At 39.8% G+C, this 71,295-nt stretch overlaps 6 protein-coding genes and 1 pseudogene across 6 annotated transcripts; 4 read left to right on the plus strand and 3 right to left on the minus strand.

Annotated features, from left to right (window-relative positions):
• Window positions 1-9,063: 9,063 nt before the first annotated feature.
• LOC133718671 (uncharacterized) lies at window positions 9,064-11,818 on the minus strand. The gene is made up of 4 exons (XM_062145532.1): window positions 11,576-11,818; window positions 11,371-11,468; window positions 10,417-10,517; window positions 9,064-10,322 (listed from the first exon to the last, which is right to left on the minus strand). Exons 1-4 carry the CDS (start codon window positions 11,793-11,795, stop codon window positions 10,301-10,303), a joined length of 441 nt encoding a protein of 146 aa, XP_062001516.1. The 5' UTR covers window positions 11,796-11,818; the 3' UTR covers window positions 9,064-10,300.
• Window positions 11,819-12,936: 1,118 nt separating this feature from the next.
• On the minus strand, window positions 12,937-14,142 carry LOC133714440 (basic blue protein-like). The gene is made up of 2 exons (XM_062140555.1): window positions 13,814-14,142; window positions 12,937-13,273 (listed from the first exon to the last, which is right to left on the minus strand). Exons 1-2 carry the CDS (start codon window positions 13,977-13,979, stop codon window positions 13,068-13,070), a joined length of 372 nt encoding a protein of 123 aa, XP_061996539.1. The 5' UTR covers window positions 13,980-14,142; the 3' UTR covers window positions 12,937-13,067.
• Window positions 14,143-34,704: 20,562 nt separating this feature from the next.
• On the minus strand, window positions 34,705-37,993 carry LOC133715399 (uncharacterized). Its single transcript, XM_062141884.1, has 3 exons — window positions 36,693-37,993; window positions 36,113-36,239; window positions 34,705-35,788 (listed from the first exon to the last, which is right to left on the minus strand). Exons 1-3 carry the CDS (start codon window positions 37,410-37,412, stop codon window positions 35,277-35,279), a joined length of 1,359 nt encoding a protein of 452 aa, XP_061997868.1. The 5' UTR covers window positions 37,413-37,993; the 3' UTR covers window positions 34,705-35,276.
• An 8,486-nt stretch (window positions 37,994-46,479) lies between these two features.
• Window positions 46,480-51,045, plus strand: LOC133718382 (flap endonuclease GEN-like 1). Its single transcript, XM_062145217.1, has 8 exons — window positions 46,480-46,838; window positions 47,332-47,508; window positions 48,113-48,283; window positions 48,419-48,600; window positions 48,722-48,968; window positions 49,133-49,268; window positions 49,740-50,215; window positions 50,532-51,045. Exons 1-8 carry the CDS (start codon window positions 46,644-46,646, stop codon window positions 50,775-50,777), a joined length of 1,830 nt encoding a protein of 609 aa, XP_062001201.1. The 5' UTR covers window positions 46,480-46,643; the 3' UTR covers window positions 50,778-51,045.
• Window positions 51,046-51,839: 794 nt separating this feature from the next.
• Window positions 51,840-53,107, plus strand: LOC133717221 (senescence-specific cysteine protease SAG39-like). The gene is made up of 2 exons (XM_062143901.1): window positions 51,840-52,283; window positions 52,406-53,107. Exons 1-2 carry the CDS (start codon window positions 51,854-51,856, stop codon window positions 52,996-52,998), a joined length of 1,023 nt encoding a protein of 340 aa, XP_061999885.1. The 5' UTR covers window positions 51,840-51,853; the 3' UTR covers window positions 52,999-53,107.
• A 1,417-nt stretch (window positions 53,108-54,524) lies between these two features.
• Window positions 54,525-56,706, plus strand: LOC133716634 (two-component response regulator ORR26-like). Its single transcript, XM_062143317.1, has 5 exons — window positions 54,525-54,681; window positions 54,892-55,044; window positions 55,208-55,558; window positions 55,631-55,707; window positions 55,873-56,706. Exons 1-5 carry the CDS (start codon window positions 54,525-54,527, stop codon window positions 56,704-56,706), a joined length of 1,572 nt encoding a protein of 523 aa, XP_061999301.1.
• A 12,250-nt stretch (window positions 56,707-68,956) lies between these two features.
• Window positions 68,957-70,825, plus strand: LOC133716635 (cytochrome P450 736A117-like; annotated as a pseudogene).
• The last annotated feature ends 470 nt before the right edge of the window (window positions 70,826-71,295 follow it).

Below are 71,295 nucleotides of genomic sequence, written 5' to 3' on the forward strand. Positions count from 1 at the left end.
TCTCTCTCAAATATCAATTCCCTAAAACATATCAATCATTATACAATTAAGTTTATCAAATACTATAGGTTACTGATCATGAAAATTCATTAATGATTTGCATATTATTTTCTAAATTTCCATCATTTTTTTTTGAAAATTTACTTAGATCAAAATTTTTCTCGATATTTCTATCGAAATTTTCATTTATTAGATTATCAATAGGGCCAATGATAAAAGAGGTCATAAGTGTCTTATTATAATTCAGGATACACAAATGTCTCCATGATAATTAAGGTCACCACTTTACTACCTACCACTAGAGTTGAACTTAATTACAAAAACTGCCACCGCGGCTCTCTCTCTCCCTCCTGTTACCCAAGCCTGTCTGAACCCTCCTCCATTCGGACTCAGACCATTACTCTCTCTCTCTCTCTCTCTCTCTCTCTCTCTCTCTCTCTCTCTCTCTCTCTCTCTCTCTCTCTCTCTCTCTCTCTCTCTCTCTCTCTCTCTCTCTGTGATCGGAGCCAGCCATGTCCGTCGGAATCGTCACGCTCGAAATGAAGAGCCACAACTCCACGAGTAGCGACGTGTTAGGGGCCGCACTTGTAATGCCGCAAGCAACCTTGTCCAGGGTCATTAGTTAAGCCTTTGGTTGGTTTGCTTGCGTGCTAGGGTTGTTTTGGTAATTTACAAATTATGTAATTTATTTTATTTAGCAATTAGTCTCCTCGACCTTTTTCATGTTTCCCCCTGCCAAGTTCATGTAAGGCCGATATGCTCTATAGGGAGGGGTTCCTAGTCGGCATAGTTTGGACTACGGAACTAGTATAGGTAAGCACATGTACTTTTGCCTCCCTTACCGTCTTACCATCAATAAAAGAGGAATTATTCAATCATCTGTGCCCCGTGAGATTGCTCTTTGATCTTTCCTTTCGATTATTCATTGTTCTTCGTGGTTGCCCCAACATTCATATAATTGTGTTCTTGCTTGTCACTAGCACTATTTTAATATCGTGTGGCTTTCATTGTTCCTTGCAAGGTACTCACTTGGCTGACTTGCTTGCTAGCAAGTGCCGCACGGTCCGCTTTGCGCATTGCAAAGTTCGGCCCGTGACAGTTGGTATCAGAGCCAACTCGGCTCAAGAAGCTCGCTACGATGTCGGGGAAGATGACAAACCAACAAAGATTCGATTGGTATGACCAACAACTCGGAGAACTTGCGGGAGTGCCGGATAGGTTGATTGATATCACAAATGTGTTGGACCGCGTCAACCTAGATGAGTTGGCGGCGCGGGTGATAGAGGTGGAGAGCCTGAAGGACCGAGTTGTGGCCCTTGAAAATTGGAAAGCTCGAGGTAGCGGAAGGGAGAGAAATGAGGAAGAAGCTCCTGTTCCGAACGAGCAAATGGGGGCGATGAGTGATGCCCTTGACACACTCCAGGTGGCTGTGGACAATATGGCAGAAGATGTCCGAGTCACCATTGATGCTTTTAGAAACGAGCTGGTGGAGATGAATACCAAGCTCAATCTAACCATCCGTGCGATGGGAAACCAACCTGTGACGGACTACAGGAAGGTAAAGATACCAGAACCTCAAGCTTTTGGAGGGGCGCGAGATGCCAAGGAGCTTGAGAATTACTTATTTGATATGGAGCAATACTTCCGAGCAGTGAAGCCAGACTCGGAAGAGGTGAAGGTGAACATGGCGACAATGTATTTGTCAGGAGATGCTAAACTATGGTGGAGGACCAAGTATAATGACATACAAAGAGGGGTATGCACCATTGACACCTGGGAGGATCTTAAGAAGGAGCTCAAAGCTCAATTCTTCCCCGAGAATGTAGAGTATATTGCTAGAAGGCAGCTAAGGGAGCTCAAGCACACCAACAACATCCGAGACTTTGTAAACAAGTTCTCGGTGCTCATGCTTGACATCCCGGACATGTCAGAGAAGGATCGGCTGTTTTATTTCCTGGAAGGCTTAAAGCCCTGGGCGAGGACCGAACTTCAGCGGCAGAGAGTCCAAGATTTGGCCTCCGCACAGGCTGCTGCTGAAAGGTTGACGGACTACACATTCGAAGAGAACTCTACTAAGAAGACTCAGCCGTTTTCGAATGTGAATGTCAACAGAAATGTAAGGCCTGGACCGAGTAGAAGTGGGGGAGCGGAGTCCAAGTTTTCCAACTCAGGAGGAGGGGACAGGAGAGTAGTGAATACGAGGGACACGGCAACGTCCAAGCCTGTTGCCTCGACAGGGGTCTTCACCCCTCGACCCTTTAATCCCTCAGGCTATGCTCCAAGGCCACTAGCATGCTTCTTATGCAGGGGACCGCATAGAGTGAATGAGTGCCCTCACAAGACCGCCCTCTCTGCCCTACAGGCTCATATTCACTCGAAAGAAATGGAAGATCAGCAAGAGCCAGAGGAGGAACCTGGTCACATGGGAGCTCTAAGGTTCTTGGGTGCGGTGGAGAAGCGACCACAATCACCCAAGAAGTCTCAGGCTAAAGGCTTGATGTTCATAGATGGTAGTATTAATGGAAAGGTAGCCAAGAGCGTGATGGTTGACACAGGGGCCACTCACAACTTTGTGTCAGAACCTGAAGCACGGAGGTTGGGGCTGAAGTTGGAGAAGGATGTTGGCCACATGAAAGCTGTGAACTCTAAGGCCTCACCTACAACTGGACTATCTCGAGGGGTATCACTCAAGTTAGGTCACTGGCAAGGGAAGGCTGACCTCGTAGTTGTCCAGATGGACGACTTTGATGTCATATTGGGGATGGAGTTCTTGTTGGCGAACAAAGCTATTCCCATTCCTAGTGCCCAACACTTACTTATTATGGGAGAAAGGCCGTGTGTGGTTCCGGCAAGAATCGAGCAACCAAGTGAACCCCGTCTCTTGTCCGCCCTCCAGTTCAAGAAAGGCGTGAAGCGTCATGAGCCTACCTATGTAGCAGTTCCTTTGATAAAGGATGAGACTAAAGGAGAAGTGATTCCGAAGGAGATTGAAGGGGTATTGGAGAGCTTTGTAGATGTGATGCCTCCTGAACTTCCCAAAGAATTGCCTCCAAGGAGGAGTGTGGACCATGAGATCGAACTGCTTCCGGGGGCCAAACCACCTGCAAAGGCACCTTACAGAATGGCACCCCCAGAACTGGCGGAACTTCGAAAGCAGCTCGAAGACCTGCTCAAGGCGGGATTCATTAGGCCATCTAAAGCCCCCTTTGGTGCACCTGTGCTGTTTCAAAGGAAACACGATGGAAGTTGGAGACTGTGTGTGGATTATCGGGCTCTCAACAAAGTCACGGTGCGCAACAAGTACCCGATCCCTCTGATTGCAGATCTGTTTGACCAACTCAGTGGTGCCAAATATTTCACAAAGCTAGACCTCCGCTCGGGGTACTATCAAGTTCGCATTGCAGAAGGAGATGAACCCAAGACAACGTGCGTCACCCGTTATGGCGCCTTTGAGTTCCTGGTGATGCCGTTCGGGTTGACCAATGCGCCAGCCACATTCTGCACTTTGATGAACCAAGTCTTCCACGAGTACTTAGATAAGTTCGTGGTAGTGTACCTGGATGACATAGTGGTGTACAGCTCTACCCTAGAAGAACACGTAGAGCACTTGAAGTTGGTGTTCCAACGGTTGCGGGACAACCAGTTGTATGTCAAGCGCGAAAAGTGCTCCTTCGCGCAAGTGACCATCAAGTTTTTAGGTCACATTATTGAAAGGGGTCAAATCAGGATGGATATGGAGAAAGTAGAAGCCATAAAGGAGTGGAGAAACCCCAAGAATGTGAAAGAGCTACGTTCTTTTCTTGGGCTGGCCAATTACTACAGACGTTTCATTGAGAATTACTCAAAGAAGACGACCCCCTTAACTGAACTCTTGAAGAAAGGAGTGACATGGGACTGGAGTAGTAATTGTGAGAAGGCCTTTCAAGATTTGAAGAAGGCCGTGATGGAAGATCCGGTCCTTGCCTTACCCGACCTGAACCTGCCATTTGAAGTCCAGACAGATGCTTCTGACTTCGCCTTAGGAGGAGTCCTGTTGCAACAAGGGCACCCTGTTGCTTATGAAAGTCATAAACTCTCGGAAGCTGAGAGGAGGTACGCGGCTCAGGAGAAGGAGTTGCTAGCCGTAATTCACTGTTTGAGGACGTGGCGACACTATTTGTTGGGGTCAAAGTTCCTTGTGAAGACAGACAATTCAGCCGTCAGCCACTTCCTGACCCAGCCGAAGTTAACTCCAAAGCAAGCTCGATGGCAAGAGTTTCTCGCTGAGTTCGACTTCCATTTCGAACACAAGGCTGGGCACACAAACCAAGTTGCTGATGCTCTAAGTCGCAAGGCTGACCTTGCCACCCTCAAGGTGTTGGCCACTTTGTCGAGCAGCATCATTGCCACAGACATCAAGCAACGTATCAAGGAGAGTCTGGAGAAGGATTCCGTGGCGCAATCCCTCATGAAAATGGTGAAGGAAGGGAAGAGCCGTCGGTTTTGGATGGAGGATGGCATATTGATGGCCAAAGGAGGACGAGTGTTTGTTCCGCGAGCGGACGGACTGCGAAGAATGCTTATGAAGGAGTGTCACGACACCCTGTGGGCAGGTCACCCTGGATGGCAGAGGACCCATGCACTCCTCAAGCAGGGGTACTACTGGCCCCAGATGCGAGACGATGTCACGGAATACACCAAGACTTGCCTGACATGCCAGCAAGACAAGATTGAGCGCCAAAAGACTCCAGGGCTGTTGGAACCACTGTCTATTCCTACTCGCCCATGGGAGAGTGTCTCCCTTGACTTTATTACTAACCTCCCGAAGGTGGGAGACTTATCAGGCATCCTGGTTGTGGTTGACAGGTTTTCAAAGTATGCCACATTTGTGCCAACCCCAAAGTACTGTTCGGCGGAAGACACAGCAAGCCTCTTTTTCAAGCATGTTGTAAAGTATTGGGGTGTGCCTCAGAACATAGTCAGCGATCGAGACACTAGGTTCACGGGAACATTCTGGACCGAGCTATTCAAGTTGCTCGGGTCTGAGCTCAACATATCTTCAAGTTATCACCCACAGACTGATGGGCAAACAGAAAGGTTCAACGGGATGTTGGAGGAGTACTTGCGCCATTTCGTTCATGCCAACCAACAGAATTGGGCGCAATTGCTCGATGTTGCACAATTTTGTTTCAACTCGAAGAAGAGCTCATCCACCAACAAGAGTGCTTTTGAAATTGTCACTGGCCAACAGCCTCTCTTGCCGCATACGGTGCAAGAAGTCTACAAAGGGGCGAATCCGCGTGCTTTCAACTTCACAAAAGAGTGGAAGACTAATGCCGAGATCGCTCAAGCCTATCTAGAGAAAGCGGCGGGGAGAATGAAGAAGTGGGCAGATCAAGGCCGCAAGCCCAGGGAGTTTCAGGCAGGGGACATGGTCCTTGTCAAGCTGCTTCCGGAACAACTCAGGTTCCTGCGCTCCAGAGACAAACGACTATTCAGGAAGTATGAAGGACCGCTCCCCATCATTGCTAAAGTGGGGAAGTGCTCCTACAAAGTCGATATTCCCGCCTGGATGAGAGTTCACCCCGTCTTCCATGTCAGCAACCTCAAGCCGCACCAGCCAGACTGTGAAGATCAAGCACGCAACCAGCCTGTTCGGGAGCACGTCGACATCGGACCACCAAAGCCGAAAGAAGTGGAGGAGATCCTAGCAGAGAGAGTGATCCGAGTGTCCAGGCGCCCATGCCAGCAGTTCCTGGTCAAGTGGAAGGGTCTGGGAGATGAAGAAACCAGTTGGGAGAATGCTGACGTCCTGACGAAGAAGTTCCAGCAGAAGATTGAAGACTTCAAGATCAAGGCAGTCGTCGAGAGCGCCGACAGCTTAAGTGGGGGAGGATGTTAGGGGCCGCACTTGTAATGCCGCAAGCAACCTTGTCCAGGGTCATTAGTTAAGCCTTTGGTTGGTTTGCTTGCGTGCTAGGGTTGTTTTGGTAATTTACAAATTATGTAATTTATTTTATTTAGCAATTAGTCTCCTCGACCTTTTTCATGTTTCCCCCTGCCAAGTTCATGTAAGGCCGATATGCTCTATAGGGAGGGGTTCCTAGTCGGCATAGTTTGGACTACGGAACTAGTATAGGTAAGCACATGTACTTTTGCCTCCCTTACCGTCTTACCATCAATAAAAGAGGAATTATTCAATCATCTGTGCCCCGTGAGATTGCTCTTTGATCTTTCCTTTCGATTATTCATTGTTCTTCGTGGTTGCCCCAACATTCATATAATTGTGTTCTTGCTTGTCACTAGCACTATTTTAATATCGTGTGGCTTTCATTGTTCCTTGCAAGGTACTCACTTGGCTGACTTGCTTGCTAGCAAGTGCCGCACGGTCCGCTTTGCGCATTGCAAAGTTCGGCCCGTGACACGACGCCATGAGCGGAGCGACGCCGAAAGTGAACTAGTCGCCATACCGGAAACTCAACTCAATCAAGAGATAAGATCAATACAGGCCGAGTCTCGAGTTGCAGCCACTGCCGCCGATAGCAAAGCCGCCGCGGCCTCAGAACCCGATTCGCCGTCGCCGATGACGTCTTGAGTTTTTCCGATCCACGCCATGAGTTTCATCTTCGCAAACTGAAAACACCCGCAGGTTTGTAAACTTGATTGAATTTCTGGTTTCATTATCTCTACTATCATAAGAATTACTTTTCCTATAGTTTCAATTAGTTGAAAATTTACATGATTTGTGAAGTTGTTCATGGAAATATTGCAATTTTTTTTTTCTTTGTTCGCTGTTTTTGGCAAGGTTGATCTAAGGTATATTTTATTGTTACTCACCATGACTGGTGATGCCGACGGTCTGAGAGATTGTTAAGAGTATAAGCTTGTTGTTGAATTTGTTTCATATTATTAGTATTATCAATGCTTATGCAACAGTAAGAGTAATAATTGGTACTTCTCCCTGAATTAATTGTGAATTGGAGAAACTTTTATTGTGTTTGTTTCACTTCCAGAGATTAGAGGAACATGGGTCCTTTTATTGTTGAAAGGAATTTTGCATGGTTATAGCCTTATAGGTGGTGAAAGACTCCAAGTCAAGTCTATTTGTGTTTATGTTTTGTCAGAAGACAAACTATTTGCAAAATTGGATTCTCCTGGGGCACCCCAATATTATAAGCTTCTGTATATCGAATTGGCTAATTGAAGTTCTCGACCTTCTGTGTCTTATTTACTGCACAGTTTTCACCTCCGCATCTTATATGCTTTCGAATTGCATTTGTTGGTTTCGTAATTGATACTTTAATCACTGTACTTTGTAGCAATGTAATTTTACTGTTGGTTCATAACATCTTGCACATGTTGCTTGCTGGTCTACTGTGCATCGTTTCAGTAAATGCCACATACTCAAATCATGTTCTGTGTAGTCTTGGTTCATAGCATCTTGCACATGCTGCTTGTTCATGGGTCTTTGACTATCTCAAAGTAAATTTCATCACTTTCTGGAATTTAGTATTTGATTAACTGATTCAATTCAAGTATGTATTTGAGCTCTGGTAGGTATTAATGGAGTATTGACAGTTCAGATACTTGAATTAGAGGAGCCAATTGCACATATGAAGATCATTCACAGTATTGATCATTCTTGTTGCGCATATATGATTAACAATTTAAGATAGAAATATATATCAACACAAGAGTCTTCTTGTTGTAAATGTTCGTGTAGAAGTCCAACATAGCTGAGCCAAGAAGAATATGTAATGTATTTTGAGAATTTCCTCTGTTGTTGCACACCTCATGCTTTCAAATTTCCCTACAAGTTGATTATTAGTAATTTTCGTTATGCCAATTTGAAAAGTTGAGCATTCTGTTTCTACCCAAACAATTACAAGACCTTGATATTCTAATTATGTTTTGAACTTATTGATTATCTAAATGTTGTCCAATTCAGTTGTCAGCAGCTTTCTAAATGTTGAAATCCTTCAAATTGACGAATTTTCCACATTCATAGAAGAAAAGTGAAAAGATGATGCCTGTGTATTACCAGGAAATGCATGTTGGAGGAGATCCGACCTTTATGTTTTGGTCTATCCAATTTTCTATTCAGTTGCATAGGTCCTTCTACCGTGTGGTATAGTTGCCACGTGTTCGAGTAATCTAATGTGACTTCTATTCATTATACAGTTGGAATGATTTGGAGTGGAGAAATAGTAGAAGCTAGAGTGCTTGAAGAAAACATTACTACCTACTTTAACATGCTACAAGGTTTTCTTCTTCTTTCACATGGGAGTATGGTTGGTGCAAGGCCTACTCTGTCTTCTTGTGTCCACGCATCTGTAAAGCAAGTTGTTGACTCTAGTTTTAAGTTGATGAAGGAATCTATCTCGTTGTATGGTAATCTCCCTCTCTCTGTTTCAGAGCACAGGCACCCAAAACCCATCTATACTCACACACTCACACAATTAGTCTTTAATACCAGCGCGTGCATTGGCTGAGGATGTGCAATTTAATAGTCAAGTCACTGTTAATCACATGTCACTAACTAAGTAACTGACCATGTCACTAATCAAGTAACTGACTATGTCACTGTTAATACCCTGGAAGAATTTAATCACTCACTGTCGAGAACTTCCTTTTGAGGCGTCTTCAAACCCAATTGTGGTTATGTTTTATTTTGTTTAATGCACTTATGGGAGGTTGTCCTAATTGAAAAAAGTGTTGTGGTTGTACTTTGACTAAAACCACTTGAAATCTTCCTAATATCACTATAAAATCTTCTCTCTAATGATTGAGTATATATTTTTGTCTTACGCTTGAATTCATTGTCCAAAAAATACTTGTGAAGTTTAAGTGCCTCAAGTCACTGGCCATGTCACAGTCATGACCATGTCACTGATCACATAACTGTTAAAGTCACTGTCAATCACATGTTATTTGCCAAGTTACTGGCCAGGTCATATTGCATGTCACGATGTCACTGTTATACACACGTCACTGACTAAGTTACTGGCCAAATCACATTGCATGTCACTGACCATGTCATTATTATACACAGGTCACTGATCAAGTCATTGGCCAGACCAAGTCCCTAGTTACGAAGCAACTCGAAGAAGCTAGAAGAATAAAAAAAAATAAAAAAAAGTGAAATTCTCACATAATCTTGAGATGAGAGCTCGTTTAAGAATCGCTCCTCGTTTAAGAATAAAAAAAAGAGAATTTGCATTTCAATTCATCAAGTTCTGCCTCATGAGCAGATTTTGGTAATTGGTCAGCGCTAAAGCTGCTTGTGCAGAGCCACTCAAAGCTCCTCCACTGGCCATGTGCTGGTTGTTATTACCATTAGCTTATTACATGTGTTCCTATCAGTTGGCATGCCCTGAACACTTGCTAACTGCTCCATTTCCTGCATCCTTTGCATCTGCAGCTTGGTTGCATTCGCATGTCGAGGATAAACCTGCAAGCCCTCTGCAATTTTCAGCAGAAGGTCAATCAAAGAAATCAATATAAAGAAATATAATCAACAACTGAAACAAGCAACAAGCAAAACATAGGAGCTCACAAAAAGTTTGGCACAACAAAGAGGGAGGAAGGAAATGAGAAAGAATCAATGAGAGCAAGAAATAAGTAGCCAAATACCAACTTCACCGCATTATATATCAAATACAAGAAACAAGAGCAACATTACTTCCTACAGGAAAGATGTGAAGACGACAACAAGCTGATTCTAGTCAACTCCAGATCCACCATGTCCAAAACCTCCATTAACTTAATTAAACATAATACTCAAGAAGCATGCCTATTAGCTCCAAATTGAACACTACAACTACTTCACCAGAAGATAGTTAACTCATAGAATGAGTAAATTAAAGCTACAAGCAATACCAAGCGGATATCAGTGGCAAAACCATATAATGGTTTGTTCAAGAATCTGTCTAAGATGGTGCCGGAATACAAATATACAACTAATTGAACAAGAAATTACTAACAATATGCTCAACTCCATGCAAAGCAGCAGCAGAGAATTACAAAATGGAAAGAGGAATTGGAAAACAGGAAAATACCAATTGGGCCAACTTTGTTTTCCTGGCAGAATTCAATCAAATCTTTCATGTTGTTCACAACCTCTGATATCTGTTAAAAGTTAGAAAGTTAGCAACTAAAATAAAATTCAAGTATAAAGATATACATAACATAAAAAAATGAACATTATATTCTAACTCAACAATCACGTCCATGAATGCAATAAAATATGCCTGCAAACACCTCACATATATTTTAGAAAAGCCAAGTCATTCAGCGACTGCAATTCCAAACTCTTTGCGAGCTACCACCCAGCTGTCAGAACCCTGAAGGAAACAAACAACATCAGTGAAGCCCTACTTCTTTATGAGGAGACATTAAAATTGAATACCAAACTGGTTGATCGCCTCAAAAACTCACAAATTACTATTTGCTTGTAGATCCTGCTGAGAAACCCCATCAGATCCCCTTTCAGCAATCGTACTCTGGCACTTCTGTGCAACCTGAACCAACTGATTGACCTGCAAAATATCATGCCTTGTAAGTTCACCACATGAGTCTATACTTAACCTTATCTACTAGTTTCTTACGTCACAGCTCTATCTACTTAATTCATCGGTTTTCATCACTTAATTACACAGTCCACTTGAAATTCTGGCATTAAGGGTCACATTTGTTTCTTTCTTTCAAAAACACAGAGAAATTATCAAAGTAAAATTTCAGAACTACAAGAAAACATAACTTAAGATGGCTCATTGGAAAAAGCAAAGAACGAGACACTACCTTACCAAATTATTGCAATCTCACATAGTCAATTTTCTCATCCAAGAACATACATGCAATCACTACCTTACCAAATTATTGCAATGTCACTACCTTACCAAATAACTAAAAACACATAAACCAGATACACATGTGAGAGTGAGGAAACAGATAACCAAGTCTAGTACTTCATTACACAAATCTATTTCCCTTCCAAGAACATGAATTGTAATAAAGATCACTTCTTAACCAGCAAACATGAATTGATCACTCTAATTTACAACTGAGTCCACTCCGTGTTCCATGTTTTCAAACTTTTTTCTCTTTAGTGGAACAGGTTTTCACGTTAATAGACCAAACAAAAAAAGGAATTCAATTCATTAACTCAACCAAATTGGTGGCTGTGCAACGCAAAATTTGATTGTACTGCTTAGAATCTCTCTGATGATGAAAACTAATTAACCTGGACCGAGATTTTGACTATTCATTTAGATCCAAATTACGAGTGTTTCTTGTGCAGAACATAAACAACATAATTTGTAAGCCAGATTTTCATTTGATGTATGCCAACAGATCTAAACTCGAAATAGTGAAAGAAAATAGACGAATTACCTTGCATGCCGGAATAGTGGACACCGAGGCCAAGCCAGTAGGCGTAGCCACTGATTGGTGTGAGATCTTAGACATTGAGATAACCTTACAATTTACTCCTACTCCAACAAAATGACAAAAAAAACTATGAAGATTTCACGCAAGAGTCGATGCAACCTACAAAAACAGATCGAAATCCAAAAGCAGAAAATTCAAAGTCCAATACCACAAGTCGGGATCAGCAACGGCGACGAATCAGAAGCACATGCGCCGAATATCACGGTTGCAGCAAAACACATTCGCTGGAATCGAGCCGCCGCCACCCTCCGGTTCCGGAATCCAACGGGAATTGGAAATTTTTTGCTCCTTCCCTTGGTCTCTCTCCGAAATAGCCAAGAACAAGAGAGAGAAGATTTGAGCTCTAGGATTTTTGACTTTAAGGGCATAATGGGAATCAGAAAAATTAAAAACTGACATTTTTTAACATTACCTCATTACTAATAAGGACTAAATTAGTATTATTAACAATTCATAATGGACCTTTTTATCAAATGGAAAACTAGGTGACATTTTTATCACATTTTCCATCATTTTCCTTTATCAATATTTCCTCGATATTCGATATTTTAGTCATTGCTTACAACTCAAACATCAAAGAAGTATTTTGAATTTTTCCATTCAACTTTTACAAACCAGATCTTAAGAAAAGAAAGAAAATATAACATTACTTTGGAAATACTTTTTTTTTTCTTTGAACATGCACAAATTGGTAAAACCCATATCATAAAAAAGAAAATCAAAATCGATAGGGATAGATCTGACGGCAGGGGTGGAGCCACGTTGGGGCCCAATGGGTCTCGTGCCCCACTGGGTTTATTATTATTTTTTAAAATTTCGATACTTAACAATCCTATAAGTAGCTAAGAGTTTCATTATATTACTATCAGCCTATATGGCGCAGCGGTTAGACTTGATTATTTTATATGGCTGGTCCAAAGTTCGAATCCTGTTGTCAACATTGACTGTTTTGAGTTTTGTTTTTCGGTACTATACCGGTCTGGCCGAAATAGTAATATTCTGTTTCTAATACAGGCCCGTTTTAACTATTTTCGATACGAATCCCGATTTTCCTACCCAATCATACTAATATATAGCTGGTCCTACCACATCGTTCATGATTTATGACTGCACTTTTTCCCACTCAGTCAAGATGTTAGTAGATTTATTAATGCTTTGAGTGTATATATGTTGTAATGAGCGTCTATGTCGAAATATATAGATCCTAGCATAAGGCTTAATGCCCTAGCCAGAAATGTTTTGGTCGTGTCTGTATCCAAAAGAAGAAAGAGTCAATACTTTGAAAAGTCATAGGCCATCATTTTTATCTACAACATGAAAATTTTTGAATTTGTTAAGACCTAAATCTTCAAGAAACTAGATAGAGTATCAAAATCTTACAAGAAATCTAACACTAGTTTAAATTGTGGTATGAAAGATAAATTAGACAAAAAAGAACCAAAAAAAAAAGCAAACACATAAATACAATAAACTACGGCTAAACACATAAATTATGGTCGTTTTATATTTTCGGCTTCTATCATACTCAAAATTATATGATTTACAATTTATTATACCAGACTCGAGAAAAGTACAGTAATCAAAATTCACAAGCAACTTGCTACAGATTCCTCTCCACAGAGGCATGCATTTGTTACATATTAATTGTACACATACATTGACATCTTCATGCCATCAGATTCACAGTTATACTCACACATGAAATAATAGTATCCAGCTTCAACCAAGGTTAATGCTTCATTGCCATTTGTATAGAAACCTAAGTTCGGTTCCATGTTGCATTGTTCAAATGCATCACTATCTGTTGCTACAACCACATTGTGATAATTCTTATCGTAATGAAAATCTGAGAAACAAAACAAAACATCAATTAAGATCTGAATAATATATAATCATATTTTGCACAAACATGTTAAACACAATAACGTAATATACAAATCATTCCATCAAATTTGAATGACACCATATACTGTGCAAATTTAAAGGAAAGTGATGACAAATTAATTAACAATAGTAGACGATGACCTAGCGGCCCTAGCCTATCTAAAAAGTCCGAATGCCACCATATACTGTGCAAATTTAACAAAGATCAAGGATAATATCAAGGATTGAACGTTTCAAAGTTCGAACTATGAAACCAAAATGTTCATATAGTCTCATCCAGTCTGCTTCATAATGGATGACACCATAATTGATATTAACACAAAAGCTATGGAATCGGGTATGCATTTGGCAAAATAGGAACATTCAAATGTGGTGGTCGATCTGTTTCCGGAGAAAAGGTTGAAAAATGCAGCAAATGAATCTGGTAAATAATAAAGCTATGCTGCCAAAGTTCTAGATCACTATGAAACAAAAAAAAAAAAAAAAGTTCTAGATCACTCACTGAGTACATCTCCAGCAAAGAAAGTGTTTTCATGAGCAAAACCACTGGAAGCAATTTCAGTTGACCAGTCAACTTCGTATGAATTTGCCATCACCATCACCATCACCATGATCGGAGAAACCAGAAACGCAATCAGAGCAAGAGCCGAGTATTGTGCCACTGCCATATTAAACACTTGGGCTAGCAAATAATTCTTAACGTTTCGGTTTGTGGCTAATTAAGCAATAACAAGCATGCATATATATATAGGTCCGTGTCCGTCCTTTCTTGGTCGAAAGAAATAGTGGAGCTTTGGTCTGGTCGTTGTGATTGAATATTTGAATATGCCCTCAGGGATTTGTTCTTGTGATAATGATCAGAACAAATGTTAATAATTCGCATCGAATTATATCTATTATGTCACACAGATACGCTTTATTCAAGTCTCCTGGTTTCCTTCGCGTTCGGCCGGGCCGGGACAAAAACAATTGTGGCGGGACCTTTCGAAACAGTGATGGTTATTATTGAGAAAATTTGAGGCAAGGTCTAGTGCTATCGTTTCTCTTGGTAATTGTGTCATGATCCTCTGCGTTAGCATTTCTTTCGTTCCTGTCAAAAATTGATAAAGTGATTAAAGTGTGAGGAACCTGCAGTCGTTCTCCGATACAAAAACACTCAAAATACTAGGCCAACACTTGCAGATTCATCATTCCAGATCTGGTTTTTATCATTCCAGATTCATCATTCTTGTAACCCATTAATTTTAGAGGGAAACCCATTTGTATTGAATCGGTCCCCACTCTACTAGCTAAGCCAAGTCCACTACTAGAACTACTCCTAGCTATCGTACCACATCGTTCATGAGTCGGCCATTAATTTTTTTTCCTACCCAATCAAGATGCTAGTGGATTTATTAATGTTTTGAGACTTTGTAATGATTGTCTATGTCAAAATAAAACAAACATAAATACTATATAATAAAGAGAAGATCTGGATTCATCATTCCAGATCTGGTTTTACATAATACAGGAAAATAAACATTATATTATTATATTATATGCATTTCATGCTTCTATCAGTGCACTCAGTTTCTACGATGGCATTGCAGCGCAATGACAAATGCATTTCCAAGAAGATCTAGGTGCTGTTCTTGGTGGTGTTGTTCGGCTTGTGTTGGCTTCAAGATTGCCTAGGCTGATTGGATTGGCCTACTTTTTTGGGTGTGGGAAGGGGTTTTTGGGCCTCATTGGGAGTGGATCATCCAACTAGGGCCGGATATATATATATATATATATATATATATATATATATATATATATATATAATTTTAGGGAAAAATCCTCAAATGGTACCTGAACTATGGTCCAATGCATATTTTAGTACCTAAACTTTCAAATTTTAGGGAAAAATCCTCGTAGTACTTGAACTATTGTTCCGTTTCTCCATATGGTACTTCCATCCAATCTGCCGTTAACTTTGCCTATTAATTTTTTTTTTTTGGGAGATGAATGTCATCCTATAAGAATAAGCCACATAGGCAAAATTAACGGCAGATTGGATGGAAGTACCATATTGAGAAACGGAGCAATAGTTTAGGTACCATTAGGGTAGTTTTGAAAGTTTAGGTACCAAAATGTGCATTCGACAATAGTCCAGGTACCATATGAGGATTCTTTCCTAAATTTTATCATACATCTAAAAAGTTTTGGTCGTGCTCTAAAAAGAGAAAGAGACACCACTCTAACAGAGTCTATCCCATCTTTTTATCTACAACATGAAAAATTACGAATTTTGTTAAGATCTAACTCTTTATAAAACTACATCGAGTACCAACAATAGAAGACAATTTTACAATAAATCTAACACTTTTTTAATCGCTTAAGTACTAAAAAAAATGAGTATAAACTAAGGGTAAAACCAATCATTACAAACCATCATTTTTTTTTTTTTGACTAAATACTGTTTAGTCCTTGAGCTTTTGACAATAAAACACTTCAGTCTCTGACCTTATAATTTCACACGTTTAGTCCCTGTACTTCAAAATTTCAGACCAATAGGTCCTTGCCGTCTAAAGTCGCGGCGAAATGTCTATTATACCCTCAATTCTTTTTTTTTCAATAAATTTATTAATTTCTCTTTTATTTATTTATTTATTTTTCTTTATTTTATTTGTTCTTTTTTTTTTCAAACAGAAAGAAAGAAAGGAAAAAAAAAAACAGAAAAAAATAAACAGAAAGAAAGAAAGGGAAAAAAAAAATTCCTTTTCCAAAAAAAAATAAAGTAATTAATTAATTTAAAAAAAAAGAACTGAGGGCATAATAGACATTTTGCCACGACTTTTAGACAACAATGACCTATTGGTCTGAAATTTTGAAGTACAAGGACTAAACGTGTGAAATTAGAAGGTCAGGGACTGAAGTGTTTTATGGTCAAAAGCTCAAGGACTAAACAGTATTTAGTCCTTTTTTTTTTTTAGAAGAAACGTGAACACTTTCATTACTCCGGCCAACAAAGTTACAAAGGAACCCACCACGTGTGTGACCCCGATAAAATGAGTACTGAAACGTAACCTTGTACTGATAAACACAGCACGCTCTAACGATAGGGAAAGAGAGTAGGGAAATACTAAAAAAAAATGTCTCAGATGGACCCTAAACCTTCCTTACCAAGCTCCGTTTCATTATTAAAATACAACGAAAAGAAAATAAAAAGAGAACTAAAAAAGAAACTAAAGAAAATTAACTATCGGGCTCCCTAGCCAATAGCCAACCAAACTCCAACCAAAAGCCCATGGCCCATGGCACACCCTAGCCACCATGGAGCCGAGCCGCCAGCAGCCATAGGTCCCAGGCCAGGGACACCTCCACCACCAGAAACCCCGTCGTCTGCAACACCGGTCTTGCCGTCTCCGCTGCCGACCACAACATCGCCACCCTGATCAATGAGTCAAACCGTAGAGCATCCTCGAAAGGAAGGGTCTTGAAGCACTGAGACCGCCGCCGCCCAATTAGACACTGGGAGGAGCCCCGCCATCGACACACACTACCCCGCAGTACCACCGAGAGCCATGGCTACCAACAGCATCAAGAAAGCAGTACGGTAACCTAACAATTGGATTGGGGGAATCGAGGGAAAAAGGAAGGCAAAACAAAATGCGAAGAAGGAATCCAAACCGAGGAGTTAGTCTGAATTCAGGGAAGTGGAACAGAGATGTGATAACAAGGGGAGACGAGCAAGATCGACCTTGCGGCTACAAAGGGAGGACGAGGAGAAAGGGTTTCTGGCTCGGACGTCAATTTTGCTTAATCTGACTCTAACATATTTGTACAGACCATCGTTTTATCTACTCTCAATTTGTTTTACATTCAAAAGATCCTTCATTTTCAGGTTTAATTTTATTGTGAAACTATAAATCATATATAATTTACACCCTCAAGAAATGAAATCAAAATTCACATGCAACTTGGTACAGATTCCTCTTTAGAAAGGTATGCATTTGTTACATATATATATCTAGTTCACAAACACCGACATCTTCATGCCATCAGATTTGCAGTCAAACCCACACATGAAATAATAGTATCCAACTTCACCCAAGGTTAATGCTTAATTTCCACTTGTATAGTGACCCAAGTTCGGTTTATTCTTGCACTGATCAAATGCATCACCATCTGTTGCTATAATCAGATTGTGATAAGCGATATCCCAATGAAAATCTGAGAAACAAGACAAAGTATCGATTAAGATCTGAATAATGTATAATCAAAACTTGCACAAACAAATATATCAATGTTTAAGAATAAAGGATTCAAGAGAGATTGAAGAGAGAATTGTGTATTTCATTATTGAGAATAAGAGCCCTATATATAGGGATTACAAAGTACATGTTCTAATGTTACAAGGAAAACTATTCCAAATAGGACTAGGAATTCTAGAACTTTCTCTCCAATTACAAACATGAAACTAATCCTAGTTTGATAAGGCACACATAGTCGATTTCCTTCAACACTCCCCCTTGTGCCGCTCAAACGTGGTGGTGACGCTTCATCCGTTGCCTCGTTAAAAACCTTGCTCGAGTGAAAAACCTTGTGGGACAAAAACAAGCTCGAGGAGGAGAAAAAGAGTACAACACGTCTTTCACTCTTCGAGATCGAACATGTAGATGTCATAACTCCCCCTGATGTCGATATCTCCCCCTGATTGCTACAATCATGGAAGTTCGGATAACTTTCTTAATCCGATGTTCTTCACATGTTTCTTGAAGGTGGATTTAGGTAACGACTTAGTGAATAAGTCCGCTACATTATCCTCTAATCGGATTTGATTCACTTTAATCTTTAGAAGCAATTGTTGTTGTTGATTATAGAAGAATTTAGGTGATATATGCTTGGTGTTGTCGCCCTTGATGAAACCTAACTTCATTTGCTCAATACAAGCTGCATTGTCCTCATAAATGCATGTAGGTTCATTTGTGGTAGACTTCAAACCACAACTTCCTCGAATATGTCTAATTACAGACCTTACCCATATACATTCACGCACGGCTTCATGTAGAGCAATAATCTCTGCATGATTTGAGGAAGTAGCAACAAGGGTTTGTTTTGTAGACCTCCAAGATATCGCAGTGCTTCCCATGGTAAAGACATAACCCGTTTGGGAGTGACATTTGTGAGGGTCAGAGAGGTACCTGCATCAGCAAAACATCATTGTCCTTTTGATGGAGAGAAGTAGGGGGACGCCGACAGCATGTCCGGTGGCAAAGTCATGGCCGGAGACGTTTTGCCTCTTGGGGTCTGATCCCAAATTTCTGTCATTCCTTTTCTCTCTGTAGGGATAAAATAGGCCCATATTAATCGTACCTTTTAAGTATCGAAAGATTGTCTTTACACCAATCCAATGGCGGCATGTTGGCGCAGAGCTATGTCGAGCTAACAAGTTCATTGTGAATGAGATGTTCGGTCTTGTGCATTGAGCTAAGTACAATAATGCGCCTATTGCACTTAAATAGGGCACTTCGGCCTCTAATAATTCTTCGTCCTCATCCTTTGGACGAAACAGATCTTTTCCGGGCTCAAGACTACGGCCAATCATGGGAGTACTCACAGGCTTTGCTTTATCTTCATTAAAGCGCCTTAGAATTTTCTGAGTTTATGCAGACTGATGGATCAAAATCCCATTACTACGGTGCTCGAGTTCTAAACCGAAACAAAACCGTGTTTTCCTAAGATCTTTCATCTCAAATTCGGATTTCAAGTATTTAGCAGTTTCCTTTAACTCATCTAGAGTTCCAATTAGGTTCATGTCATCGACATAAACTGCTACGATTAGGTTAATGATCACGCATGGGCATATTTCATTGTTAATATATCCCTTATCAATCAAGTAGTCACTTAGACGGTTATACCACATCCTTCTGGATTGTTTTAATTCATATAGTGAACGTTTTAATCTTATTGAAAACGCGCTCCGTGGTTTAGAGCCACTTGATTTGGGTAATTGAAGTCCATCTGGAACCTTCATATATATCTCTGAATCTAGATCCCCATAGAGATATGTTGTAACCACATCCATAAGCTGCATGTCAAGTTTTTCAGAAACTACCAAACTGACAAGGTAGTGGAACGTTATAACGTCCATTACAGGAGAATATATCTTCTCGTAGTCGATTCCAGGGCGTTGTGAGAAACCTTGCGCCACGAGGCGGGCTTTATATCTAACCACCTCATTTTTCTCATTACGCTTTCTAACAAATACCCATTTATGGCCAACAGGTTTTACATCTGGGGGTGTCTGCGTTATAGGCCCAAATACCTGTTTTTTTGTTAGTGAATCTAATTCAGCCTAGATCGCATCTTTCCATTTAGGCCAATCCGCTCTTCGTTGACATTCTTCGACAGAGCGAGGTTCGATATCATCATATTCTATAATTTCTTTTGCAACATGATATGCAAATGCATCATCAATAGCCATATAATTTCTATTCATCATCTCATGGACACTAGTGTAATTTATGGAGATCTCTCTATTATCTGGAATTGGTTCTGACATTGGAGCGTCCCACAATGATGTCTCTTGGACATAACCATAATCTGGAATATTTTCATGAGATGGATTATTCACGTCGATGATTAATGGATTATTTTGTGTCAAACTCGCTTTCTTTCTTGGGCGAGAATCCATTGAACTTATGGGCCTCCCGCGCTTCCTAACAGGAGCCGTGGGCCTGACCACTGCGTCACCCATATAGGGGACGTTGGCGCCATGCTCCTGTACTCTTGAGATGGCGTCATGCCCTCTAGTTTTAGGGACATCAATCCTTGCAGACACGTTTGCAGCAGGTATGTGTGATCTCGTTACTTTAGCGATATCAGAAAACGCATCAAGCATCAATTCTGCTATGTTCTGAAGATCGATAATTCTTCGCACTTCAATTTCGGATTGTGCAGTTAGGGGATCAAGATGAGACAAAGTGGGGACAGACTACGACAATTCCTGTCGTTCCTGTTGAACATTTATGTTCTTATCTCCCCCTAACGACCGGAAGACTGTCTCATCAAAGTGACAATCCGCAAATCTAGCGGTAAAGAGATCGCCTGTCAAGGGTTCTAAGTAGCGGACAATCGTTGGAGAATCATATCCAACATAAAAGCCTAATCGTCGTTGAGGACCCATTTTGGTGTTGTGGTGGCACAATTGGCACATAAACTGCACACCCAAATATGCGTAAGTGTGACACATCAGGCTCATACCCAGTCACCATCTGGGACGCAGAAAATGGTTGAGTGGCAATGGGCCTCAAACGAATAAGCACAGCTGCATGCAATATTGCATAGCCCCAAGCAGAAATAGGGAGATTGGTGCGCATTACCAATGCTCTAGCGACCATTTGTAGTCGTTTAATTGCGGCTACTGCGAGACCATTTTGGGTGTGAACATGAGGAATAGGATGTTCAACTTCAATCCCGATGGACATGCAATATTCATCAAAAGTTTTTAATGTAAACTCCCCAGCATTGTCTAGCCTGATAGACTTAATAGGATGATTAGGGTGGTGAGCCCTTAACTTAATAATTTGGGCGAGGAGTTTAGCAAATGCAGCGTTCCTTGTGGACAATAGCATGACATGTGACCAACGTGTCGATGCATCAACCAACACCATAAAATATCAAAATGGTCCGCAAGGTGGTTGAATAGGTCCACAAATATCACTTTGGATTCGTTGCAAGAATGGCATGTTTTCTTTAGTGTCCTTTGCATAGGATGGTCTCGATCCTAATTTTGCTAAAGATCAGGCTTTGCAGAACGAATGATGGGCTTTAGAAACAACCAATGAGGATTTTGGTTGAGCCATGAAGTCACAATTGACTTTAGAAGTAGAAGGAGGAGTCAAAGAATGGTCCATGGCGTCAAAGCCATGTTGTTGTCGTAGGGGGTAGACGGCGCCAGCCCTAAGTGGCCGGTCTTGCACAGTCTTGGCGCCGTGAGGCGCAGGTGCATCTCCTTGAACCAATTTTTGGTTCTTACTTCTCTTCGTTTTGAAGAATGGATGTCCATGCAAAGTCTTTAATATACGGATCATTATGTCACGACCTGGATGTCTCAAACGGTCATGCCATAGCCTATATGTGTCAGAATCCCAATCATCTCTCATAACATGATTGGATTCAATTATTCTAATAGTGGTTGCATACAACCCACTAGATCGACACATAAGTTTCTCTAAGACTTTTTTATGTCCGTAGTCATTAGAGGTGATGCAAAGGAACTCTTGTCCATTCTCACAATGTGTTTCCACATGAAAACCATTGACTCTTAGATCTTTGAAGCTCAAAAGGGTTCTTTTGGCCCTAGGAGCGTAGAGAGCTTCAGTGACATTAATGATTGTGCCATACGGCAACAAGAATTGAGCTGGTCCTCGACCATGAATCAATTTAGATTACCCTATCATCGTAGTCACTGAAGATCGAGTAGGCGTCATCTCAAGAAATAACTGCCTATTTTGAAGTATGGTGTGCGTAGTAGCACTATCCACGAGGCATTCTAGCTCTCCGGGAAACATACTTGAATGAATAAAGTTCGAATCAAAATCGACACTTTATTTCAATGAAAGCCAATGATTACGTCAAAGTTTCTAAATTTAATCCAAAAAGGATAATCAAGCTTAGACAAGTAGTAGTTACTCAATCCGTTTGGTAATTCCAATTTGGTTGTGACCAGGTAAGGTAAGGCGAGATTTTGGTGGAGCGTTGCTCACTTTTAAAACTGTTCTCTCAGTTCAAACATTTCCTAGACATCACAATTACTCTTGAGTACGCCTAGTGAGAAAGAGTTATAACCACTGTCTTTGTTGATAGTTTCCAAATTTTTGGATTTGGGATTGAAACCAATGACGTTTATATGGTCAAATTTTTATGCTTACGAACGCTCTTAGTCTGAAGATCACGAACGCTCTTAGTTCGTATATAGCGTGAATCCCCACGATTCCGCTTTTAGCAAATCGAACCCACGTTACAGAAAAGTGGGATGTAGAAGAAGAGATTTTGTAAGTCCCCGAAGAAAAATAAAAATAAATTTAAATTTCAAAAACGGGAACAACTTACTTTTGAAAACTTACTCATGAATTTCAAAACTTGAAATTCTCAATACACGCGCGTGTTGATGCAGGCGTGTAGGATTGCAGAAGTTCTATCGATCCTAGGTCGAGGATTGCAAACTATCTTTCAATCCCTGCTGTGTGGTCGAGATGTGCAGGATTGCAACGTTGGTTTGAAAAAACTTGTTTCTTGAGAAAAGGTGGCCGGAAATTGCTAGGCTAGGCCGGAGGTGCTGCTTGCTTTTGCAGAAGAGTGCAGGTCTCAAAACAACTCCGATAAAGCTGAAATTCGGAGGTCAGATAGAAGATACAGAGACGAACAACTTTGATGAAGGAAGGATTTTGATCTGAGGTTTCGTTCAAGACGTTTCGGGGCGTGCAAGCAGGCTGATCTGCACAGGAACGAGCGTCCTGCTGTGCTGCAGGGGCAGTAGGAGGCACACGGGTGTGTAAGGGCTGCAGGGGCAGTGTAATACCCCGGAAAATCCAAATTAAATTCCGTGGATTTTTAGAAATGATTTCACGATAGTAGGAGCGAGTACGAAGCTTGGAGAAGTTGTGGAATTAGTTCGAACGATTTTATTTTCGAAAACGAACGTTTTTAGGGGGTCAACAAAGTTGACTTTTTATACGTTCAAAATTTGGGAAAACTTCCTTCATGAAAGTTGTAGAGCTCGTCGATACGAGTTCGTGGACATGTGGAACGCAATATTTGGAGTTCGTATGAATAAGTTATGAATATTTGAAAATTGAGAATTTTCTATAAATACAAAAAATCAGATTTCCCAATAAGGAAACCCGAAAATTTCCAGATTTTTCTCCTCCTCGCTGCCTTGGCTTCACGGCGTCACCACGACTTCATCCGGCCACCTATGGCCATGAAATTGATATCAATCTCTTCGCCTTGAAACCAGCTTTCCATTCATATATGTCTTGCATCCTATCATTCACCATAGACAACGAATCGAAGCAAAGAAGGTCAGACCATTTTTCATGCATTTCTTCAAATTCCAGCCAACTCCGGCAAAGGTAGGAGGGGAGACCAACTGGGCTTTGTTCGCCTTGCCATGCTCTATAAACTCACCAAGTTTCACATCTCGATTCAACCCGAGGAAGACGAATTTCAGATTTGAGCGATTTTGGGCGATTTCGGCCTCTTTCTTCTTGAGGTAATTTTCGACCACTTCCGGTCATTTTTAGACTTCATGCTAGTTAGGAAAGTGGTTGGGCTTGATGAGATGAAGAGGAGCAGCCCGGCCCCGACACCATTGGCGGTGGTCGGCGGCGGCTCTGCCACTAACTCCGGCGGCCCTTTCCGGCCAACTCCGGGGGTCAAAAATATAGTTTCTGTGCATTTTTAGATTCTATATTTCAATACGATCATTTCGATATATTATACGCAATTTTCGGATATCGTATGATTTAGTTATGAATTTTACGATTTCGAACGATTTCGATTGTTCGATTAATGATCTGTGAAGATCGGACCGTCTGATGGACTTGTAGTTTTGATATGTTGATCGTATGACTGTCCCAATGACCTTGTGTGGTCATGGGCGAAGATCCGACCGTTGGATCTTCGTATAATTGCAAAACAGTGATTCGGGAGGCGATTCGTGAGAATCCGTCCGTCGGATTTTTATATAAGTTAGAATCCGACCGTTGGATTGTCGTTTAAGTATGTTTTGGAATTGTTAGCTAAATTCAAGTCACATTTGATTAGGTGATTGACGGTTTGAGTTGGTGGACGATTGTGGATCGTATTTTGAGCTGAATTGAAGACGCAGCGGGATTATCGAGGTGAGTAAACCTCACGTGGTTCATATTACGAACCCAATACATTTAATTACGTTATTTTATTGCAATCATATGAACTATAGTTGGTATTAATAGGCATTCCTGTGTGAATGTCTATATATATATTATTTACGTGAAATAATATGTATTGTTGGAGTTGTGTTGAGTTATTGTTGAGAAACAATATATTGTGAGAGGTATTGAGTTTATTGTTGAGAAACAATATATTGTGAGAGGTGTTGAGTTTTATTGTTGAGGAACAATAAATTGTTGTGATCTGTGGAGATCACTAGGTCACGAGGTGACCATGGCATCTATTAGTGAATCACGCTCTCGTACCGGGCTGGTGGTTATTAATAGTATTAAATCGTAATCACGTCTGTGGCCGGACGAGTGGTTACGTTCAGTTAGAGCTCTAGTCTGTCTGCCAAATGTGGAGTGACCTTATGAGTGAAATTGAGAGTAACTCATAAGTGTCAATATATATATGGTAACCTTATGAGGGAAATTGAGAGTAACTCATAAGGGTCTATATATATATATGAGTCTGTCTACCAAATGTTGGGAAATCTTATGAGCGAATTTGAGAGTAACTCATAAGTGTCTATATATATATATGAGAGTGAGTGATCTTATGAGCTAAATTGAGAGTAACTCATAAGTGTCTACATATATATATGAGAGTGAGTGATCTTATGAGCTAAATTGAGAGTAACTCATAAGTGTCTATATATATATATGAGAGTGAGAAAGTAACGTGGGTTTGTGGTAGTCTTGAAATCTAATAAATCAACAGTTCTTTCTTGTTTACTCATACTGGCTGTAAAAAGCTTACCGGGTTTTGTGTTGTTGCAACTCCCGGTACACTATTCAAATTGTGTAGCGGGTAATCCTACAGGACAGGAGAACCAGGACGGTGATCGCGCGGTTAGAGCAATTGTTAGAGTTTTACAACAATTGTAAGTTGTGAGGTGTGTTATGCTCATTTGAGCTTTATAATATATTGTGAGAGTGAATTGTAATAATGAACTCGAAGTTTCGAGATTTGGATTTTGTAATTGTAATTATTCAGGTTTCGGATTTGAATTTATCATTCAAAATCCGGGGCGTGACAGTTTGGTATCAGAGCGTAAGGTACATATTTGGTGATAATCAGTACCTCCCGAGTGATGGCCCGTCTGCAGCGGATCCCCATCATATACTCTTCGGTACTGGTAAAATCATTGGGTATGTCTTAGTATGGGGTCTAGACAACGTGTAAGTCCGTAGGACGGTAGAGTTGTCTACTAAGTTCGTATTAGAATAAGTTTAGTTTCCGCGAGTTGTGATCTTCGAGGAATAGGAACCTCTGGATTTAACTCTGATGAGTCGGTGAGGTAGAGGTCGAGTCTGATGTAGGGACAGGACCTTTCTATGGAGACAGTTGAGGATGAGGTGGAGGCATTAGAGGTTGAGTTGCCTAGTCTACCTGTAGTTGATGTGATGGATGTTATTCTTGGGTTGAAATGGTGAAAGAGATTGAGACCCTAGGAATAGTTGAAAAGAGAATTGATCTCACCAACTCAAGATGATAGGAGTGTGAGAGATTATGAGACAGAATTCTCAAGACTATATTGGTGTTCGAGTGTAGTGATGTAATTTGGGAGATACTTATGTTACCTTTAATAAGGGTAGTATGTCAAGTGATCATGGCATAGGTTGACTTTGTAAGTGAAGTGGTGGAGCTTGTGTAGCTTCTTTGAGTTATCACCTTTGAGGAATGGGAACCTTTGGATTAAACTCTGGTGGAGTTATTGAGGATGGTTTCCACGAAAAACAGTATCCTTATGTGCATTGTAGTCGTTGGTTGTTGGGGTCATGGTGTTTGACCAATGCTTGTATCTAAAGTCGTTACGAGTATTTGACTAGTAGTTGTGATACTTTCCATTAGTTGGATATGCAGATGTTTTGAGTTGAAGAATACTTAGCAGTTATTGGTTGCTTAGTGATGGAATTGTGTTATAATGGAGCATTCATTCATGCACAGTTGTTTGGTGTTTAGGATAGCTACTATATATTAGCTAAATGTCGGGGTGTGGTTTGAGATCTGCGGATGGTATTGGAAATTATTGTGGAGTGCTGGTTCACTGACTATTGTTGAGTAGTAATGCATAATTCGTTGTTACTATGATGGATTTTGTGTATGGTTGACTTATGGAAAGATTGATATGACCTCGTGATAGGATTGACTGTGAAGAGACATTGTGTTGATGTATGAGCTTAGGTAATAACGTTGTTTTCAACTCTAGGAGTGCTAGGGTTGTATAACTAATTTATGAGGCCAGATACTGTTGTGAGGACAGATTATGGATTATGACGTGGTTAGTGTGAAGTGCTATAATCACAGAATTTTGACCCACTAGATGTTGACTTACCACCAAATGAGCAGTGAGGTGATTCGTGGGTGAGATACTGAGTGTGGTACCAGTATCGATTAGTGGATGCTAAGATGGTACATATTGCTTGTTGAAGCAATTGATAGATGGAGTGATCGAGATTTTTTTTAGAGTTGTAAGTGTGACTCTAAAGATGTGGGTTTTTCCTAGCTAACTCAGGAAGTGTTTAGCTTTATTAATCCCTAATTCTAGCGACGAAATTATTGTGTTTGGTTTGACTCAGAGGATACTAGCTTGACCTCTGTGTGACTTAATTGATTGCTAGGTTTTGAATGATTGTTTGTGATAAATCATTTTGAAAGATGTGTGCAGCAGAGTCTCGATGGTTTTGAAAAGAGTATTAAGTGACCAAGGTTCGATCCTTGGTGTTGTTGTGGTTAAACAAAACAAGAAAAAGAAAACATGCACACAATCTTATTGATTTTATATTACAAAAAGGGAAACGAGGACTATGCTATACTAAGCCTAGTCAGCAGCTCCGGATGGGTTGAGGCTGAGCTCAAGAGAAACGTTTGAGCCACTGTGGTAACCGCCTGAGCCACCAGAATAGTAACCAAGAGCGCTACCTTCCTCGGAAGTAGCCTTCAGGTTACCAAAGACGTCCTCGCCGTGCACGGGGAACAGAGGAAGAGTTTGAACCTCCTGGTGATCTCCTCCTCGTTGTTGCAGGGATGTTTGTCCTCCTGTTGTGCCAAAAGAGTTGTACTAGTATTAGTGTTGAAGTGTGAGGAAGAATATGAAACAGAATTTAAATCAAGAAATCCTTCATTACCAGTAGAATAGGTGGAACCAAAGTTGAGATCAATGGATCTACCATCATCAGTAGAACTAGTGGACCCAAAATTGATGTCAATGGATCCACCAGCTGGCCCAAAATTGATGTCGATGGATCCACCAGCACCAGTAGAACCAGTGGACCCAAAATTGAGATCAATGGATCTACCAGTACCAAGAGAACTAGTTCTCATGGGCACTGGAGCAGCCTGATTACACCTATTCATCTGCTTCTCTCGAGCCCTGACGTTCTGGAACCAAAAGTAAATGTTCTTACCCTCAACATACCCATACTGGTTCAGCTGGAGACAGATCTCGTGAATCTGCTCTGTAGTTGGGCACTTAAATCCCTTGACGTAGTAAAGATCCTTGAGGATTCTTATTTGTTCTGGAGTAGGAATCCACCTGGTACGGCTTCGCCAGAAATCCATGTTGGCACTACTTCCAGCTGCTTGGGTGTTTCCTCCCTCCTCTGTTGGTTGCTGTTGTTGTGGTTCCATTTGTTGCGGGGTTTGGAGCTCCATTAGTTGCAGAGTTCGTGGCTCTTGGGTCATGGGGTGAGAGGATGTGGAAATCGAGGAATACATGGTTTAGTGTTTGAGGGAGATTTTGTTAGAAGGATTGGAGTTGTTGAACTGGTGATTGGAGATCTGAGATTCTCAGAGGAAAGATGAGATCGAATCTTCAAATGGAAGAAAAGATCTGAGAAAGAAGGATTGAAGATTTGGAGGAAAAGATTGAAGATCTGAAAGTTCAGAGGAAAGATGGGATTGAATCAACTAGATGGGAGAGAAGATCAGAAGAGAAGGATTGAAATTGATGAAGAAAGGATTTGAGTTTCGAGAGGAAGGCTGCAGAGTTGAGAGAGAATGGCTGGGGAAAATTTCTTTTCTTTGGTGTGAACAGTTTTTCTCCAGGATGCACCTATTTATAGAACGAGGTGAGCAGATCTCCACCGTTGGATGGACGATCTCTGAGATTCAATCCACGCGTTGGATTAAAGTCGCCCCGAAACCCGGAAAAGCTGTTGGCGCGTGGAGAGCGTGTAAGGGGACCGAGGGAATCTCGAGGCGCTGTGGCAGACAGCTGTAGCCGAAAGCAGATTTGACTTTCCGCAAATCACGGAAGAGACGTGTCGTGGCACGTGGAGTGTACCGACAGTTTGTGTTTATTCTATTGCTTTTGATAGAATAAATAAAAGAATTGTGAGGACAACAGCGAGAGCAGCTGGTGCTCTAGTGGTTGAAGAGCAAAGCTCTTGTACAAGAGGTCAGAGGTTCGAACCTTGCCTCTCGTTTATTTTTATTATGTTCGCTTATGACATAATAAGTAAAACATTTGTACACATTATATTAAGCACAGCTTGTGCTCCAGTGGTTGGTGGGCAAAGCCCTTGTGTAGCAGGTTAAGGTTTCGAACCTTGCCTCCCCCGTTATTTTATTTATGTCGCTTATGACATAATAAATATAACACGTGAGCATATATTAATGAAGGCAGCTCTTGCTTCAGTGGTTGGGAGCAAAACCTTCGTGTTTGAGGTCGGGAGTTCGAACCTTACCTCTTACAAATATTTTTGGATCTCGTATATGCTTGATATACGGACGTATATACGGTATGTACGGTATACATACGTATATACGGTCTGTACGGTATGCATACGTATATACAGTTGTACGGTATGCATACGTATATACGGTCTGTACGGTATGTATACGTATATACGGTATGTACAATTTCATACCGTAGCCGAGCTGGAAGTTGGTGGGCCGATTGGTAGGCCCAAATAGTAAGCCCAAATAGTAAGCCCAATTGTTCGGCCCGATTGGTAGGCCCAAATGGTAGGCCCAAATGTTAAGCCCAATCGTTCGGCCCGAATAGTAGGCCCAAATGTTAAACCCAAAGTGGTTTGGGCCGGTTCGAAATGTGGATGGTTCGGTTCTTCGGCCCAATTGGCCAGCCCTAGTGCTTAACCCAAGGATTGAGCAAGCCCAAGTCATCATCATTGGATGACATAATTTATTGGCGTGCTTTTGGGGATGATTTGTTTTGAGTGATGCATCTCTATGGTTGTGAAGAGTGGTGCATGCTTAAGTTTTACTATGGAAATTTACCGTGATGCTAATTGAGTAGCGAAACACTTTGTGGGAGTGTTTACTGTGCTTGTATGCCAGTACAGAGTGATGATCTATGTGAAGATCTATGTGATGATCTATGTGAAGATCTATGTGAGGATCTATGAGATGATCCATGTGACGATTTTGTGTATGTGATGTGGAGTGTTGTTGAGCAGTTGTTGTGTGAGTTTACGTTTGTGATGAAAGGATTTAGTGGCCATAGGAATGTATTTTTATACAAAGAGCTGAGGCTCTGTAGATTACTACAGATTTGGAAGAGATGGAGATTCTATGGTTAGGTCAACCTTAATCGAGAGGAATTGACTTACGCTCAAATTTCGGGACGAAATTTCTTTAAGGAGGGTAGACTGTAATACCCCGGAAAATCCAAATTAAATTCCGTGGATTTTTAGAAATGATTTCACGATAGTAGGAGCGAGTACGAAGCTTGGAGAAGTTGTGGAATTAGTTCGAACGATTTTATTTTCGAAAACGAACGTTTTTAGGGGGTCAACAAAGTTGACTTTTTATACGTTCAAAATTTGGGAAAACTTCCTTCATGAAAGTTGTAGAGCTCGTCGATACGAGTTCGTGGACATGTGGAACGCAATATTTGGAGTTCGTATGAATAAGTTATGAATATTTGAAAATTGAGAATTTTCTATAAATACAAAAAATCAGATTTCCCAATAAGGAAACCCGAAAATTTCCAGATTTTTCTCCTCCTCGCTGCCTTGGCTTCACGGCGTCACCACGACTTCATCCGGCCACCTATGGCCATGAAATTGATATCAATCTCTTCGCCTTGAAACCAGCTTTCCATTCATATATGTCTTGCATCCTATCATTCACCATAGACAACGAATCGAAGCAAAGAAGGTCAGACCATTTTTCATGCATTTCTTCAAATTCCAGCCAACTCCGGCAAAGGTAGGAGGGGAGACCAACTGGGCTTTGTTCGCCTTGCCATGCTCTATAAACTCACCAAGTTTCACATCTCGATTCAACCCGAGGAAGACGAATTTCAGATTTGAGCGATTTTGGGCGATTTCGGCCTCTTTCTTCTTGAGGTAATTTTCGACCACTTCCGGTCATTTTTAGACTTCATGCTAGTTAGGAAAGTGGTTGGGCTTGATGAGATGAAGAGGAGCAGCCCGGCCCCGACACCATTGGCGGTGGTCGGCGGCGGCTCTGCCACTAACTCCGGCGGCCCTTTCCGGCCAACTCCGGGGGTCAAAAATATAGTTTCTGTGCATTTTTAGATTCTATATTTCAATACGATCATTTCGATATATTATACGCAATTTTCGGATATCGTATGATTTAGTTATGAATTTTACGATTTCGAACGATTTCGATTGTTCGATTAATGATCTGTGAAGATCGGACCGTCTGATGGACTTGTAGTTTTGATATGTTGATCGTATGACTGTCCCAATGACCTTGTGTGGTCATGGGCGAAGATCCGACCGTTGGATCTTCGTATAATTGCAAAACAGTGATTCGGGAGGCGATTCGTGAGAATCCGTCCGTCGGATTTTTATATAAGTTAGAATCCGACCGTTGGATTGTCGTTTAAGTATGTTTTGGAATTGTTAGCTAAATTCAAGTCACATTTGATTAGGTGATTGACGGTTTGAGTTGGTGGACGATTGTGGATCGTATTTTGAGCTGAATTGAAGACGCAGCGGGATTATCGAGGTGAGTAAACCTCACGTGGTTCATATTACGAACCCAATACATTTAATTACGTTATTTTATTGCAATCATATGAACTATAGTTGGTATTAATAGGCATTCCTGTGTGAATGTCTATATATATATTATTTACGTGAAATAATATGTATTGTTGGAGTTGTGTTGAGTTATTGTTGAGAAACAATATATTGTGAGAGGTATTGAGTTTATTGTTGAGAAACAATATATTGTGAGAGGTGTTGAGTTTTATTGTTGAGGAACAATAAATTGTTGTGATCTGTGGAGATCACTAGGTCACGAGGTGACCATGGCATCTATTAGTGAATCACGCTCTCGTACCGGGCTGGTGGTTATTAATAGTATTAAATCGTAATCACGTCTGTGGCCGGACGAGTGGTTACGTTCAGTTAGAGCTCTAGTCTGTCTGCCAAATGTGGAGTGACCTTATGAGTGAAATTGAGAGTAACTCATAAGTGTCAATATATATATGGTAACCTTATGAGGGAAATTGAGAGTAACTCATAAGGGTCTATATATATATATGAGTCTGTCTACCAAATGTTGGGAAATCTTATGAGCGAATTTGAGAGTAACTCATAAGTGTCTATATATATATATGAGAGTGAGTGATCTTATGAGCTAAATTGAGAGTAACTCATAAGTGTCTACATATATATATGAGAGTGAGTGATCTTATGAGCTAAATTGAGAGTAACTCATAAGTGTCTATATATATATATGAGAGTGAGAAAGTAACGTGGGTTTGTGGTAGTCTTGAAATCTAATAAATCAACAGTTCTTTCTTGTTTACTCATACTGGCTGTAAAAAGCTTACCGGGTTTTGTGTTGTTGCAACTCCCGGTACACTATTCAAATTGTGTAGCGGGTAATCCTACAGGACAGGAGAACCAGGACGGTGATCGCGCGGTTAGAGCAATTGTTAGAGTTTTACAACAATTGTAAGTTGTGAGGTGTGTTATGCTCATTTGAGCTTTATAATATATTGTGAGAGTGAATTGTAATAATGAACTCGAAGTTTCGAGATTTGGATTTTGTAATTGTAATTATTCAGGTTTCGGATTTGAATTTATCATTCAAAATCCGGGGCGTGACAGGCAGCATGCAGCGCAGGTGGGCAGCAGTGGCTAGGCTAGCTCAGGCTAGGTGCAACGGTGGAAAAGGTGATGTTGAAGAGAATTTCGGTTTTTGCATTTTTGGTTTTTGTGGTTAGAACTCGTGCTGATAACGTGTTTAAGAATAAAAGATTCAAGAGAGATTGAAGAGAGAATTGTGTATTTCATTATTGAGAATAGGAGCCCTATATATAGGGATTACAAAATACATGTTCTAATGTTACAAGGAAAACTATTCCGAATAGGACTAGGAATTCTATAACTTTCTCTCCTATTACAAACATGAAACTAATCCTAGTTTGATAAGGCTCACAAAGTCGATTTCCTTCAACAATCAAAGGTTTAACACAATAAAGTAATGAATTATATTCCATCAAAGGAAAGTGATGACAAACTAACAGTAGTAGACAATGATCTAGCCTAGCTAAAAACTCCGAATCCACCATCTACTGTGCAAATTTAACAAAGAACAGGGGATAATATCGAGGACTAAACGTTTCGATATTCAGAACTATAGAACCAAAATGTTCATAGTCTAAATCCAGTCTGATTCATAATGGATTTTTGACACCATATATAATTGATATTAACACGAAAACTATGGACTCGGGTTATTGTACATGCATTTAACAAACTATGAACATTCCAATGTGGTGGTCTGTTTCCAGAGAAAAAGTTGAGAAATGCAGCAAATGAATCTGGTAAATAATAAGGCTAAGCTGCCAAAGTTCTAGATTACTCACTTATCACATCTCTAGCATAGAAAGTGTTTTGAACATTCCTGCTGCCCAGTTAATGTCGTATGTTGTTGCCATCACCATGATCGGAGAAACGAGAAACGCAATCAGAGCAAGAGCCAAGTATCGTGCCACTGCCATATAAAATAGTTGGGCTAGCAAATAATTCTTAATGTTTCTGTTTATGGCTAATTAAGCAATAACAAGCATGCGTGTGTGTGTGTGTGTGTGTGTGTGTGTGTGAGGGGGGGGGGAGGGGTCTGAGTGGTGCTTTGGTCTGGTCGTTGTGATTGAATATTTGAATATGCCCTCAGGGATTTGTTCTTGTGATAATGATCCAGGACAAAGGTTACAAATTCGTATGAGATTATGTCATATAGATACGCTTTATTCAAGTCTCCTGGTTTCCTCCGCGTCCGGCCGGGCCGGATCAATGACAGTACAGACGGCTCATTTCGGGCATCCGGAGCAGCTGGTTTTGGAGGAATCTTTCAAAACGGTGATGGTTTGGCTCCAACAGCTAGTGCTATCGTTTCTAGCTCTTGGTTTTTTTGAAAGTACACAATGAATGCTTGTTCTGCTTTACTTGCTAGCTCCAGTGTTTCGTTGCAGCTCCAATTTTTAGTGCCGTTAACTGACTTAATTCAGATTCCATTATGGGTGTTTCTTCTCAGTTGTTTTAGCTTGGCCACCAGCCCACCGTCATCAGAAAGAATGAAATACTGCTTCATTCGGAGTTAGTATGATCTCTAATCTCCTGTCTCAGGCCTCTAATGCAAGCTCTAAAGACTTTGCCAAAAATTCTTTAATAATCCGAATTTGCCCACGTCATGTTAATATCTCAATGCATCAATAGTAGACCAGTTCGATATAAAAATAGATTGACTCTATGCATTAATACAAACTAATTCAAATTATCAAAATTAAGAGTATGGGCAGCCTGAAAAGGCAAAGCATGAGACCGACTAGAAATCTCCTAAGTAGTCCAAGATAGGCATTAGCATTAGCGACAAAATTGGCTTTCCTCCAAACATTTTTTAATCGGATTGAGTGAAATGACATAGAGATCATTTTGAAGTCTCCAACTATTATTTTGATCTTCCAAGGGCAAGAAATCTTTCTGGTGACATGCTGTCAATGAGAATTTTTGAATCTCCTTGAACCTGAATATGAGTATGACTATGGATAAAAGCTGTTGTAAGGCCTACTCTTAAAGCCAACACCTCCCCAATGAGAACATCAGTATAACCTATATCTTTGGTTATAGGAATCAGAGGATTTCTTTCTTCATTTATAATCACAAAACCTGCAACACCTTGATGATTATGCTTCATTGAGCCATCAGAATTAAGCTTCACAAAATTTGAATCTGGGAGTTTCCATCCCATAAGATGTTTGCTAGCATTTCTTCTTCTGTGAGGAGAGTAAGCTTGTTAATATTGGAGAGCCATAGTTGATAATGCATAAACAACTTGAGTAGGAGTTTTATTAATTTGTATAAAGACAGCATGATTTCTGGCATACCAAATTTGATATCTAGTTCAGAAGGGACATTTCTTAACTTTTGAAAAATTTAACCAAAATGAGTATTCTCTTTACTAATATAGAAGATTAACCAAATGACCATGAGGCCCATGAAAGTGGAAAAGGCTTATTGCAACAACTCTTGCAAATCCACTCACTTCCTCTTCCCTACTTCATCAATTTGTTTGTTGCCTAGCTGTTGCATTCTGTTCCTTTGCAATTTTCTTGTAGTCATTTTCTTGTACAACATGTTACAAAAATGGGCATAAGTTATGCCTCTCGAATTCTTATTCATCCTATCTTTACATGCCAAAACAGGACATTCTCTAGATATACAAAGAGATGCTCCCTTAAACCCAAAAGTACATATCCACTAGCTCATACTCCATTCATTTTTGGCTAAAGTGCCACTATTACATACTGCCTCAAGCTACAACCAACATGGATAATTCCTTGTTTTATTTTTGCACATTTTCCATTCCTACTTCTTCTGTTCTCCACAGTAACATTCAGATCTCAGAGTCAATAAACCCAAAATAGTACCAATGGCAATGGGAACCATAATTGAGTATGAAGGCTGAGAGCCATCACCCATTTAGTTCTTGGGATGTAACTGAAGCTCCAGACCTCTAGCACATAGGTAAATATCCTTAATCACTACAGCTACAAACCACGTCACTTATCTCAATAAGAGATCAACCGAAAGCTCATCCACCAAGAACTCAAGCACGGCAGTCTCGATTTGTAAAGCCAACTCCTCTTTCTCATCCTCAAACTTGTTAATCCACTTCCCTCCTTTATGCATATCTCTAACAAAGGCTTCTTTCTTGTGCTCAAGTCCCCACTCAAAGGGTCCAGTATTTTCCTCACTAATCCAAGCTTTTGCTTTGCGAACGATCTCCCAATTAAACCCATCATCTGTTTGATAATTTCTTTGTGCACCCAATTCTTCCCTGAAGAAATCCAACAATAGTTTATCTTCCATTTCGTCCTCACAGCTCTCTGGTTTTAAGCTAGTTGCTCTGACAAAATTCAACAGTTCCAATGCCCTCTCTTCAATTCCATGCTCTTCTTCTTCTTCTTCTTCGAAGTTGATACCTTCTTCCGGTGACAACCATGAGTCGAAATCAGCGTCTAGGTTGGCAAGACTCTGAAAGTGCTTGATCCTTTGCATAAGCATTTCTTTCGTTCCTGTCAAAAATTGATGAAATATTATGAGGAACCTGTGGTCATTCTCCAATACAAAAAACACTTGAATAATAATGGATGCAAAAGAAAAGAGGGTCAGAACACTAGGGCAGATTCATCATTGCAGATCTAGTATTCAAGTCAGTACATGTTATAGTCTTTTCAAATTCATGATATCAATCTGTTTTTCTCTTTTTGTTGCTTGGGGGTGAAGCCTTTTATGTTTAGCCAATTCCAGTGCTTAATGAACAAAGATTCATGTATATATGTTAATGATATGGTACAATACTAAATTGAAAGATATGATGGAGAGAATAGGGCACTTACTCTCCACATTGGCAAGGCTTTGGTCAAAAGTAGTCGAAAATGCCTCTTCATCGTCTTCCCCAAAGTGAAAATCGAGCACAGAAACTGGGCTGTGTTGTTCATCTTCATCACAAAATAGCACCTCAACCTGATGATGTTTAAGTACCAATGATCAGTTCACCCCTTAAGAACAAAACTGAACAATATTCATAGAAATGGTTCCTCTGGCTCTGGAACACATATTTTGCATTACTCGAAGAACTACAGTTATGCCTAACAAGTAGAAATGAGAATTTATCTCACCTAATATGCATCAAACTAGGGTTTGTAAAATTAAGATGAACACCGCTATAGAATTGGTAACATTATTGATCACGTGGGCGTGTAAACGATTGCTATGTCGTAATTTAAGTTAAGATCCGACAAGTAACTCGTCGGTGGATGATCTACTATATATAGGACAAGGGGACCAGAAAGTACCACATAAAGTACAAAGGTCAGGATAAGTCAACCAAATTAAATTAATTAATACCATCTGAGGACCCTGAACAGCAGACACATGATATAAATATAGATGCGGTGCACTAAATAATTGCTCTACCTTGGGGTCCAATTCACCGCATCTTGCTGTCCCTGCCGTAGCCTCCATGGAATTCCTGCCGACACATGGTGAATACTTTTTACCCATCTCATTTTTACCACCCAACGGAGACGGTAAAGACTCCGTGGTAAAATCACTGTCACACCAACTTGACCCATTGCTGCTATTACTACAAGTAGTAGTAGTGGTTGTGGACTCTGTTACGGTGGTGGCTGTGGTACAATGGTGAGGTGAAGAAGCGAAATCCCACGGCAGAGATTGAGGTAACCTCTCGTCGCGAAATGATGTCCACCGTAGGATATCTTTGACCTTCACACTGATTTGGACTTGAGTTTGAATACTCTGCTTCCTTGACCATGAGCTCTTTTTGGACAGCCGCCGTGAGAGGCTCCGGGGTAAAAGGGAGGGAGTTTTTACTGCGGTAAATTGGATGTTTTTTACCACATTCATGAAGGACTGGAATGCTGAGATTGTGGTAGATGCTGCTTTTGATCTGCTTCTGTGTAACTTGCTAGTAATGGTGGTATTGGGTTTGGGATTTGGGTTTCTTGCTTTGCAATCAAGTTGTGGTTTTCTTGGAAATGATTTGAACCCACTTGAAGAACATGAATTGGAATTTTCATTGAGGAAATCCTTGAGCATTGTTGGCCTGCGCTCTATTGGAAAAGGCTTTTTCTGATGCACATTCTTGTATGAGCATGAAGTACTGGAAGAACACATTTTTGAAGAAGGAAAGTATATATATGAGAATTTTGTAACCCAACAAGCAATTCTATGTGATTTGACAATTCAAAGTTCTTGAAGCCCAAAACAAAATGATTGTAGCCTTCAAGTTGGATGATCCCAATTCCCAAATGATGCTAATGATCACAGAAATGAAGAAATTGAAGAATTGGGTTATGAAAAGAGTGAAGTGGGAGAGTGAGAGTGAGAAGAGCTAGGGTTTATATATAAGAAGTGGAAGAAAAGGAGAGGAAGCTTCTGGTTTTCTGGGTTGAGATCTCCAGGTATTTGATCATATACAAAAATTGTAAGTGAAGAAATGAGAAGCTGGGTGGAGGATGCTATATATGCAGAGAATGATTTAAAAAATGGAGCAAGATGACAAACAAGTGCAAGAGCTTGGATGCTTCTATTTTGCTCTTATTTTAAGAGAGAAGGAGAACTAGGACTGAGAGAGATTTGGGGAGATCTCTTGGTCTATGGGACTTGGAAGCATGTTTTTGAGGGGAAGGAGGTTGACCTTTTAATGATCATCATCAAGTTGGCCAAGACCAGAGTGTCCTTTAACTAGGGTTTGATTGTATGGTTCTTATAATGTGATTTAGATTGGTCCTATTGCCCGTTATTAATTCTGGGGGATGACTAATATCTGTACTTGAGACTTGAGAGAGTTTGATCACATATTCACACATGCAGAAGGGTTGGACTGTACTAATTACTCAGAGTGATTTTGTGGTTCCCCCTAGTGTCCTTAAACTGATCCTCTGCCAATAATAATTGCAATACTGAGATTGCATCAGTACTGAGTGAGATTCACAACTTATGGCGCACATGATTTTGTAATCAGAGGAAATTTGAAATGAAAACACATGAGGCTAGCCAGCCACAAGATAGCTAGATATCATCATATCATATAGAAAATTTGTATGTTGTTTTCAAATGATTTGATATGATATGTCGTTATACGTTAGATTTAAATCATTTATAGTTGAGTTTTTATTTAATCGTATTTTTAAAGTCGGGGTTTAGACAATATAATGTTTATTATGTATGTCTAACAATATTAACTATATGTGTGATTAGATCGATTGTGATGAGGTTGATCCTAACTGCTAATAAGAAGTTTTATCGTACTTTGATATCATTTCAAATAACAATCAAATCACAGTTAGTATCTGACTTGTAGTAAACGAGTCACTATGGTAAGAAATTTGATCATACATTCAAACTATTTCATCAAGGATTATATATATGAGAAATTCTAGAATGTGTTAACGTATGATATGCATACAATTGCCTTAAAGTGGTAAAACGGGTCCTTAAAATAGTAATATTAGTCCTCAAAGTGGTTGCATGAGTTCTTAAAGTAGTAAATATTCTTAGTTACCACATGAGTCCTCGAGTGGTAAAATGAGTCCTTAAAGTGGTCAAATGAGTTCTCAAAGTGGTAAAAATAGTTGATGTATGAGAAATATTAACATATATTTTATATATATAATCTTGCTCAGGTGCGGATATCCGCACCTAAGCAAAAACGTACGGATTTTGTGTTTTTCCCCACTTTTCGATCACACATTCACATCTTAACCGTTCAGTTTTTAGGTCCTAATGTATAGATCACCTCTGCAAAATTTCAGCCAATTTGGTGATCGTTAAGGCATTCAAAACTGCAATTTACACGAACGAACCAAATCTGTTGAACCGGAACCGTTCGTATATATTGTTGTAATTTGCAGTTTTGAATGCCTTAATGATCACCAAATTTGCTGAAATTTTGCAGAGGTGATTTATACATTAGGACCTAAAAACTGAACGGTTAAGATGTGAAAATGTGATCGAAAAGTGGATCAAAACTGGAAATCCGTACGGATCGAAAAACTGCGGACGTCCGCAGTGGAGAACCGCTGTATATATATATATATATTGTGTGGAAAATGTTTTGGGATTGTAAAGAGTTCAGTTTTAGATTGAAGTAAGCTTATTGGTCAAATTTGGTGGAAGAAAAAGAGAACAGAGAGGAGGAAGAGAAGGCTGAAGAGCAGAGATATTTTTTTTTTGACAAAGAAGTTGATTTCATTAGATCAACAGCCAATAGGCTAAAGTCTACCATAACTTACATAAGCAAAACTCGGCAAGAAAATCCGAACTAAACTATCTAAGCTAGAGCAGATCATTAAAATCTCTGGGACGCTCACATTTAAGCGAGCCTATACAAGAATAGAACAAACCTCGCCTCCTACGGAAAGGAAATCATTCAACTAGCCCTAACTTGCCAATCACGCAATTGTGGTACAAACTAGAAACTAGAAACGTCATAGAATACTCATAGAAGCTTGTCCTCGCTCACATAGGCTCATACCCAACAGAAATAAATTAGTAAATAACAAGCTCCTCCCCTTTCGAGTTGGAGCTCATACCAGCAAATACCCTCTTCACTTTCTCCTTCTTGGAAGCTTGTTTCATATAGACCAAGGCCTTCTGCCCCATCAGCCCGAAGTTGAGCCCAGGCCCAGAGACCCAGGCCCAAACCCAAACCCAAGCCCACGAGGAAGACCTAGCAGGAGCCCAGCTCCTCTGCTGCCACTTCGCCGCCATCAATTCCGGCGCCCTTCCTGCCCATCTCATCAAACCGTCCACCGACGTCTGGATGAAAACAGCCGGCTGAAGATCGCCGTGAGTCGCCGCCTGAAAACCACCACCCTCCAAGAACAGCCTCAATCGACGTCTCAGAACGGCGACGCCCAGATAGAATTATCCATCTACATATCCCAGCCACCGGCCTTGACTACTGCCGCGCTCAGAGCCGACAACCACCTCCGTCGACGCTGTACGGCGCTCGAAGACCGGATCCAATCCAGCAAAAAACACGGTCAGCGAGGCCTCCAACCCAGAAACCTCGCGCCGCACCGCACGATCAACGCCGAGACCCCGCCCCGCGCCGTCGCATCTTTGCCCTCCACGATCGCCGCCTTGCCTGAGGACAGATTGCCTTGCCTGAGGGAAGATCGCCGCCGCCAAATCGAAACCTAGGTTTCGAAAACCCAAATCGCTCCGAGAAGCTCGGAGACGCCTCATTTTGTTTTAACAATTAGCTTTGTTCTAGTTTGAAATTTTTGCCCATGATTGAAGAGCAGAGATATGGTGGAAGAAGAAAGAGCTAAAAAGAAAAAATAAAAAAAGAGAGGAAATTTTTTTTTACTCTTATGAGGGTAGAAAAGACATTTTAATGTGGAAATGACTGCCACGTCAGCAAGATAACGGAGGCTTGATGGCAAAGACCAATTGGGTGAAATTAGAGAGTTTAGGGAGTTTCTAGGTGAAATTGAAAAGTGAGGAATTGAAACGTCGAGATCCTATAAGTATAGGGAGTAAACAGTATCTTGTCATATATATATATATACTAGTCTGCAATCACATACTCTGCATGTGTATGAAAAATTTTCGTTGTTAAAAAAAAAAAAAAAGTGAGAAGTTATTGCAGAAAAAATAGATTCAGTGGTAGTTATTGCAGAAAAAATAGATTTAGTGGTAGTTATTGCAGAGAGAAAATAGTTGGAGAGAAAAGTGGGGGTTGTGAAATCATTTTTTTTAATTTTCTTAATAAAAATCTATTTTATAATTGTCCTATTTATTCTTGTGATTTAATTTATGCTCAAAGTTTTTTAATCTTTCAGGGTTAAATTTGTCAAAATTTTCAATTTTGGTTAACAAAACCTCTTCTCTTAATAATATATTTTTCCACACATGCTCTGCATGTGCAAGTTATTAAATTTTTTTTTTTTTTTCAGAAAATAAAAAAGAAAAAAGTTGGTTATTGCAGAGAAAAGAAAATGGGAGAGAGAAAAGTGGGTTGTGGATATTTTTTTTCAAATTTTTTTAATAAAAATATATTTTGTAAATGTCTTAATTATCCTTGTGATTTAATTAATTTTCAAAGTTTATTAATCTTCTAGGGTTAATTCTGTCAAAATTTTAGATTTTAGCTAACAAAACCTCTTCTCTTAATAATAGTACTAGCCTTCCTCCACACATGCTCTGCATGTGCAAGTAATTTTTTTTTTTCAGAAAATAAAAAAGAAAACAGTTATTGCAGAGAGAAGTTAGTGGGAGAGAAAAGTGGGTTGTGAGATTTATTTTGTTTATTTTTAAAAATATAATTTGTAATTGTCGTAATAATCCTTGTGATTTAATTAATTCTCAAAGTATTTTAATCTCTTAAGGTCTTTTCTGTCAAAATTTTTGATTTTGGCTAACAAAACCTCTTCTCTTAATAATAGTATATATATATATATATATATATATAGGGTTTTTGTCCATTTACCCCATTTTTAGGGATTTTTTTCCCACTTACCCCATTAAGTTTTTTTAATTCTCTCTTACCCAATACACTCTAAGGGAGTCTTCCCTAATACCCCATTAAGATTTTTTTTTTTGTTTTTAATTTTTTTTTAATACCATTTTACCCCTCACCCCTTTGTTACTTAGAGAGAGAGAGAAAATGGAAGAGAGAGAAACCATAGGATACTTCGCCGGAGCCCGTCACCGGCCGCCGGAATCCGGTCACCGGCCGCCGGAATCCGGCTAACTTTCGCCGGAATCCGGCCAACTTTCGCCGGAATCCGGTCACCGGTCGCCGGATTCCGGTAATCGGCTGCCGCCCACCGGAATTTGCTGAAAATCTCACCGGAAAGTTTTTTTGCCCCCAATAGACATCTATTGCCCCCTAATAGAGGGGCAATAGACGTCTATTGGCCCCCAATAGAAGACTTTCAGCCATGTATTGCCCCCCAATAGACGACTATCAGCCATGTATTGCCCCCCAATAGACGACTATCAACCATGTATTGCCCCCCAGTAGACGTCTATTGCCCTCCAATAGACGACTATCAGCCATGTATTGCCCCCCAATAGACGTCTATTGCCCCCCAATAGATGACTATCAGCCATGTATTGCCCCCCAATAGGACTTTCAGTCGCCAGAATGGGAATCAATCTCAGCAAATAAAACTTTGTTTAAAGAAAAAAACGAAGAAATTATATCAATTTAAAAACGTCTATTGCCCCCTAATAGACGTCTATTAGGGGTCCAATAGACATTCAAAACTTGTTTTTCTGTCCTTCTGTCCCGTTACTTAAAAAAAAAAAAAAAAAAAAAAAAACTAGAAATTGATTTGGGCACCTAGAGACAAGCTCTGGGCACCCAATCTGAGTTCAACCGTGAACTACACCATCGACCCAATCGAAGTTCAACCGTGAACGACGACGCCACCAATCTTCTCACCATCACCTGCGAATTCCGACCGTCTCTAATCTCCGCATCCGTCTCCAATCTTGACGCGCCTGAACATAGAAACTCCCGGCAGCCGGTCGCGGAAATAACTTCATCGAGCTGGAAGCGACTTTTGCATCAAATCTCCGGCACGAGAAGCTACTACAGCTCTCAGACTCCCTCACATCGGGGCTGCATCTACTGTAGCTCTCGGACTCACTGCATCAGTTTCCAGTAGTAGATCAGAGGCAGAAGACGGCGGAGGTCCATCGATCGGAGACGGCGGCGGGGAGAGAGAGAGAGATGTCGCTGGATCGGAGTGGGATGAGAGCGCTCGCCGAGAGCATGAGAGAGAGAGAGAGAGAGAGAGAGAGAGAGAGAGAGAGAGAGAGAGAGAGAGAGAGAGAGAGAGAGAGAGAGAGAGAGAGATGTCGCCGGTGTGCAGAGAGAGAAAGAGACGTTCGGTCTGCAGAGAAAGGAGGGGAGAATGATGGTAGCACATGGTAGTTTTTTAATTAGGTCGAGGGTAATATCGTCATTTTATTTTAAATCGGGTTATTGGGAATAAAAAAACTCTTACTGGGTAAGTGAGATGATTTTTTCTTATTTTGGTGCTTTGGGTCAAGGACCCATATATATATATATGAATATTGAATTGTAGAAAGCAAGAGGCACTTTGTTAAGAAGTTTGATCATACTTTGAAATATCTTAAATATACTAAATGAATCACTTTGGTAAGAAATTTGATCATATCTTGAAATTATTTCAAACAAGAATTTATTCATGTTGTGTTAATCTGAATCATTTATGACATGAGTTTTTATTAAAATCAAGGTTTAGACAATTTAATTTAGTGTGCATATCTAACAATAGCAACATGTGTGACCTGGTTGAATATTTCCGTTTGATCATCGATCCCTTGAGATCATTTCAAACACTGGTATACAAAATTACAAATTAACAATATATGAATAATTATAAATTAATCACTTTGATACCTCAATTTCATATTCCGTTAAATATCTTGTCGAAGTTACAAATTAACAATGTATGTATGTATGTATGTATGTGTGTATATATATATATATATATATATATATATATATATATATATATATTTTGTTTGTATTACCCTACAAGATCTTTAAAAATATGAAACTTGTCCACTAGCTCACCGCCAGATCACACAGGCAATCACAGATTTCAAGACACGTACATTTGGCTGTGGAACCCAAGCATGGTAGGATCCGATGTTGCATCTGATTGCAAATAGTTGTGGGAAACTCGAAATTGCTAAACCATAGTCTATCTCTATATTAGATTGAACCGATCTGAGAGAAAAAAACGTTCTACGGTACATAAATATCGTCAATTTATCGGAGCAATCATATTTACCGAATTTAAACTAAAGTTCGAGATTTTTCTAAAGATAAGATTTAAAATGAATGAATAACATTATTCATTTTTATTTATTTATTGAAATGAGACTGGTGCGGCTGCCTTGAAGTCTTGATTAATGAAATTGCAGAATACAAGGGGAGGACGTAGAGCCTGAACCCCAAATTACAATAAGTAGAAAGAGAACATCCTGAAATAATATCAGGATTCTCCACAAAACCTATATATTCTAACAAACACCAATTAACATAGAGTTATTAGCAAATATAAAGTTGAAGTGTTCATGAGTTTCATAGTGAACTGTCATTGATTTGTGTTGGAGTTCATCAGCTTAACTCATGATTTTGTCCTGCTAGAAGTTGGTCAGATCGAACTAAACTCGTGAGTCATGACTTTGTATGTTCGTGTCATAATTTTATAATGCATCACCGTTTCCTAATGATGTTTTCATTGAAGCATCCAAAACCTTTAGTTCTTTTATTAGTTTATGTCGATCCTAAAAACTAATGCATTTCTCACCACCTATATCTAATAGTTTATATTAGCCATGCAATTGAGAGTAATGCCATTTCCTCATTGTCTCTCTTTTTATTTTGCTACATTCCATTATTATAGTATATTGTTGTTAACATTACTCGTGTAAGATGATGTTTAGGATAATATTAAAAATTGATTCATATATAGTAATAATCGATCTATAATATAAAAGTTGGCGATTCATTGGTACAAATATCACATTTCGAGATAGTACGTACTTCATACTTGTATACTAATTAAGTTGGAAATGATATTGATTATTAGGTTCATTACTAGTTACTAGCTAGTTGGTCAAGCTAGTCTAAAAATTTACTATAGTATTAGAGCATACTATTTTTCTTCTTCTTTTATTTATTTATTTATTTATTTATTTTTTTAAAGCTGGGAGACTGAACCCTCAACCTAGAGCATACTATTCAAGTATTCATAGAACCGATTAATTGCCAGATTACAAGACATGTTGTTATGTAAAAATCAAATTAATCTTTTATAATCATTATCTATTCACATTCCCTAAGATACATATATAATAACTTCCACTAAAATCGAGTAGTAATTTTTCTTATTAACAAAACTTGATCATTTAAAATATTTTTACTCTAAGCGCAAGTAAGTAGCTGTTCGTGTATCTACTTCTGCGATAGGTGAGTGGTTCTAACCCCAACTTGTTTCGGCACACTTTGGATTTTTGTGTTCACTATATTGTGATATGGGTATGAGGTTTGGTTGTCGGCTTCGGATGATGGTGGTGGTGGATGTTGGAGTGGTGGTTCGCATGACTGAGATGTTCATGTCGGCATGGGCTGGTTGGGCCTTAGTGGATCTCTCGGGCATGATTTCTTTTCAATGGGTAGGCTGTCCAGGTGGGTTGCGCCTCTATCTGAGTCGATATATGTAGGCGTTATTGGAAGCCATAGGTCCTGATTTGTCCTTTTAATACCCTAGTTCTATGATCCATACTTTTTGTTATTACTCCATTATGAGTTTATGATTGGTTTGAACTTTTAAAGGTGAAATTGGATACGCTGAGGCGCCAAAATTTCATTTGATGGGTTGACACGGTAACATTTAATTTTAGACATCAATTTGATTCGATTAAAAAAAAAAAAAAGGCATCAATATGGTGTTCAATAATTCTTATTTTCTTGACTTATATTGTCAAGAAATATAAATAATGTTCAACATTGCTCGCTTTTAGATTTTCCATCTACTTCTTTGCTAACATACATGTTTGCCTCAACTTTGACTACTAATTTTGATCAATGATAAGGCGTCGAGCTCTACTTGAGCAAATACTTGTTTCTACATTCTCTCATGCTCAAAGCTTTCATTGTTCTTGCATCCAGTAAGGCCACATCTTTTTAATGGACACAAAACCGGTATCCCATGCGTGCCACCCACAGCGGTAGACATCACTAAAACTAAGGCCATGTTTGTTTCCCAGAATCTGGGGATTGAGAAAGGAAAGTGTTTCATTCCCTGCGTTTGAGACAGCCAAGGAAGGGAAATTGGTTTCTAAAGGAAAGGAAAAAGTGGAGGAAATTAGTTCCTCCCCCCCTCAGGATTCACTTTCCCAATGGAAAGGAAAATGATTCATTTCCTTTCCACCAACCAAACAGGGCCTAAGAGGAGAAAGTTTCAAACGAAGCGGTCATGACACGTGACACATTTCCCTCACGTATCACATCACAAACAACAATATCCTCCACAAAATACCCCTTGTGTTTATACTAAAAACCAAAAGTACCCTCATGGCCTTTAAACTTGTACACAGGGCGTGCTCTAATTGGCTGATACTCCGTGCTTGATTGAAGACCTCCTCACAGAGAGTCAAAAACGGCATCAACGTCTCTTTAAAACCCAGAGCTTCAGAATTCCGACGATTTCAAAAAACAAAAAACCAAAAAATCCAAACGGCACAAAAATCCGAACGTTATTCTTCTTCTTCTTCTTCATCTCAATTGCCACCATGAATGCCTAACCCACCTTGGCGGCTCCACATTTTTCAAATTCCAAAAAAGTGATGGGGGTGGGTGGTAAATTCTGGGACTTGCTTAAACCCTATGCTCGGCACGAGGGTTTTGATTTCTTGAGGAACAAGCGCGTGGCTGTCGACCTCTCCCTTTGGATTGTGCAGCATGAAACCGCTATCAAGGCGCGTGCACGAAGCCCCCACCTGAGGCTCACATTCTTCCGCACCATCAATCTCTTCGCCAAGGTTCGATTTTTGGACTTGGGGGTTTGCGGTTTCTGATTGGTTTTTCAAGGAAAGTTGAGAAATTTGTAGAGAAAAAGAGTTGGGTTTTGTTTGTAAGTTTACACATTTGGGTTTGTGGATATTGGGTTTTGATTTTTGGGGTATAATGTTTTATGTAGAGAGGTGTAAAGGGTATGTTTGATTGAAAGGAAATAGGAAGTGTATGAATTTTGGTTGGGTTTTCTTGTTTTAATGGTTTATGGAATCTGGAGGGGAAACTTCAACTGAAACTTAATTGTGGTCTTAGTAGCAATTAGTGTAAACTCTAGTTCTTTCCCCTTAATAGAAGTGAGAAATGTATGTTTGATATATAGTTGAGCAATCTCAGGAGTATAAATTTTACGTAGACTTTGGTGAATTTTTGTCTCAAGTTCAGTGTTTTGTTTTGAATAATGCTGTTTTCTTGCTTAGTTTAGATAAGTACAAGAGTGATAGTTGTTCAGTGTTTGTGCAGTTTGGAGCATTTCCAGTCTTTGTGGTTGATGGAAGCCCATCACATCTAAAGTCACAGGCGAGGACTGCAAGATTCTTTCGGTCTTCTGGTATTGATTCATCTAGTTTGCCTGTGGCTGAAGATGGCATTTCAGCTGAGAGGAACAGCAGATTTTCTAAGTATGTTCAAGAATGTGTGGTAAGTATTTGGTAAATGCAGTTTGAAGTTATCTTTGTTCAGTACTGCGTTAGAAGTTTTCTTTCATTTGCAATGTCAAGAATAACTTCCCATTTCCCCCGTAATTTTAGATGGAATTGTTTCTTTGTTCCGAGGTCACTCATATTGAAGATTTTAGTTATATTTTTCAAATTGTGATCTCTCATAGTGGTAATATAGAGTAGTCTTACAACTCTATGAATTGCAATGCGGAAGCAAGGAAAAACATTGCGATAAAATGTTTTGTGAGTTTTCTGTTGTCATATATGGGTAGAGAACAGCAACACTATTAATAGCTTTGGCTTTTTTCTGCATTCTTGTTGTGAGCTACCCCTGTATAAATGAGATTGTTTGTACCAAAATAATAGTTTTTATGTTTGCTCATGTTTTAGTAGCAGGCCAGATGTTGATGCTTGTCCATGCTTTCATTGCTTTGGTGCCAAATACTTCATCTGGCTGAGATTTGTTATCAGTTCAACTTGTTTAGGTTCCATATTATATCTGTGTGATATATAGATAGTTCTTTTGGTTTGTTGGTGATGCATTTGGAAGGCTTATCTGGTATTTACTAAAGGTGGTCATGTAGGAACTACTTGAACTACTTGGGATACCTGTTTTAAAGGCAAAAGGAGAGGCTGAAGCACTGTGCGGTCAATTAAATCTCGAAGGTGATGTAGATGCTTGCATCACATCTGATAGTGATGCCTTACTCTTTGGGGCTAAATGTGTGATAAAAAGCTTCCAATCCAATTCAAAGGTAAGTATTAACTTCTTCGTAGTTGATTTGTGCTTGAGCAACTGGTTTCTCCTTTTCATACTTTTGAACTCATTTATCTTGATAGTCTGTTGCCTAGCATCTTTATATGACACAATGAGAATTCTCGTTATGCAGGAACCATTTGAATGTTACTACATGTCAGATATTGAAGCTGGTCTAGGTTTGAAAAGGAAACATATGATTGCCATCTCTCTTTTGGTTGGAAATGACCATGATTTGAATGGAGTGCCAGGTATTGGACTAGATACAGCTCTTCGCTTTGTCCAGACTTTTAGTGAAGATGAGATACTGAATAGGTATATTCTACAGTCTCATATATGTTGAATTAGAACTCTGTTCTTATAAAAGTTATCATTACTGATAATACGTTTTCATGCACTTTTTTTTTATTAGATATTGATGATGAATTTGATGCAGATTACGTGATATAGGCAATGGCGATGCTTCACTGTTTCAAGGTGGTATCCAATATGTGGATGATATCGTACCGAGTTCAGCTGAGAGCTCGTTAAAGGCAAAACTTTCTCATTGTTCATTCTGTGGGCATCCTGGCAGCAAAAAAGCTCATTCCAAGTCTTCCTGTGAATATTGTATTACCAACATGGATGAGGGTTGCTTGAAAAAGCCAGAGGGGTTCAGATGCAGTTGCTCTTCCTGTGATATGGTAAATTTCTTTCCCTTCTGAATTACCACTAGTATATGATTTTGTATAACTATATGGCAATTCCAATGTTTGGGGCCATTATATGTTAAATTCCAATGTATGTTACAATTTCCAGCAATGTTCTCTGTATATCCTTAAGTACATGCATCTAATGGTAATGGCAGGATCGTAAAGAAAAGGAACAGAAGAAGCAAGAGAATTGGCGACAGAAAGTTCTCAACAAAATTGCACTGGAGCAAAATTTTCCCAATGAAGAGATAATTGAAATGTATTTGTGCAACAACCATGGTTACTTCAGTGGTATGTGCCTTTTGCAGAAAGGAGTTTCTTTCCTTCTTTCTTTATATTTAATTTTAATAATCTCCCTTTCTCTAAATTGATTTTTGATTACAATTTTTTGACCTTTGGAATTTTGGGAATTAGTAAAGCTTTGACTTCCTAAATCTTGCAATTTTAAACGGAAAGGTTTGCTTCATTTATTATTGCTGTTGTTTGTTGATTCCCCAAATGACTGTCTAAGGATTATTAGCATAAATTTTGGTAATTTATTTTTCTTCTGTCATTACACCATTATTGGTCGTTTGTTTAAAGTTGTCATGTTATTGATCAAAAGTCTTTTACTTTTGGGGTAGGGAGATGGGAAAGGGTTAGGCAAATCCAATTCAAAAGTCTCCCATTCCCAATGGCTGATCGGTTTTCGATTGCATTTGTATCTATGTGAATACATCTTGCCAATCGAGGTGTCTAATCATGTGCTCAATTTTCGCACAGCAAATGAGGGCCCTTGCATATCCTGGGAAAGTCCAAAAACTGAATTGCTGGTTGATTTCTTAGCTTTTCATGGGCTATGGGAACCATCTTATATTCGCCAGAGGATGCTTCCTATGTTGTCTACCATTTATTTGAGGGAAATGGCAGAAACTCCTGTAAACAATTTGTTGTATGGGCAATATGAGTTTGATTCCATTGACCGTTTGAAAATAAGAAATGGTCATCAATTTTATGTGGTCAAATGGAAAAAGGCTGCACCTACAATGAATTCTGTCACTTTCACAAATCCAGAAGAGGAGTCAGATATCCTACAAGACGATGTTATTGAAGTTGATGAATCCATTAGTGTATGGGATGAGTCTGATGTCCCTGAGATTCGTAACAGTGATGGGTGCTACTTTTTGCTAACAGATGAAAATATGGACCTTGTCCAGGCTGCGTTTCCAGAGGAAGTTGACAGATTTTTGCAAGAGAAGGTGCAAGTTCTTTCCCTTCTATTTCAATATGTGCTTCATTGGCTTCCTTTTCCATTTTCTCTCTCTTATCAAGGTTTTGTCTCACATATGGTAATTGTGTCTTCTATTTATTAATGATGTTTAAAACTAATCTTCTGTAGGTAATCGTTGGACATGAAATCACTAGGGTTTAGTCTTTTGTGAGATTTATTAGTTCCATAATATATGTCAAGTGGAGAATCTAGGAAGGCTAAGATGCACATAGAAGCAGAACAATGTGAAAATTATAATGCTCTTTTGGGCGTTAATTTTTGAATGAATCTCTGTGACCTTGCAGGAGCTGAAAGAACTGAAAAGAAGAAAAGCCAGTGTAATGCCTGAAACACCGCCAAAACCAAAAGGTGTGCAGCTAAATATCACGGAATTCTACCGTTCTACCAAAGCAAAGAAACTGGAGACAGAAGCTGGAGAAGATCTAACCCAGATCAGTGTTAATCAGAATGCTGAAACTAGTAAAGAAAAGAGAAAACCATCTAGTTCAAATCTTCCCAAGTCTGTAAGACGCCGTCTTTTGTTTGACTGAGGCATTTCAGATTTTGGTCCCTTTCTGCCGATTTTTAGGGAAAGTAGCTAATGATGTAAAGTTAGTGTCTCCTTCTACCCCTTAAACGACAAGGTTAGCTATGTGTATTTTTTGTAATTAAATATTAGGTCTACATTAGTGTGGGGTTTTTCATCTATTTGAGTGAGCAAAACACAATTTATGGTGTTCCTTTTGAATTTTGTAAAGCTATCTCTTTGATTTTGTGTTGCCATCTAGGACTCTGATCTGAAGTACAAGTTCCAACTGACATCTGATGCATACCATTTCTATTAAATGCCAATTGCCTGCTTTGAAAATTGCTAATGCAAGTGCACTGTGCGTCACAATGTAATAGATTAGACGATTAGTTGGTGTTATGCATCGATTCGAGTTGATATGTTATTTCTACATCCCCAAATTGTTGTACTTTTTGATAATGTAATTTTGTACTTTGATTTCTCAGTAAGTATATTTTCTGCAAGTGTAATCTCTGCAATACGCGCAACATAAATAACTCGACATTGACCAATATATGAAGAAGCAACTTTGGTAATTTCGCAACACCTATGACCTATGAATACCGAATGCTGAAGGATTTTGTAACCCATTATGAAATACCATACTGGGTAATTTTGCAACTACAAATAACATTGCATGTTTGTTCAGTAGTGCCAAAGTTGCCCAAGTGCTTCAGAGTTCTCATTGATGTTGGGACATGTTACACGTTGTATCCTATTTGACTACAATTTGAACCAGATTGCACTACATATTTAATTCGTTAAGAAAGATAATTGCGACTTGTGTCTCAATATAACCAACCACTTTGCAGATAAGGACATATATAGCCAGGGGTTTAGCGAGTAATTTATCGTGACATGCATCAAATTAGATCAATAGTCATATGAACTATTTATTAATCTTAACAGGTTCAAATCAGAACATTTTCTGGGCAAAGGACATTGCAGACCATTTTTTGGGGCACGGAGATATTATACAAAGGCCATTCCCTTCTCTATATAAAGTGTACCATTCACTACACCTCCTCATATCCATTAACTTTCAAATCCTAGCCTACAATGGAGTTCACCAACCAAAGCAAATGCATCTGTTTGGTTTTGGTCCTCATGTTGGGGCCTTGGTCTTCAGAAGCCACTTCTCGCAGTCTCCAAGATGCATTAGCTTATGGGAGGTACGAGCAATGGATGGCTCGTTATGGACGTGTATATAATGATGTCATTGAGAAGGAGAAGCGCTTCAAGATATTCAAGGAGAATGAGGCATTTATAGAATCTTCCAATAATGAAGGAAATAAGCTTTACAAATTGGGTTTGAATCAATATGCAGACCTTACAAATGATGAATTCATAGCCTCGAGAAATCGATTCAAGGGGCATGAATGTTCCACAAAGACCACTACTTTCAAATATGAAAATGCTACTGTGCCGGCGACAATGGACTGGAGACAGAAGGGAGCTGTAACTCCTGTCAAGGACCAAGGCCAATGTGGTATGTAACACACTTCTCTCTGTGCCTTTAATTTTCTTGGTCATAAGACTATTTTCCATTTTGAAACAAAATATATCTCTACTCTAATTGCTACAACTCTGCAATTAAATAAATATGTACAGGATGTTGTTGGGCATTCTCAGCAGTTGCAGCCATGGAAGGAATTACTCAGCTTACAACTGGTAAACTAATCTCTTTGTCTGAGCAAGAGCTGGTTGACTGTGATGTCAATGGTGAAGACCAAGGTTGTGAGGGTGGCTTGATGGACAGTGCATTTGAGTTCATCAATCAAAATCATGGACTTAGCACTGAGGCTAACTATCCCTACACGGGGGAAGATGGCACATGCAATGCTAAGAAGGAAGCAAGCCATGCAGCCTCAATTACTGGCCATGAAGATGTGCCTCCCAACGACGAAAGCGCCCTTCTCAAGGCCGTTGCTAATCAACCTATTTCTGTTGCCATTGATGCTAGCGGATCTGACTTCCAGTTCTATACGAGTGGTGTTTTCACAGGACCATGTGGAACAAGCCTAGACCATGGTGTTACTGCTGTTGGTTATGGTGTCAGTGATAATGGGACTAAGTATTGGTTGGTGAAGAACTCATGGGGTGCACAATGGGGTGAAGAAGGTTACATAAGAATGCAAAGAGATGTGCCTGCACCGGAAGGTCTTTGTGGCATTGCCATGGAACCCTCATACCCAACTGCATAAACTACCATTGAAGTAGAAACAAAGCCTATATCCTTATGATATGTACATGAACTTGTATGTGAACTAAGAAACTAGATAAGTAAGAAAACTAGCAAGTTTTATCATTAAATCAATTGAAAAAATATATTTGCTTGGTCTTGAACAATATGGTCTCTAATAATATATCCCCTTTATCATTGACTAGCTAAAGTAAATGTGTAGCAGAAAGTTCACCAATAGCTCAAGGCTGCTCAACGTTCGCTAATATCCTTACTAATGTAAATTTCATGACTGATACTTGGTACATTGTGATCTGATGCTTGGTTTTTGCATTTCTTTCGGCTTCTTTTTGGTCTTCTAGTCATAGCTCAATATTATTTTTTATATTTAAGCAAAACATGAATTCCAGGCATTTTTTTGACAGCAAGGGATTGTTAATTAAGAGTTATCTTTAGTAGCAAGTAAGCAGAATGAGATGGTTCCATGTCCAGGCTCTTTATGCATTTCCCCTGCAACAGAATGGCATAGTATAGGCCTTTGATACCTTTTTTGTGTGCTGAAGTTACACTACGATGAACTATATATTGGACTTGGTGAAAGCTCATATCGTAATTTCTCAACTTCCTAGCATATTACAAGGATCTTAAGATTTGAGATGCAAGAATGTAACACGGATTGTGGACTTTATACACACGGAAATATATTCTTAAGAGGTTTTCATGCTGCTTTATGATATAGTTCCTTTGTTGTTAGTAGTTATTTCCATTTTACTTTGTAGGAAGAAGATGAAGGCTAAGAGGGATGCACTTTAGAGAGGCTGATCCCAGAGGTACTGAGTACACTCTTCGTGGTACTAGTGAATAAGCTTAATTTCTCCAGTATGCTCTTTTGCAGTAAGCATTTGCTTTTGCACCTTAAATTTCAGGGTTGTAAGAGCAAGACATAGTTTTCTTGCTAGAGATACTTATGAACAAACTTTAGTAACTGAATGTTAGGTCTACATTAGGTAACAAAATATTTAACTGGAGCATGACAAATTGGGAGTGGAAAGCACCAATGCAAAAATGTGGAACAAATAAGTTAGCAAATCCATTGCAGAAATAGCAAGTTCCATTCTGTATGTGAGTACAGTAAGTATAGGTCAAACAAATTCGTGAAAGGAATGACCGAAGGTATTAAAAACAAATATATCTAAAAGAGTTTACAAAATTCTCAACATGGTAACTCAATTAGTAACCTTGACCTTCATATCGTATAATTGGCAGTCGTTCGTGGGATAATTGTCATTCTAAATATGTTCCCGAATTTCATTTAGGCCTAAATTCACCTTTTAAATTGGTCCTCTCACTTCTTCTCAAAAAACGTAACTTTTGCATAGAGTGATTGGCCTAATCGTTTGATAGACATTTCAACTTTTACTGTCATCACACAACAATTGTAAGCATGGATCAGTGCAGAACATGATACTCTCATTCTTCTGGTACTACAGAATATGATCTTTATCTTTGATTTATTATTATTATTATTATTATTATTTTGATAGGAAAATGATCACTGCAGCAATGTGCAATGAGATGGCCATCTCAGTTGAATATATGAAGACTAGTCCAAAACCAGCTAAAGGTTTCAGTGTTTTGGTTGTTGATGGTGATTCTGAATGTCTAGAAATGCTGTCAAGACTACTAGGGAGCTTAGGATATAAAGGTAACTAGCAGAGACAGACAACTTGATAGGAGCAACATTTCTCTCTCTTTTTGTTCATTATGCTTGTTCATGATGGAGTTTCAAGTGCCTATAGGGGTACTGTTTTTTTTCTTTCATTTGGCCATTCTGTGTTTCTTTTTAACCGTTTACAAAATTGAAAAATATGCCTATGAAATTATTCTAATAATTTTACTTTACTCTTACTAGCAGTTTTGACAGCTAAAGGAGCCTCTGAGGCATTAGATATCACTCAGAAGAAGGAAGCTGATCTTGATGTTGTTCTGACAGAGGCACACTTGCCTCACATGAACAAATATGAGCTCCTAGAGAAAATGACCGCAGTCTCCAATTTACCTGTTGTTAGTAAGTTCTAACTCTCAAAGACCACTATTATTATTGTTTCGGCTTTTCATACCATGTCAAATTAGAGCATCCATTGCAAGACCAATTGATAATCATGGTATTTGTATTCAACACTTTGTTTCCTCCTTGGTACTATATTCTGAACAATTACTTTGCATTGCAGTCATGTCTGATGATGATGATATGAATGCCAAGATTGGTTGTCTGTTTAAAGGGGCTGTTTATTATATTGTTAAGCCAGTCACAATGGATAATCTCAAGAACCTATGGCAATTTGCATTCAAAAACAACAGAAATGTGGTCATAGACATTACTAAAGAGGAAAGCAATACTCATGTTGAATCACAAGCAAAGATACTGAATTCCGAAAGAGAAAGGTCAGAAGGAATGGACAATTTATATTACGAGGAGAAAGATAGCAATTGTTCAACAGCCTTTACGAAGCGAAGGGTAATATGGACTGATGAGCTGCATCATAGATTCTTGCAAGCTGTCAACCTAATAGGCATTGATGGTAAGAGTATCATGAATTAGTTTGGTCATAAAATATTGAACACTGTCAACTAATTTCTTTCTTGGTTTTTAGGTGCTCGTCCAAAGAAAATAATTCAGCTTATGAATGTTCCTGGACTGACGAGAAGAAATGTTTCAAGCCATTTGCAGGTTTGTTCCATGTGATAAATAATTAAATAGATAGAGTATAAGCACTTTAGAAAATTGTTGTTCTCTTTTGATTAGGCATCATATCACTACAGAATATTAGAAACCCTCTAATGTAATACTTGAACTTGAATCCCTGCCAAATGAAAGTCAATGTTGTTTTTGCAGAAATATCGCCACTCCTTGAGGCAGGAACAATTAGCAATTGAAAAGAGAAGGATCAGAGCTTCCAAATCAGCAAGTTTTCAACCAAGAAAATCTGCATCAACATTTAATTTTCAAGCAGAATTTCCCCAACTCCCAAATCTGTACTTCACATCCACACCATATCAACCAGAACTCAGAAGCCATTTTCTGGAGGACCTCAATAGTCAAATGCCCACTAGACCTGCCTTTGGTTCTGAAGATATTCCTATTCATGTGGACTCAAGTAGTAATGAGACATCAAATAAAAAATATGGGCAACCAACTCAAAGCAATCAGCTTGATTATCGTTATTTTAATGCTGAGAAAATTGGACCAGGTCAGAGCAGCAGCAACATGGATTTGGCAGCTGGCTTTGGACATGTTGAAAATTTTTTCAGGCAAGATATTTTTCAGGACCAGAACAAGAACTTCTCTGATGTTGGTGATTTTGGTCATCAAAATGCAACAGATTGCCCAATACTTCATAATTTTATACAACAAAAAGAGCAACAGCAGCCTTCACCACCACCACCACCACCTCCAAAACCACAAGACCAAGAAGAATATAACAGTTTTGGGGAATTTGATCCACACATTCTGCTGTCACCCCTACTAGCATCACAGGAGCAAGAAGAATATAACATTTTTGGGGAATTTGATCCACACAGTCTGCTGTCACCCCTACCAGGATCACAGGAGCAAGAAGAACATGATATCTTTGGGTTTGAAAGAGAAGAAAGTGATGACTTATTTAACTTTGCAGAAGAGGACACCATTCAAGTGTTTGATGATGCGGATTCCGATGATTTCTTTTAAGGGGAGATTTATGCATCTTGATTACATATGTTAATGCCTACTATAATGTAGGCTATATTGAGAATTTTCTCCATTTATATTGAGTTAATATATACACAGATGTAAGCTTCTCTGGGTGATAAACTTGATAGCATTATGAAATAAGAGAGACTAATTCTTGTATCGTATAATAGATTTGCATAGAAGTTGAGGCAAATACCAAATACAGAACCTTTGAATTTGGGCATATTTTAGAAACTAAACTCATTTGTAAGCTGAAAACTTTTTTTAAAAAATTAAATAGAGGATTAGGCGATATTAACAGCACTACCTAGGAGCTATGAGCAATTTGGACACAGAAACTTTGAAAATAACCTTGCAGACAAAACATAAGCACCTCTAGTGTTCTTGCATGTTTTGGTCCAGATTGTCCTTATATGTGTTGAGAATTCTGGGGCTCCTTTGTGAATGTAGCTTTGATAGAGAGCTTGCAGCCAATGGGTCATCCTGATAAAACTGCAGAAGCAGTCGATCTTCATCATGCATGGATACTGCAACCAACTGTGTATAAGAAAGTTCAAATATTAATTCGATTTAATTAGGAAAATATATAGTAGCAAAATTCAAGAATCTTTGAGTAGCCTTATGCCCCTGTGGTTTCATTTTTTACCTTGAGTTTCTATCAATTAGAGATTCAAAGCATGAATCTTTTACCCCCAAATTCCTAATTTTTGATGGGCAACATTAGCCCGAAGCCCCAATTTTACAAGGCTTTCCTATTCCTGATCAGATAAGGAGTACTTTAAATCCCTATTTAGAACCACCCTTTTCTATTCTCGATTCACCGCTTAAGAAAAATTAGAGAATTAAGAACAACGATTCAAAAGGATTGAAGAAGATCCAAGATTAACACAACCAATAGAGAAACCAGTGACGACCATCAAGGAAAAAACACCAAGAGAAACATGAACCTGAAGATTGTCATCAAGAATGTCAAGAAGGCAGCCACCGTGGTCGACGGGTCGACGATCAAGAAGAACAATGTCGTGCCCTCATCAGTTCCGGAATCAAAACATAGTTTAGACTCGTCCGAAATCATGACCATGTCCAAGAAACAAGTAAACTTGATACTGCCGAAGTTACCACCTAAGAAACGATGGTTTGTGGTATATCGACGCATGTTAACAAAGACCAAGCCTGCAGCTACAAAGATCACTACGGACATTCCTTTTTCTAAAAGGAAATACGATTCTGAAGATCATTATAATCAGGATGATAAAGCTAGGGTTCCCAAATTTAAACGTTCGAAGAAGGGAGTACCTCCTAGTACTAATACTGGTCCTGAGTTGGCTGAAGATTACAAGCAAATCATTCTCGGCAGATTGAAGGGGAAGCAATTGACTTTGTTGATAGAGAAGAGTTTGAATGCTAGGGATGTAAAGTGTGACAAGAGCATATTGACCTTGCCATCATACGAAACCCTATCTAAGAATTTCTTGGAACCTAATGAGATGGAAAGCCTTGAGAGGCATACATCCCTAAAGCTTCCATTGATAGACCCGAAATGCTTGGAGTGGTGGAAGATGTCGAAAGAGAAATTTTATGTGCCGAAAACTAACTGGAATGAGATTGTGGAGCAGAATGGTATCGTTATAGGAGATAAGGTTCAAGTTTGGTCATTCCGGGCTAATAAGGATGGGACTGAGGATCAGCTTCACTTGGCTCTTGTTTTGGTTAAGAGAGGTGAAAATCAAATTGGTGATGGTAAAAAGAGTGGCCAAGAAAATGACAGTAATAGTGAAGGAAGTACTGTGACTCTGTGAGCAATCTGTGAGGATAGTGCAAATGCAACTATGCAAGACACACGGAGAATGAAAAAGCTGAAAGGTAAGCTTAATAATTTAATGATAGGATGATGGCAGCAGCACTAGGGAGTATTAATGCTGGGAGGAATATCACCGCTCAAAGAAGCTGCGGACAAAGATGCATTGATTTTTGTTAGAGATCGAACCAGGAAGATAAATACATTAGTTAAAAGTTATTATGAGTTGCACATTTTTTTCTGAAGCTCCTGAGCTACTTTTAGATCGAGATTTGATGTGCATGTAACAAGTTTGACTCAATGATATCTTGCCAGATGTTAAGGGGACTGTATCAATCGTTCTGTACTGATGTTAGATGAGGGCCGCTGTAGAATCCCAGGTATAACAGCAGCGGGAATATGTTCACCGCAGTAGATGGAAACAAAATAAATGACTCACTCCAAACACTAACTAACCAAGAGAGAAAATAAGAAGTCAGAGGAAGAACTTTTATTGATATCTCAATGACTTCTGCAGTTCTGCTTCAACAACAAAACAAACTCACCTATCTATAGGGAGTCTCAGACTTACACAGAATACTAAAAGACTACATGAAAGTCTTTCGAATGGAACATTTAAAAAACACGTACAACTACTAACTGCCTTGGAATATGAAAGGTTCACAAACTAGAAGACTCCAGACAACTCAAGATACTAAGTAAATAATAATGGGCTTGGTTTAATTTCCAACAGCCGCTATTATCTTCTGATTTGCATATAGGTATACCGTTCATGAATCATGAAACAAGTCCCTACTGTGTTTCTATGGACTGCATTCCAGTTACAATTTGGTTATCATAGATTCCATACCACATCCATCAATTTCCAGAACAAGGTTTCAGTATTTTAATTTAGAAAGTGTTCCATAAATTCTCCTATATATAAACAACTAACTACTGATTACTCTTATTTAATTGCATTTTCCCAGAGACAAGTGGAAACTATCTTGCTTCTCCTTATCTCCCCTATAAAGTATGCCCATTTTCTTCATATTCCTGAGCATGCTTGACAATACACCTTGGCTTTTGGATTCTCATTTATGCAACCAGAAAACAATAAGCACTCTACGAGGAAGAGAGGCAACATAGGGTGCACTAGTGCAAGCATTATACTCTTATGCAGTATTCCAGTGGACAAAGAGTAATCAGACAGTATTTACACAGTTGAAATTAAGTAGGCATTAGTAAATTGTGTGTGTGGATTTGATAGAGGCAGCACTTCCACTTGCTGACTTGCAAAAGTTTTAAGCACAGTTTTACCATCCAATTTCAGTGAGCAAGATTATGATTTAATATACAATATACTCTTCTTGTCTACCATTGGTATAATTGTACTTACGATTTCATTACAAAGTACAAACTTACAACCTGTAAAGAGCATGATATTATTAACTGTTCTGAAATCCCTGACAGAATTGATAAGAAGGCCAAGATGCTGTGAAATTTCTTGCAATTGATCAAGATGCATGAAACAAGTTACTAATATTATGAGATGTCGCGATGAAATGCAAGTGGAACAGTTGCTCTCTCAAACTGAAAGATATCAAGTCTTTCATCTTTGTGAATGCGTTGTATAGAGGCGATGAGTCCATTGCGTTATGAAAATGAAAAGGGGTATGGTACCAAAAATTGTCAATTTCCACCCTGCTTTTCTTATCTTTATAGTTTCCTACTTTCTTCTTCATTTTTGTTTTACCGACAGTCATTTAGTCCTCAAATTTGCCCTCATTATCCAAGATTCCAAATACTCGTCATGTGCCATTCACATCCATCTATCATGGTGGATAAACAAACACATGCATATGTGAAATTCAGCATGTCAAATCCCAAATCGCTATCTCTTGTGATCTTCTAGTGAAGTCTGGATTCTCTTTTACTGATTTTTTTTAAAGAAGGGCTGGTGCAGCTGCCCTCAAGCCTTGATTAATGAAACTCTTGAATACAAGGGGGGGACATTGAGCCTAAACCCCTGATTACAAGAAGCAACTAGAGTATGTCCCGAAATAATATCAGGAATCTCTACACAATACTTGTATTCTAACAAGCACCAACTAGCAAAGAGCGCTCTACTGGCTGCTCCATTTGCTTTGAAATAGCAGTGACATAACGGAAAGATAACTCGATATGTAACACGATTACAACGTAGCATAATTGCCAGCTTTAGCACAGCTTTCCTACTAAGTTGCCGCCATATGATAAATCCGACGACACTTAGTTTCATCCTGCCACTAGGCGGTAGCGACCATTTGACAAAGCAAATAACTCGTTGCCAACCTAGAGCAACTAAGGCACATTGAGTGCATTCACAGGCACAAGGCCCTATTAGTCTTACACAACAAGTGTAGACACTTATTTCACGCCAAAGACGTGACCAAAATAAATAACTGCAGTAAATAAAAACAGAAGTAACATAACTAGCCAAGACCGGGCCCAAAAAGAGGGCCCAAGCCCAAGCAACAACCCAGGATAAGGGAAGCCCGCAATCTGCCAGCCGGGTCTGGCCCAAATCCACTACAGCCATCGCCGCCGAACCTTGCAGAAGGCCCTATTAGTCTTACACAACAAGTGTAGACACTTATTTCACGCCAAAGACGTGACCAAAATAAATAACTGCAGTAAATAAAAACAGAAGTAACATAACTAGCCAAGACCGGGCCCAAAAAGAGGGCCCAAGCCCAAGCAACAACCCAGGATAAGGGAAGCCCGCAATCTGCCAGCCGGGTCTAGCCCAAATCCACTACAGCCATCGCCGCCGAACCTTGCAGAAGGCCGTCCCGCAGCTTTCGCCAAGCCGCCGTCAGCGATCTGTCACCCCAGATCAGAGCCAAAACCTGCAGAGAAACCATCTTCGTCACACCATGGAGAAGCCATGTGGAAACCCGCCCACCCAGATTGGGATCCGAAGATCCGAACCAAATCGGGCTGCTCCGATTAGCCCTCGGCCAAGTCGCGCTGAAACGCCTCACCGCCAGATCGCCTCCAAATCTGAGATTGTATGTGTCGAGTAGACCATCGAAGAGAGAACCAGAAGCTAGCAGCCGCAATTTCCCCTCCCTCACTGACATCCACCGTAATCTCACCAATCGGAACAAGAACGTTGATTGAGAGACCCGGCCTCACACCCAACTCACGCGGAGTCGGCAATGGCCCGTCCGACGACGGCGTAGGGGCACGCCGCCAGACAGGGGGGAAGACCTTGGTTCTTTCTCTCAGGCGCGTCGCGTTCAAAAAAGGTCGCTGAAAAAAAATCAGCTGCATTACGTACTGATTTTATTTCCTCAATCACTGCATTACGTACAGAAGCTTTCAAGTAAAGGCAAATCAGCTGGCGGAGAAGGACATCATATCGTTTTTAAATTAATAAATTTGTTGTAGTATACATGAATCATATTGTAGTATATATGAGTCATAGTATAAATGTCTATATCATGTATAAATAGGCACTTGAGTGTATAGATAAGGTACTTGAGTGTATAATATAGGTATAGAGACTTGTGTGACAAGCTTTATGCCAAAGGGCAACAAGCATGGCAATTATCATCATCACAGCTACCATGATTGAGCTGCAGCTGTAAATCAAGTTGATACCAAGCTTGAGATTATCTTTGAGCTTTCACACTTGTAATGTATTCCTACAAATACCCTCTTGTATGAGATGAATAAACACACATGAATCTCCATTCTCTCTGCAATATTACTCTCTCTACATTCCTGTTAATTTACGTTTTTCCTCAAACACGTTATCAGCACGAAATTGCTCTAGAATTAGAATCGAAATTGACAAGAGTAGAGGAAGTTCATAATCCAATCAAAGTCATTTTTCCAAACCTACAAAAAACCTCCAAACCCTAGCAAATATCAAAGCCCCTGATTCAAGAAGCTCAGAACCGGCCTCAGAATCTCAAGAACCGGCCGGAAACTACCTGAACCGGCCACCGGAAAATTTGGAGTGCTGCCGGACCGCTGCCGAGACCTGCCGAGCAGCTGCGCAGAAGCTGCCGAGAAGCCCTGCCGAGTCCTGCCGAGATCTGCCGAGAAGCTGCCGAGCGAGTCCTGCCGAGACCTGCCGAGAAGCTGCCGAGCGCATCTGCCGAGACCTGCCGAGCAGCTGCGCAGAAGCTGTCGACAGCACCTGCCGAGAGCTGCCGAAAGAATCTGCCGAGCTGCTGCCGAAGACCTGACGAGCCCCTGCCTAGCAGCTGCCGAGCTGCTGCCGAGCAGCTGTCGACACATCTGTCGACAGATCTGTCGGGCACTTTTCCGGCGACTTTCGGGACACTTTTCCGGCGACTTTCCGGACACTTTTCCGGCGACTTTCCGGACACTTTTCTGGTGACTTTTCGGACAATTTTCTCGATTTTTTCCAGCGACTTTTAAGTCACCTCCGACAACCTTTTCCGGACAAATTTCCCGGCGACACTATTTCAAGGTATTTCTTATTAAAAGTTCCTGTTTTTTGAGTTTGTATTACTTTTCTCTTCTTTTCAGGGACTTGTAATCAAAAAGGCGGAATTATAGAAATTCACGCTAAACGAACTAAGAGCGTTCGTAATCTATGAACTAAGAGTGTTCATAATATTCGGACTAAGAGCGTCCGCAAGCATCGATTTTTGAACTAAAAGCGGAATCGTGGGGATTCACGCTAAACGAACTAAGAGCGTTCGTAATCAATGAACTAAGAGTGTTCATAATATTCGGACTAAGAGCGTCCGCAAACATCATTGTTTTGGTCTAATCCAAATATTCTTGGAAATTGATTTCTTGGTAGCATAGCTCGGAAATCTTATTATTTTAGTTTTCGTGGAAGTTTAAACTCCGAAACTAATATATCTTCTCTTCTTATTTTTCAGAATGTCGAATGAACCTAGACTCGACTTTTCAATACTTGACTCAATAGGCTCGGAATACCATGGCTGGGTAACCGACGTTGAGAACCATCTCACTGCGAGAGGGATATTACCCATAATCCAGGCACCTAACGAGGGTCTTGTGTTCCAACGAACACCCACAAAGCACGCACAAGCTATTATCTTGATGCGACGCCATATGGATAAAGCACTCAGATTGGAATACATGTCAATCAAAGATGCAAGAGACCTATGGGCAGCGCTAGAAGAGCGCTTTGGTAATATCCAAGATTCCCTCCTCCCTGACTTGAAGGTTCAGTGGAACAATATACGATTCTCAGACTTCAAGTCTGTTGCTGAATACAATTCAGAAGCTCTTCGCCTAAAGGCCATGCTGAAGTTCTGTGAAAAACCTCTCACAGAAGAAGAGCTAATTGAGAAAACTCTCTCCACCTTCCCCGTCCAAGCAATTATACTATCAAAGCAGCATCGCACTGAATTTAATGCTGGACGACTTACAAGGTTCAATGAGCTCATCAATATTTTGTCAGTAGCTGAGAAGCACGACAACATCCTTGTAAAGAATTATAATCCAAGGCCCATTGAAACCAAGAGCGTTCGTGAGGCGAATTATAATGCACCCAAAAGAGGGCGCAAGGAGCGGTACCCTAATAACAGGGGACATGAAGGACATATGGGTCCATATAACCGCCCCAATAAAGAAGGAAACCGCAACTTTAGAGCGGACACACGTGGTGGCAATTCCACACGTAGGAGAGGTGGATATGGCAACACCATGGGCCGTCGAGGTAGCACCATGGGCCGTGGAGGTCGCACCATGAGACATGGTGGTAACAACAACCCTCCTAGGCAATATCCACAACGTGCACAACCTGCACCTCAAATGGAGGGATATAACCACAATGACATGTGTCATCGATGTGGATCAATTGAGCATTGGTTCAAGCAATGCCATGCAAGTACCCAACTAGCTGCAAGCTACAAGGAGTATAGGCAATTGAGAGAGCAAGAAACCAATCTTGCTGAAGATGAAGATATAAATCTTGCTGAAGGTAAAGATATCAATCTTGCTGAAGATGAAGATGGTGAAGATATCACTCTCACCACTGAGGACTTCAAAGCTGCAGATAAAGAGCACGAGGATGCCGCAGACTTTGATTAGAATAGTCCTTTCTATTTTCCAAGAATGGCAAATGTGCCTTAGTCAAATGACAATTGTATTAAAACTTTTTCTCATGTGGCGCATCCAATGTAGTATGATGTCTAGGAAAGTAATTGAGATCGGGGTACTTAAGCGAGCCTCGCTCCACCAACATCTCTCTACTTTCCTGGTCATATTCATTGGAGTTACCAAACGGATTGAGTAACTACAATTTGTCTAAAGTTTGATTTTATTATGGAATAGACTTTGGAAAACTTTGATGTAATCATTGACTATTTTCCTTATTAATAAAGTGTCGCATTATTATTCAATGTCATGGACATGTGTTAAATTCCGAACTTTATATAAAGAGCCAATAGTTTTCATGTGGAAACACATTGTGAGAATGGACAAGAATTCCTTTGCATTACCTCTAATAACTACGGACATAAACGAGTATTAGAGAAACTTATGTGTCACTCTAGTGGGTTGTATGCAACCACTATTCGAGCCATTGAATCAAACCATGTCATAAGAGATGACTTATGGGATTCTGACACATATAGGCTTTGGCAAGAACGTTTGAGATATCCAGGTTGTGATATGATGCTCCGTATATTAAAGACTTCACACGGACATCCATTCTTCACAACGAAAAGAAGTACGAACCAAAGATTGGTCCAAAGAGTTACTTCTAAAAGATATCATTCGTTTTGCAAAGCTTGCTATTTTAGCAAAAATAGGATTGAGACCATCCTATGCAAAGGACACTAAAGAAAATATGCCATTCTTGCAAAGAATTCAAGGTGATATTTGTGGACCTATTCAACCAACTTGCGGACGTTTAAATATCTCATGATGTTGGTTGACACGCAAACACACTAATCACGTGTTGTGCCATTGTCCATCTATAAAAGCTGCTTATGCTATACTCATAGCACATATAATATGACAACGGGCTCACTTCCCGGATCATCCTATTTAGTCATTTGGATTTTGACTATGCTAGTGAGTATACATTGAAGATTTTCGATGGTTATTGCAAAGGGAGTGATGTTGGACATCACATTCCCATATACACACCTAAATGGTCTCATGGAAATAACTACGATGGTAGTTCAGACATTGGCAATGCGCACCAATCTCTTTATATCCGCTTAGGGTGATGCAATATCGCATACAACTATGCTAATTCCTCTATGACCTACCGCCACTCAATGTATCCCTGCGTTACAGCTAGTGACTGGGTACAAATATTTTGTACTTACGCACATTCGAGTGAGTCATTTATGTGCCAATGTGAGCCATTTATGTGCCAATTGCGCCGCCACAGCGCCTATGGTAGGTCCTTAAAAACAAGTGAGCAACTTAGTTGGAATTGAGACTCCAACAATCGTCCACCACTTAATGCCCTTGAAAGGCGATCTCTTTCCCGTTTGATTTACGGATGTCACTTTGATGAGACAGTCTTCCCGTCGTTAGGGGGAGATAAGAACACGAATGTTCAGCAGGAACGACAGGAATTGTCGTGGTCTGTCCCCACTATGTCTCATCTCGATCCCTATTAAAGTGACGAGATCACACACATTTGCTGCAAAAATGCCTGCAAGGAAGGATGTCCCTACAAAAGGACGTAGCGCCACCCTACACAGAGGTAGGCAAGGCGCTAACGCCATAAAAAGTGGCACTCTGGCGTTACAGGCCATGGCCCCAGCTAGGATGCGTGGGAAGCCCGTGGATTCGAAGGATATTTTGGCATCCTTAGATCATCGACACTCAACATCCGTCTCATGAGTATCTTCTGGATTATGGTTATCGTTGGGGGACGCCTCAACGTCAGAACCTATTCCTGAGAATATAGAGCTTTATGAAAATTACACTAGTGTACATGAGACGTGGAATAGAAACTCCATCATAATTGATGATGTAGATGCGCATTTTGATGCGCATGAGTTTGTTGAGATTGATGATATCGAACCACGCTCCGTTGAAGCATGAATACCAACGTAGAGAAATTTAGCCTAAATGGAAAGATGCGATCCAGATTAAACGAAAAGGAAGGTCTTTGAGCCAGTGATGCCAACACCTCCTTACATAAAACCTATTGATTAATGGGTCTTCGTTAGAAAGCGTGTTGAGAAAACGAGATGGCAATCTCGCCTTATGGCGCAAGGCTTCTCACAAAACGCCCTGGAATTGACTACGATGAGACATATTCTCACGTAATGGATGACATTACATCCACTACCCTGTCAGTTTGGTAGTTTCCAAATAACTGAACATGCAGCTTATAAATGTGGTCACTACGTATCTCTATGGGGATCTAGATACGGAATATACATGAAAGTTCATAGTGAAACTTTATTTACCCAAATCAAGTGGCTCTAGACCACGGAGCGCGTTTGCAATAGAATTGAAACGCTCACTAAAGTGACTACTTGATTGGGAAGGGATATGCCCTTGCGTTTCCATAACAAGTTTCGGATTCTATCACGGTTTTCATGTTAAACATGATCTTCATTAGAAGCCCTTAAAGAGTTAAGGGAAATCGTTGAACACTTGAAATCCAAGTTTGAGATGAAGGATTTTTTGGGGAAACACGATTAAGCCTCGGTTTTTGAACTTGAGCACCGTGTTGATAGATGCTTAGGCATTTTGACAAGGTCAAGCCTTCAAGCACCCCATGATCATTCGTAGTCTTGATCCTGAAAAGGATCCTCTTCGTCTGAATGGATGATCGGACGAAGATGTGCTAGAGAGGCTGAAGTGCCTTACTCAAGTACAATAAAGCGCATTATTGTACTTAGCTCAATGCACAAGACTGGACATCTCACTTTGCCATAAACTTGTTAGCTAAAGGTATAGCTCTGCGCCAACGCAATGCCATTAGATTGGTATAAAAAGATATCTTTCGATAACTTGAGATGTACGATCGATATGGGCTTATTCTATCCCTACAAAGAAATGATGGAATCAGACCCATCACACACCAGAAACGCCGCCAAATGCTGGCCTGCGTTTTCTATTCCTACCCCAAAACGACAGAAGTGTTTTGGAAAGTTTTGCTGATATTTGGTATCTGTTGACCCATACAAAGGCCTTCCCAGACTGGTAAAGTGTTCACCATGGGTAAGACCGCGATACCTTGAAGGTCTACAGAATAGACCTTAGTCGCTATATCCTCGAACAATGCAGAGATTATTGCTCTTCACGAAGTAGTTCGTGAATGTATATGGACTGGATCCATAGTTACGCATGTTCGAACAGTTGTGGTTTGAAGTCTACCACAGATGAGCCTACAAGCATTTAAGATAATGCTGCTTGTTTTGAAACAAATGAAGCAAGGCTGCATCAAAAGCGACAACATCAAGCATAAAATCAGCAACAACAGACTCTCCTAAAAGATCAAACAGAGGGGGAGATGTCTACATATATTGTCTCGAAACGTGAAGAGTGTGTTGTGCTCTTTTTTCCCTTTCGACCGAGGTTATTTTTGTCCCATAGGGTTTTTATTACTCGACAAGGTTTTTAATGAGGCAACGAGAGAAACACCACGTTTGGGAGACACAAGGAGGAGTATCTAAATCAGGGGGAGTATCCAGAAACATACTCCACACTCAACGCGCGTTGTGCTCTTTTTCTCCTTCGACCAAGGTTGTTTTTTCCCACAAGGTTTTATTACTTGGCAAGGTTTTTAACGAGGCAATTTCGAAGCGCACGGCCTAGACAATGCTATTAAACATGAAATATCCAAGGGGGAGTGTTGTAGTATACATGAATCATATTGTAGTATATATGAGTCATAGTATAAATGTCTATATCATGTATAAATAGGCACTTGAGTGTATAGATAAGGTACTTGAGTGTATAATATAGGTATAGAGACTTGTGTGACAAGCTTTATGCCAAAGGGCAACAAGCATGGCAATTATCATCATCACAGCTACCATGATTGAGCTGCAGCTGTAAATCAAGTTGATACCAAGCTTGAGATTATCTTTGAGCTTTCACACTTGTAATGTATTCCTATAAATACCCTCTTGTATGAGATGAATAAACACACATGAATCTCCATTCTCTCTGCAATATTACTCTCTCTACATTCCTGTTAATTTACGTTTTTCCTCAAACAAAATTAATATTAACAGTGTTTTAATAATTATGATTGAGGGCGAGATCTGCCAATACATGTTGTTGATTTAATCAAGCATTATTATAGTATTAATCCATTGATCAAGTAGGGGCAAATCTGCATTTCAACAGATTCTCTCGATCAGGATCAAAATCAATTAATATTAACAATGTATGTTTTTGATTAAGCACGCATTGCATTCTGCATAGGCTCAAATCTTATAAATGGATCACCCCTCATACAACACTTATAGCTAGAGATCGAAGAAGATGTCAAATCTCCTGCAAATTCTGGAACTAAAACTGAATGAAACCTCAATCTTCTGGCAACTCTTTTCGCCCAACTATATACCACTTCTCGCCATTTCCTTTTCCTCCTATACAGATGGTCTTCTCCTCATACCAACTCATCATCAGTTTCAGTACCACCATCTCCACCAAAGCTTCCTGTGATCGGAAACCTCCACCGGCTAGGGTTACTCCCTCACCGCTCTCTTCAAACTCTAGCGCAACGCCATGGGCCTGATCTAATGCTACTCCATCTCGGAAGCAGGCCTGTGCTTGTTGTCTCAACAGCTGAGGCTGCCTCCGAGATCTTCAAAACCCATGACATTGCATTCTCGGACAGACCCAAGTTTGTCTTCTTTCAGAAGGTTCTCTACAATTACAAGGACATAATATCGGCACCTTATGGTGAGTATTGGAGGCAGATGAGAAGTGTCTGTGTCTTAAATCTTTTGAGCAACAAAAGGGTTCATTCTTTTCGCACCGTGAGACTAGAGGAAACGATACTCATGATGAGCAACAAAGAACAGTCTTGTAGGGAGACATCTTCCTCCTCCTCATCAACATCGTCGGTTTTAAATTTAAGCGATATATTTATGAAGCTTACTAATGTTGTCATTTGTAGAGTTGCTATGGGTAGGAAGTACAGTGATCTCGGGGAAGGTCGTGGGAGGTTGTTTATGGATCTTTTTGTATAGAGCTGACAGAGTTCTTCACAAGGGTCAATATTGGTGACTATATCCCATGGCTTGCTTGGTTCACCCGTATGAATGGTTTCGACGCAAAACTAGATGATCTGGCTAAACGGATGGATGCCTTCCTTGATATGGTTATTCAAGAGCATATGGATAAATCAAAAAATTTAAATGATGATGATAATGAGAACGAAAAGGATTTGGTGGATGTTTTGCTTTGGGTTCAAAAAGAAAATGCAGTTGATTTTCCTATTGATCGTGTTAGCATGCAATCTCTCTCATCATCCTGGTATTTGACTAATTAACATGCAATCTCTCTTATTTACTCTGTCTACTGTCTCTCTCTCTCTCTCACACACACACACATATATATATTTTCCAGGTGTCTAATTATATATAATTTCTCTTCTTCTTTGTTTTCAAAGTAAATGAATAATTAAAAGTCATCACTGGTTTCATCAAATGAAAAAGTAGTAATGAGTCGACTCGACACATGTAGCTATAAACATGTATATATGTTAGGATTAATTTAACTGAGCTACATGCATTTGTTTGTAGGATGTGTTTTCCGGTGGCACTGATGCCATATTTGCGGCCCTGGAGTGGACAATGTCTGAACTTCTAAGGAATCCAAGAGTGATGAAGAATTTGCAACATGAAGTTAGGAGGATAGTCGGAAATGAAAAGGACGTAACAGAGGATGATTTGGTTGGAATGCAGTCAATTAATGCACTACTTGAAGGCAGTGACCAAAGAGACCTTTCGATTACATCCTCCATTTCCATTGCTATTGCCCAAGATGTCTAACCAAGATGTGAGAATAAAAGGTTACGAGATCAAGGCTAATACACAAGTTATGGTTAATGCATGGGCGCTTGGAAGAGATCCTAAGTCATACACAAATACTGGGCGGTACGAGCCAGAAAGATTTTTGGACAATGCCATAGACTATAAAGGGAATAACTTCGAACTAATTCCATTTGGGGCTGGGAGATGGGGTTGCCCTGGAATTCAGTTTGCTATGGTTGTTAAAGAGCTTGCTTTGGCAAACATTTTGCATAAGTTCGATTGGGCTTTGCCTCATGGTACAACAGGGGAAGACTTAGACATGACTGAAACCACTGGAGCAACCGCACACAGAAAGTATCCTTTAAATTAAGGCAGTGGCAACTCTATTTCATCCTAAAAGAGATTCTTCTTTTTAGGCAAAATAGTGTCAAACTACCTATTTTTCCTCAAATAGTGAATTATCCTTCTCTCTTGTTCATGTAAGCTGTAACCAGCTATTTTCTCGTCTTGTGTCACTCCCCCCACCCTCACTATTTGTTAGATCGCTTGCATCCACAAAGGGCAAGTTTTATGTCATGGCCGGAAAAACGAAAATGCAAGTTTTATATCTCCCAATCAACTAGTATATCTTCATCATTTCCTCTCATTTCCATCAAGTTTTGCATACAACAGAAGGCAACAACAAATTTACAAAATCACAACACGTGCACCGGTTCAAACCAGCTGTTGCCTCTGAAAATTACCTCGGCCGAGATAGTCGAGAGATCAATGAACAAACATCCTTCTTAAATGAAATGCAGGGCATGTCAGCACACAGCCGAGAGGCCAAGTGTGTAATTG

Source organism: Rosa rugosa, chromosome 6 (assembly GCF_958449725.1).
Source record: "Rosa rugosa chromosome 6, drRosRugo1.1, whole genome shotgun sequence".
Lineage (NCBI taxonomy): Eukaryota > Viridiplantae > Streptophyta > Magnoliopsida > Rosales > Rosaceae > Rosa > Rosa rugosa.

Bases quoted from the DNA above. Each gene is read 5' to 3' on its own strand.
- LOC133716634 (XM_062143317.1), top strand. From the start codon at position 54,525: ATGATCACTGCAGCAATGTGCAATGAGATGGCCATCTCAGTTGAATAT. The intron at 55,559-55,630 runs GTAAGAGTATCA...CTTGGTTTTTAG, and splicing joins CAACCTAATAGGCATTGATG to GTGCTCGTCCAAAGAAAATA. The intron at 55,708-55,872 runs GTTTGTTCCATG...TTGTTTTTGCAG, and splicing joins ATGTTTCAAGCCATTTGCAG to AAATATCGCCACTCCTTGAG.
- LOC133718671 (XM_062145532.1), bottom strand. From the start codon at position 11,795: ATGCCCTTAAAGTCAAAAATCCTAGAGCTCAAATCTTCTCTCTCTTGT. The intron at 10,518-11,370 runs GTAATTCGTCTA...GATATTTTGCAG, and splicing joins CCACTATTCCGGCATGCAAG to GTCAATCAGTTGGTTCAGGT. The intron at 10,323-10,416 runs GTGAGTTTTTGA...TGTTTCCTTCAG, and splicing joins CTACAAGCAAATAGTAATTT to GGTTCTGACAGCTGGGTGGT.
- LOC133717221 (XM_062143901.1), top strand. From the start codon at position 51,854: ATGGAGTTCACCAACCAAAGCAAATGCATCTGTTTGGTTTTGGTCCTC. The intron at 52,284-52,405 runs GTATGTAACACA...AAATATGTACAG, and splicing joins CAAGGACCAAGGCCAATGTG to GATGTTGTTGGGCATTCTCA.
- LOC133718382 (XM_062145217.1), top strand. From the start codon at position 46,644: ATGGGGGTGGGTGGTAAATTCTGGGACTTGCTTAAACCCTATGCTCGG. The intron at 46,839-47,331 runs GTTCGATTTTTG...GTGTTTGTGCAG, and splicing joins CCATCAATCTCTTCGCCAAG to TTTGGAGCATTTCCAGTCTT. The intron at 48,284-48,418 runs GTAAGTATTAAC...CTCGTTATGCAG, and splicing joins GCTTCCAATCCAATTCAAAG to GAACCATTTGAATGTTACTA.
- LOC133714440 (XM_062140555.1), bottom strand. From the start codon at position 13,979: ATGGCAGTGGCACAATACTCGGCTCTTGCTCTGATTGCGTTTCTGGTT. The intron at 13,274-13,813 runs GTGAGTGATCTA...TTTGTTTCTCAG, and splicing joins CTTTGCTGGAGATGTACTCA to ATTTTCATTACGATAAGAAT.
- LOC133715399 (XM_062141884.1), bottom strand. From the start codon at position 37,412: ATGTGTTCTTCCAGTACTTCATGCTCATACAAGAATGTGCATCAGAAA. The intron at 36,240-36,692 runs GTAGAGCAATTA...AAACATCATCAG, and splicing joins GCGGTGAATTGGACCCCAAG to GTTGAGGTGCTATTTTGTGA. The intron at 35,789-36,112 runs GTAAGTGCCCTA...AATTTTTGACAG, and splicing joins AAGCCTTGCCAATGTGGAGA to GAACGAAAGAAATGCTTATG.